The sequence below is a fragment of the Saccostrea echinata genome, unplaced genomic scaffold, assembly GCF_033153115.1.
Source record: "Saccostrea echinata isolate AGI-Se365-2 ecotype Australia unplaced genomic scaffold, CSIRO_AGI_Sech_v1 ptg000062l, whole genome shotgun sequence".
NCBI classification, from domain to species: domain Eukaryota; kingdom Metazoa; phylum Mollusca; class Bivalvia; order Ostreida; family Ostreidae; genus Saccostrea; species Saccostrea echinata.
This window is the reverse complement of record NW_026889811.1, coordinates 7,300,592-7,365,150: the sequence shown is the minus strand read 5'-3', so window position 1 is coordinate 7,365,150 and position 64,559 is coordinate 7,300,592. Positions and strand designations below refer to the sequence as shown.

At 32.1% G+C, this 64,559-nt stretch overlaps 2 protein-coding genes across 9 annotated transcripts; one reads left to right on the top strand and one right to left on the bottom strand.

Moving 5' to 3' along the window:
• Positions 1-10,042: 10,042 nt before the first annotated feature.
• Positions 10,043-41,876, bottom strand: LOC133175387 (kinesin-like protein KIF28). Of its 8 annotated transcripts, XM_061310485.1 has the most exons (27): positions 41,734-41,876; positions 41,094-41,132; positions 40,649-40,725; positions 36,296-36,335; positions 35,250-35,374; positions 28,008-28,086; positions 27,469-27,535; positions 26,840-27,026; positions 26,380-26,532; positions 24,736-24,833; positions 24,336-24,436; positions 24,075-24,225; positions 23,873-23,951; positions 23,596-23,696; positions 23,072-23,277; positions 22,519-22,664; positions 22,158-22,304; positions 21,594-21,753; positions 19,356-19,443; positions 18,910-19,203; positions 18,315-18,590; positions 15,920-16,087; positions 15,539-15,667; positions 14,710-14,766; positions 13,062-13,109; positions 11,595-11,804; positions 10,043-10,603 (listed from the first exon to the last, which is right to left on the bottom strand). In XM_061310485.1, the coding sequence occupies exons 1-27, from the start codon at positions 41,745-41,747 to the stop codon at positions 10,514-10,516; spliced, it is 3,330 nt and encodes a 1,109-aa protein (XP_061166469.1). In that variant the 5' UTR covers positions 41,748-41,876; the 3' UTR covers positions 10,043-10,513. The 8 variants fall into 8 exon arrangements, with proteins under 8 accessions (XP_061166469.1, XP_061166470.1, XP_061166468.1 ...); XM_061310486.1 differs by lacking the exon at positions 14,710-14,766; XM_061310484.1 differs by lacking the exons at positions 13,062-13,109; positions 14,710-14,766 and adding an exon at positions 12,258-12,422.
• Positions 41,877-45,403: 3,527 nt separating this feature from the next.
• On the top strand, positions 45,404-61,269 carry LOC133175383 (probable leucine--tRNA ligase, mitochondrial). Its single transcript, XM_061310480.1, has 23 exons — positions 45,404-45,615; positions 46,113-46,214; positions 46,825-46,953; positions 47,472-47,563; positions 47,931-47,991; positions 48,090-48,179; positions 48,457-48,600; positions 50,335-50,448; positions 51,028-51,150; positions 51,269-51,293; positions 51,429-51,539; positions 52,645-52,745; positions 52,950-53,003; positions 53,137-53,247; positions 55,847-55,962; positions 57,686-57,852; positions 58,043-58,216; positions 58,592-58,683; positions 58,984-59,074; positions 59,359-59,516; positions 59,654-59,731; positions 60,490-60,639; positions 60,915-61,269. Exons 1-23 carry the CDS (start codon positions 45,505-45,507, stop codon positions 61,230-61,232), a joined length of 2,712 nt encoding a protein of 903 aa, XP_061166464.1. The 5' UTR covers positions 45,404-45,504; the 3' UTR covers positions 61,233-61,269.
• The last annotated feature ends 3,290 nt before the right edge of the window (positions 61,270-64,559 follow it).

Below are 64,559 nucleotides of genomic sequence, written 5' to 3'. Positions count from 1 at the left end.
ATGTGGCACATAATAATGTGCAATGCTTAAACTACCTTGGCTGTGGATAACATGCAGTTTGTATTTGATACTTCTGTATTATATTCTTTTTATGCTGATACATCTCCACTGTACATCTAAGTGTAAATCTACAATTTACAATCTCCAACATTGACATAATAATCTAAATACTTTGACATTAAATTTCATGCTTCTTCATTTTCTACGATGATACCCTATGTGATAATTATTATTTTGTCATTTTCTGGAGAAATTTTCGAGATTTGGTAAAATGTGTGAAAACAAAAAAAGAACTCAAACTTAATCAGAGTCTTTCTAGGATGAATATTTTACTCCAAAACCTAGCTGCAGAACGGTAGCTCTCTGCTTGAGAAAATTTGGACAGATAAAGCAGAGAGCTACAGATCCAAACGTTGCAAAAACTTTCAATTTCTTCTCTGCTTTATCTGTCCGAATTTTCTCATAATGAGAGCTACAGTTCTGCAGCTAGGTTTTAGAGTAAAATATTCATCCTAGAATGTTCTGCAGCTATCTAAAACCTATCAGAGTTTAGCAAGGAACATGTAAGCAATCTGAAAACCTAATTCTTTATGTCGATTTTTGAATTTAACCATAGGTGGCCTAACATTACCATAAATTCAGCTTTAATGAGACTCATCATACTCAACTAACTTGATTCTGTGTTGATTGGAATACCAACAACTTCAAATTTTTGGATAAAATAACTGGCTTTTCCCCCTTTCAAGTGTTTATTTAAACATGTCGCAGCCCCATTTTCTCCAATACATGCAACAATGTTTACCACTCATGTTGAAATTAGCCCATATGCTGTTTTCCCAGGAGTTGGCGTAAACTTTTCATCAAAATATTACAGATTTTAATAGCAAATGAATAGCAAGAATCATCTGAATTTAGATCAATGATTAATGAAGAAGTAATAACATATAATGTCAAAGTACCATCATACAGACGAATAAGCATCAGCATTTGAACAAAGTAAGACCATTCCAAGTTTTTCTTTTGTTTAGCGTCCACCCTAAATTCGAAAACCTGTCTTTCTATCCGGAAAAAAAAACACGCACACAAACAAAAGGGAAAAAAAACTCCACAATTTAGGCACAATTCTAGAAGTTCTTATCGTCATTTGAGAATTCTCCCCCTATGGTAACTAAGTTAACTGCTAGTTAATTGAAACAAAGCATTTTTTGGTACACATTTTAATAAAAAAGAGAGTTGCTGATTCCAAAAGAGTAAATTGAGTTTCAAAGATTTGTATTTGTCGATTTTAATTTGTTAGTTTTTAACTTCATAACCTCAAAACCAATCCGTCCGCGGACGCTAAACAAAGAAAAAACTTGGAATGGCCCAATCGCCTAAATTGAAGAACTCGGAAGCACTTAATGATATAGAAGCAATATATAATGAAGTATTCAGCTTTAAAATCTTTATTTCTTTTATCAGATGTTCACTGTCCCCAACTTAAGAATCCAGCAGATGGCACAGTCGTGTTAACTTCCGGTAGACACGTCAGTGATGTTGCCGTTTACAACTGTAATCCGGACTTTGTATCTGAGGGTAATCTTACTCGAATCTGTTTGAAAAACGGAACCTGGAGTGGGAAACCCGCAGTATGCTTAGGTAATGAATTCTCCATATAGAAATTAAGAAACTTTATAGCAGAGACAGAAATAACTAAAATTCGAGTGAGTATAAATTTATTTAAAATGGGTGTATTATTTTTAAGTTTTAATTATACATAACTTATTTAAAGCAAACTAGTCAAATTATAGCTGTCAGTGATTGGAAGTTGGAAAAAAACCTTTGAGTAACGTGTTGGTATTTTTTATTTCTCTTCTGTAATTATATTAAATTAAGAAACTAGCAAAAATATGAGTTCTGCATAGTTTGTTGATATGAATAAAAACATCCATGTTCGTTATCCTTGATAATTTTATAGGATTTGTGTTATATCTAAACGGTGCAAGATTTGAAAAAGTAAAATTTGAAATTGCGAGATTTCGAACAGTTGTGAATCTTGCTTTTTAAGTCTCTGCTTTACATGTAATTTTTTTATTTTTATTTTTTTTTATTTATTTTTTATTTTTATTTTTTTTATTTATTTATTTATTTATTTATTTTTTTTTTTTTTTTTTTTTTTTGCATTTTTTATATTCCTTGCATTTATAGATGTTAATGGTCTTCTATATTTCTTATTGATGTTTTAAACCCCTAAATGCGCCAATTCAGGATTTCTTGATTAATTATACTTTTTTAATTCAGTCACTGACACATTGATCAATACACTAACTCTTTAAGTGGCTATTATTCCTTTAAGAGAAATGTTTATTTTAAAAGATCTTAATTTTAATCAAATTACACTTGGTGAAATTAAAACAATGAAGCAATTAGAAATTGACGGACGAAGTCATAATATTCTCTAGTTTGTTGTGTGAAATGGTATAACCAGAAGTCTCTGACGAGACTGTAGCTCTACTTGTTTGTACTTAGAACAGGAGAAGAGAAAAGAAACACTTGGACATGAAACTATGACATCAACAATAAATAAGATAATGATCCTTTGGTTTAGTATCTTTGTGTGGCAAGTTTTATTGCAATCTGACTAAAACTGACTTTTAAAAGAATTTTGCAGAAATTTTTAGTAGCCATGGCAACACCATTCATTAAAATCAGCAAAATTATGTATCTCATGGTTATCTAATTGTGTGAAAACTTTCTTTTTAATTGAAACCTGTAAGAAGAGTTAAGTGTTTAGAAAGATTTTCACAAAAATTGTATTTTAGTGACCATGGCAACACAATGATATACTTGAATTTAAAAAAAAAACAATAAACGGGATATGGTAATATATCTGAGCGCGGTCTACTTGTTGCCAAGTTATATTAATATTGAACCAAATTAAACTGTAGGAAGTGTAGCATTTTGAAAAATTGTTTACAGACAAACAGACGGACGGACAAACAGAAAGTGAGACGTACACCATACTTTCGCATAATCTCTTCTGGTCTCTGACCAGTTTCAAATTTGTCAAAGTTGGAAAAGATTTTGATGTGATGGAATCCTGGGATTATGAATGTCATGCTAATATTTTTTTTTCCAGTAAATATAATAATGTACTTGTTTTTATATACGAAATATTTCCAACATTATTGTCCTAGTGAAAGGTTTACTTAAAAATTCTTTATGATAGTTATTGTTGAAAATATGACATTTGCATAAAAATGGAAAAAAAGAAATGTATAATTATGTAATTACACTATATAGTCTTTTTAGAGAGCTTGTAAAAACTTTCAGTGGACCATAATTCCGTATCAACCTTGAAAAATTCTGAAAGCAGTAAATTCACATTTTTTGTTCTTGATTAAAACAAAATCAATAAAGAACATTATCAAAAAATATTTCATTAACTTGTATTTTGCAACTGATTTTGTTTTCATATGATTTTTTCCATTTTTTTAAAGGATTCAATCTGTTATCAGAATTTTTAAATTAGGTTTCTGAAACAAATAGATTTAATTTGTCTTCTGTTAGCACAAAGACTTTAAAAAATACTTATGATATCAAACAGAAAGAGTTATAGCTTTTCTTATAGAAAGAAAACCTAGAAATAGAAAGGGTATTTTGTAAAGCAACTTTAATTCGCGTGCGAGAAATATTCGCGAGTTTCGCGACCCACTTTTACTCGCGTATTAATTGCCGCGAGCCATTTATTTTGCTTTGAATTTGTAAAGAATGTTTCCTCAGTCGCGAAAATTAATGGTTGTGGATAGATTTTAAACCGACGAATCGCGAATGAAAGATGACGCGAATATTAGTTGGTTTACAATATCTGCTGTTACCTGAGAAGATCTATATGTAAACTGTTAGAAATGAAATACAATTTAAAATATACTAGAATAAATGAAAATAAGGTGGCTGTCAAGGTAACATTCCAGTAATCTTACTGAGAATTTAGAAATATTTTTCATTGCTCTTGGAAGATGACTCATTGAAATTCTCTGTCTCGGTGAACATGAATCGGCCTTTCCGTGGAATTATTCGATATGTCTGTTACGAAGACTATTTCTTACGAGGGGAAATCTTCAGCGGAAGTGTTCACTCCTGGGTACCTCACTAACTGTACAGATACATGTAGAAGTAAACACTGTTTTTGTTGTTAGAGCCATTTACATAAAATCTTTATTTTAATTACAGCTAAAAGGAGATGCACGTGTCCTTGTGATAAGGTCCATGTAGCAAAGTACACAACCACCCAAGAAGAGGCATTAATCAAAGACATCGAGAAGATGAAAAAAGAACTTATGGTTTTAAAGAATGAAACATCTGTTGCCATGAAAAAGAAAATTAGTGTAAAGGATTTACGACCATCTGCCACAGCTTCCGGTGCTGTCTGGGTGATATTTCTGTTAGTTGTGGTTAGTGTAATAGTGGTTCCGGATGTGATATCAGCTGTCAGATATATACTTCATGTTTATGAAAGGCATTTTAAAAAATCATGAATATACGTATACAACAGCAGCAAAATACATTGAAAAAAAACACAATTAGCATTGACAATTTATTATCATAATATGATAACATTTCTGATTAACGAAACACGATTTAGTTTGTCATATGTGAACCTATGCCTTTTTATCCTGTGTCAGATGACCTTAGCATCAAATCACATGTTTTGTTTTATATTGTTTCACCTGATAAACAAGGTCAACATCTCATTCCTGCAACCAGACATTTTTTTCTGTAATGTTGTAATCTCTTCGTTTTTGTTGCTACAATCAACATTGTACAATAAATGGAAAAAAGGTGAAGATATCAAAGTGTGATCAGTCTCGTAAATCATATAAACAACAGAAGAGGACAAAAAGACGAACCTCTGAAAACACCATGGGTGAAATCAGGTGCCAAGAAGGATTCCCTGTCGACCATCATGAACTCTCTTTATTGAAAAGGTAAACGGTATAACCCATAGATAAAATTAGTCTGAATATTATGACCTAACAATTAGAATGAAACATGTCAGGCAGAATACCGGTATGACCCAAGGATTATTTATACAGGTATTTGCAGAAAAGCTCATTATAACGAACATAAAATTTACCATATGCTGACTATAAACTAGGTCGTTGTTCAGCTCTGTAACGTCAACCTATTTATCAACAGCCTGCCTATGGTAAAAAATTGATCGTACTCCGATCATTCTCTTTCATACCGAATCGGTTGGGAGACCTGAACACCATATGCAGATGACAGTGGAATGTAACTACATAGACAGGGTTAGTTGGCGATGTAAAAGCTGAGCTCTTTCCGTTTGACATAGTTTACATGATAGTTTGCCATTCACGTTTTAGTCTATAAAACTTCAAATTACGAAAGTTCACCGAGATACATCGAGTCGATATATATATATATATATATATATATATATATATATATATATATATATATATATATATATATATATATATATATATATATATATATATTAGGGATGTCAAATCGGTCAATATTTGATAATCGGTTACTCGGACGATTTTCCGATCGAGTACCCGGGTACTCGAAAAAATTGTAAAATACAAATGTGTTAATTTTGATTTTAATTGATTTTTTGTACTAAATTGATTTATCAAATAAACACAAAAGACAACAATTAATACATCAATAATTAGAAATGGTATATACTTCTTGTTGAGGAAAACGATTTGATCAACGCAAGAGGAAGACAATTTGTAACGCAGCTTTGCAATGATTAGATAAGCGCAAGAAATTGTTTTTAAAGAAAGAGACGGTGTCGAGATCGCTAGACGTATATTATTTAATTAATACATGTATGTTGAATGTTTCCCAATATACGCTATGTTTACTTTGAGTTACTAATTTTAAACATTTTTAAAACCTTTAGTTCTTTCCTAATGTTTTTTTTTTCACTTTTTAAAGTGGTAGCGGCATTTCTTTTCAAGTCCGAATTCGCTACTGTATGCGAACTAAATTATTTTAGGATAATAAACCCTAATTAAACGATGTTCATTAAATACTAATCATTAAAGCCATCCAAAAAATAATGGGCCACAAGAGGTGTGCATCAGGAGATTGGTCGCGGTAATTACTGTATAAACAAGTACACAGAAGCCACAGACAATAATGGGTTATTAACAGGTGTGGGTGACACTAATTACAAGGTAAACATGAACAATTCATTTTGAAGTTGCATTTTTTGATAAGTTTTTGATAAAAAAAAAAAAACAAAAACAAAAAACTTTGTTCTTTAAAATAATAAAAAAAAATACATCCGAGTAACCGATTAGCGATTTTAGTATTCGATACTCGGACGTACCATCGAGTACCCGGTCAACCGGGTACTCGTTGACATCCCTAATATATATATATATATATATATATATATATATATATATATATATATATATATATATATATATATATATATATATATATATATATATATATCTGTTATTTTCCCTAAAGTTGTAGCAATTAAAAAGAAAAAAAATTAAGTAACAGAAAACGATCTTAAATTTTTCCAGATACAACGGTATATACAGCACAATGTAGAACAATATTTAGAAACTGCATATCGACTTCCAATTTGCCATTAAATGAAGTGCAAATAAGTCACATATCAAGTCAAGTTTTCTGTTTTTCAAATAGGGAATCCCAATTGTTCTGAAAAAATGCCTCCTTGAAACAGAATGAATTTGATATACGCATAAAGAGACAGGATTCTTCTTCAAAACTGCCATTTCCGATTTTTGTTTCAAAGAGGCATATTTTGAAAATCACAAAAATCGAATAAAAATTATTATCCATCCGAAATGCAAAATGTGCACCTAAAATACCACTTGGTACTTCACTGTCGCAGTGTAGTGGTAAAGCGTGTAAACTCTATGCAAAGATTCTTTTACCTGAGAATGGGTTCGATTCCTGGAATGGCTGATATATATATATATATATATATATATATATATATATATATATATATATATATATATATATATATATATATATATATATATATATATTCTTATAAAATGGAAATACAATGTAACATCTCTCTTGAGAAAGATTTAATTTTGTTAAAATTATGGTCCACCGTGGTAAGGGTGGGGCCATAATAGGGATAGGGGGTCAAAAAATTACAAAAGAGTATTATAGGAAAAAATCATGTAATGAACAACAGGGCCATGGTTAATCAAATTATTATGTAAGCATCCTCAGGTTCTGTAGATCAATTTTGTTCACATTATGGTCTCCCATATCAGGGGATCAAAGTTTAACAGGAATACTAATGAATGTTTAGGAAAAAAAAAATTCTCATTAAGTTCGGAAGGACCATACATGTAATTAGTCATATTACATGTACTATGCAAGCATCTTCAGGTAGTGTAGATAGAAGTTTGTACAAATCTTGAGCGCTGAGAATAGGGCGTGGCCAAAAGAGTGCCTAAGTTTTACATAGGAATACCGGTATATAAATCGATAAAAAAAACTTTTCTAATGTAGCAGGAACTCAATAAATCATATTAATATGATACATTCTAAAATTGTGTGGATTCATTTTTTTTTTAACCCTAAGGCCAAATTTGAGCTAAAATCAAATTAAATTTTCATTACCTATATGCAGTAAAGGTTTTTCATTTGAATGAAGAAAAAATTATCAACAACTGGGTCACCTTTAATAAGGTGAGCGTCGTGGCCCATGCGCTCTTGTTTATTTTCCTATCTTCAAAAAAGCCAGATTGTATCAAGAGGAGAGAAAATACATATTCCGGACAAATGATATCAGACAAACGGATTGATAGAGTGATCACATCTGGGCACATTCAGAGTGGGGCCCTCATTAACAAATCATACCACAGACATATTACAAATATGCAATGATACTTTATGAAAACATACGTGAACAAAATTTACACACGTCACATACAAATCTATACAGAATCGGTTAATTACGATTCCGTTCCCCGTAAAAAGACACAGGAAACTTTGTCTTCAAAACACTCGTTCTGAAAAATTTGTTTTATCTGTGGTAATTCCAAGTGAACCCACATCCAAAATTGGATTAGGGATTTTAAGAATAAACATTTAGTTTCAAATAAACGTAAAATTAAACAGTAAGTGGGGTATATATATAAAGATTCCAGATACAGTTTCTATTTAATGAAGCTATGCATTACCTAATTTCGATCAAATTGTTTTGGTGCTTTATGCATTATGTAAAATTGGTACTGTAAATGTTCAAAATGATTTTTTGCAATTAATGTTCATCAATGTTATTTTTGACAAAGAAATAATTGTCATGATAATAATACTTATCAATAATATCAAAGTACATGAATATCTAAACGCATCAAAGTTATAAACTTTGAAAATAAAACTGAAAAAATAAGCAAACTAATTAACAATCCCTCCAAAACAAGTTCTAACAATGATTTTCATATCTGAAGAAAATAAAAATAATGACAGTAACTAAGTATATCATGCAATGATTTCCTTATCACGCAATTTATTTAGGAGTTGCAAAAAAAGATTTCAACAATGTTAACATACGTCGACTTTATTATTTTGTTTTCATTGTTAAAATTTGATTTCTGCACTTTTGTAAAGAAAATTTGACCTTGGTTGTATGTTTTGCAGAATAAGCGCATTGAAATTGTGCATTGCAGTGTCATCAGCAATTCTGGTTTGCAGAATAAGCGCAGTCAAATTGTTCATCAGATTACCATCGGCAATTTAGCTCTGCGAAATAAGGGCAATCAAATTAATCATTGTGATGCCATCGACAATTTCATTTTGCCAAATACTAGGAAGTGCAGTAAAATTATTCATTGCAATGTATCAGCAATTTTGCTTTGCAGAATAATCATAAATTTTTCATTGCAATTTCATCTTGCAGAATTAGTGCAGTCAGACTGTACTTTACTATGCCATTGCCAATTTAACTTTTTTAGAATTCTGTTTTTATCAGTGCAGTAAAACTGTTCATTGCAATGACATTGGCAATTTGGCTTCGCAGAATAAGTGCAGTCAAATTGTTCATTGCAATGTCATAAACTATTTCAAGATGCAGAATGAGTGGTCAAATGGATCATTTCAATGTCATTGCCAATTTCACTTTGAAAAATTGTATTTTAGACAAACAATTAGTGTAAGTTAACCTTAACGCACCAAAATTATTAACTTTGAAAATAAAATAAGAAAAACATCCCTCAAAAAATGTTCTTTCATTGATTTTCGTATCTTAAGAATATAATGGCATTTACTTTGTTAATTATGCAATGATATCCTCATCATGCAAATGGGAGTTGCAATAAAAGATTTCTAACTCACGTTGTCTTTGATACTTTGCTTTAATTGTTGGATCTTGAGCTCTGTACTTTCTTAAAGAAAGGTTGACCTAGTATGTCTGTTTTGCAGAATAAGCGCAGTCAAATTAATCATTGCAGTACAAACAGCTATTTCACTATGCAGAATAAGTACAGTCAAAAGGTTCATTGAAACGCCATTACCAAATTAACTTTGCAGAATAAACGCTGTCTAACTGTTCGTTGCAGTGCCATCGGCAATTTGGCTTTGCAGCATAAGTGCAGTTAAATTGTCCACTGCAACATCATCGGTAATTTGACTTTGCAGAATAAGTTCAATCAATTTTTTCATTGCAATGTCATTGGCTCATTTCACTTTGCAGAATATTAGTAAGTGCAGTCAAATTGTCCATTGCAATGTCATTGGTCATTTCACTTTGCAGAATAAGCGCAGTTAAATTGTTCATATTGCAATGCCATTGCCAATTTTACTTTAAGAATCAGCACAGTCAAGCTGCACATTGCAATGCCATCGGCCATTTCACTTGACGTCATCTGCAATTCAGCAAATTGAATTTTCCTTCTTTCAAACTTTTGAGTCTCTTGATATTCTTAATCTTTTCATACTATGTCTGATCCTACTAAAACATTCGGAAAACTATTTATTCATTAATAAATTGATTTATTTATATTTCAGTATATAGTTACAAAAGAGTTTCGTAAAGAGATGAAAATTATATATCAAATATGTATAAAAAAAAAAAAATCCAACATAAACAAAATGGACGGAAACCATCATAAATCACATCAATTTATGACCATGATAACTAGTTGTGTGTAAAAGAGTAACCGAATTTACATAAGCTCATCTGAAAGAGTATTGCATGTCATCACATTACTAATGAAATACCTGAAGTTCTTCATTTTTATACGAAAAAAAAAAGATCACATATTGATTTGACAACGAAAACAGTAAGACGTATTGCAAAAAGATAACATTGCACGGGGTCTTTTCTTAAGGAAAAATAGTGGCATTCCCCTTTTATCACAGATATTCTTAATACAATAACTCTAGGCAAACAATACCTTATTAATATAACAGAATATGATTATATAAAGTCATTACTGAAACAGATCGATAGAGATGTTTGAATTTCACTCTAGAAACTTGGATGATATCACTGTAGGACACAAGCAGAACTTTCTGTTTTGTTGTTTTCAGCAGAACTTGGGCGCTTTCCATTCGACGTTGGTGCTTTTTTGTTTGCCTGATTAAACAAAACACAAAATCAAATTAAAATTCAACAATTCATTTGGACTAACTGAAAATCACACGAAATAGTTATTTGTCTACATTTGTACGTGTGCACACTATTTAAAATGAATTCAAATATAGATGCAAAAACGTATTGCAATATATCTACTAAAAGAAAAACAAAACAAAAGGAAATTAAAAAAAAAAAAGAAAGAGTCTATTTCATATAATTTTTACCTAGAATCTATAAAATTATAAAATACATGTTCATAAAATAAAATTATTGAACTGAATTATTGTGACTATATTCGAATTAACGTCATTGTTATGTGCTGATAATACGTTGTAACCAAAATTGCATGCATGCATTTCCGAGTTATATAATTGGTTACATTTGATTACATCTATTATCATGCTATAGAGAAGTTGCCATGCCAACAGTAGATGCCAAATTGACAAGCAAGATGTCCGCGCATCGGTTACAACGACACAAAGAATATACGTTTTTTTTCAACGAAGCCTTTCTGGCTCTTCTCACTTCAAGAAGTTCGGGTAATTTCTTATCTTTTCTCCTGTTTTGTTGTTGTGTGGATCACTATTTAGGATTCGTCGTAAGAATACGAATTTTGTTAATCCCACGCCTGAGAAACCAGAGGAATGGAATTTTGAAATGTTTTAATTTTCAGAAAACTGAACAACATATGAAGTTACCTTTGACGGATTTCGATATTGAACTTCTTCAAATCAAACTAAGAATTAAACAATTATAAGTGAACACAAAAATAAAAGAAAATCAAAACTAAAACGTTTACTAACCAATGGCTACCACAAACAAAAATTAGGAAAAAGTGCTTTAAATTTTAATATTTTCAACGTAACTGGAGTATTTATCTCAATGGAAAGCATTTACCCCTTTGATGTCTAGATTTATTTTGTTGTAAAATAAAAACAAAATAAGCTAGGGAAACAAGCAAAACTCTGAGGGGGCAGGAATATCGACTCACTGAATACTCGCTTATTGCATTTCGCGCCGGTTTAATAACCTCTCTCTTGGAGTTTATATCAGAGAGAAGAGTTGTCCTTTTGCCGTTTTGTGTAAACCCTTTACTGCGGTTGAGAGAGTCCTCAGTGCCTGGGTTCATATAGGGTGCCAAGTCTACAGAGCCAAATGAATCTTGGTCTCCCTGACTTTCCTCTTTTTCTTCTATCACAGACTGTAGAAAAAGTACAAACATAGCAGCCTCGATTTGGTTTGAAAAAAAGAGCCATCGTTAATTATTTTTAAAATATCAATTGAATCAGCTTTATTATTATGAATCATTTTCTCTTGGGGAAAAGGAATTCAGGGATGTATTGCCGACATTACTTCCACGTTCCCAAACAACATTTTGGTGAATCTACAGTGTCAGTTTATCATTAAAATCTAAAGAAGACTTAATTACACTCAAAAGCGACATGAAAAGGGAGTAAGAAAATGACTGAAAAAAGGAAATACAACATTTGCGGACAACGAAAATCTAGAAACTCATGCAAATAATCTTGTAACATTTTTAACCTAACATTTTAACTTAAGGATTACGAGTACAACGAAAAGAGGGTTGTGAACCATACAAGCTTTAAAACGCATTCTCTGTGTGCGTCATTCCGGAAGTGACGCCGAATCTTACATCAGTTTTGGTTTTGGTTAGTTGTAGATCCGGGTAATGGTGCTTGGATACTTTATGGTAGTCAACAACGCCGTTATTTAAGCTGGCCTCCTGTGCCAATTCGTGTTCATTTTCATCAAAGACAAATAAACTTATCGTATCCCCGTCCCCGACATGTTTACCATCCTGGAAAAAGCAGACGACACAATCAGAGAGACCCAAAGTTTCCTCATCCATCTAGTACTATAATGGCCAGGACTAATAACGTGAATCTTTCTAAATATACCGTTAATCCACGTTTCCATGGCCCTGTTCCCAGTCCAGGTATGCTAAAAACAGTTACAGAAATAGGAAAAAGATTGGGTGACAGTTTCTGGGACTTAGAGGATAAAGAATTAAAACTACTTATTGACTGGGAAGCCCAACTACACTTTACATAACCCACTTACCTGGAAATGCATGCATTATAGTTATAAACTAGAATAATGTTACTGAACATGCTAGTAAATAGTCAGGTGAAAACAATAGAAAGCTGAAACCCAACACAGAAATACTCTAAGCTTAAACTTGCATATATTTTTCTAAACCGTTAAATTTCCAATTAAACTCATCATTTAGATTATATATATATATATATATATATATATATATATATATATATATATATTTTTTTTTTTTTTTTTTTTTTTTTTTTTTTTTTTTTGACAAGTTATGCTAAGAGTGTCCTTTTTCAACAGCAATTCCAGGGTCTGTGTTGAATTTTAGCTTAGAAAATAGTTAAGATATTTGAAATATAGGAATTGGTAACGTCATTGGTGAGCTTACGCTTTTCTCCATGGCCATTTGCCTCACGTACTTTTGCCCTTGCAAAACCTGTTTGAATATTTACATTTGATAAAAATTAACAAATTCTAATGAAAAGCTCCCAAAAGCTAAGGCCCCAAGACGTATTGCACTGCTGTTGATGAAGTTGTGAATGATTCTGTCATATGGATCTGAATGAAGTGCAAATTTGTTATCTTTTTTTAAAATTTCTAATCATGATCTGATATAAGAAAAGAGTCTCCTCTAATGCAAACAGCCTGAAAGCACTGTCTGTTCAAGCATTAGTCAAGCATCAAAAAATGCATTTATTTTATTTTTTTTTTTTAACTAGAAAGATTATGATCAAGAAAAAGCATGTGTATGATATTTTTAGATTATGAAAAATCATGTGATGAATATTACTTAAATTCAAGAAGAATCAATATTGGATGGTTTGTGAAATGCTACGACTTTCTTATACATGTGTATGTTAGTTTAAAGCAAAATCCAGCACCATACACATCTATTCAGGCAGATTGTCAAAGACAATGCTTTATAAAAACTCTAAACCTTTGACAGCATGCTAGGGTCCATTGTTTTTTGTCTTTGCAACTCAGGTGCCTCTTTTTGTAAATGTAACATCTGTATCAAAACATTAATTAATGGTTCATTACAAAAAATTACACGATGTTACAAGCTTTCGAAACAGCATTACAAATTTTCCCCCTTAAAATTCTATTTTGTAAAGAGAAAGATATCCATGTTCAGATTAATACATGTGTAATACAAAAACAGTGTTCTTTTAAGAAATAAAGTATTTGAGTAAATAAGTGATTTTAGTTGTTATTTTTCTTGTACTTTCAGTCTCAATCTCCTCAACATTCTTACATATATATTGCCATAGCTTGAAATTACAGTAGAAGCAGTTCTTGTGCAAGAAATGTAAGCAGAAGTAATGAAAGATATTTTAATTTCATCATATGGACCTTAAATTATATATGCCTCTTCAGGAATAGTCCTGACCAATTCAAGAGGGGGATTTTAAGTTTCAACATGGGCAAAATCCCATAAAATAATGTAGGATTTAAATGGTTAACACAAAGAAAATCTAACAGTGAAATCTCAACTCTCAAAATATAGATTAACTTGACAGAACTCTGTTCCAATTACCATACAACAAAGGCAACTGGTGCAATTCTGGTTGGATATAGTTGTTGTTGTTGTTAAAGCTTATGGTGACAGTGAACTCTCTTTTTTTTTCAAATGAAATTTTGAAAAATTTTCATTATTTTCTTTAAATTATTTAGCAATTTAAATTTGATACAGAAGTACATGATAACTTTTTAGACTATACATAAACTTTCACATAATAATCTTTAAGCAAAAGAAAGCCACATCTTACATGTCACTTATTATTCAATTCCATTCAATGCTACATATTTTTATGAGTACCATGCAATGAAAGCATCAGTTATTTCAAAAAATAATAAGCACTTTCTCATTAATCCTTAATAATCTCTTTCTCTCCTGATTAATTATCATTGTTAATTATGCAAAGAAGTCAACTAGACAGAAACTTCAGCTCAAGTTAGATTTAGATACAAGTTGTTTTTTTTAAAGAAATACACTGTAAGCTATTTGTTATGAGGCAGTGCTCAAATAGTCTTACTGGGGAAGATTTATCTTTGTAACTTGGCAGTGCAACAGTTTTTTGCAACTTTAGCATCTGGAAGGAAATTCAAGATTTGTTAATGAAAGAGATTTTCATAACAAAAGGTAAATTCACAGCAGTTCAGTATTAAAGCTTGTACATTTCAGCAGGGTTCTTGGACATTTTTTTTTGTTAGATCAAAACCCAAAGCCACTGCCAATAGACTCAGGTTTGAGTGTCTGACAAATTTGAGATGCCTGAGAACCCTGTCTACAAATGTTTGTCATACCTTTTAATTACTATACAAGTATACACTGTATATGCAGTTCTTACTTCACATATAACCATTTTTCACAATGTGGAATATTTACTTGTCAAACAATCTTTATAAAATTTGCCAATGAAGAGCTATATGAATAGCAGATATTGCCTAAAGTATGAGTCATTGAGGGTTGGAGCTATGAAATAAGTTGTCTGTCTGTGTTCTTGATGTAAAGTCTCCAACATTTAATTAAATCAAATTAGATTACTTGTGTGTTAAAATTTAAAGTTATGTTTTTACTGTTTAATTAGAATTATATTGTATGTAATGGACAAAGGTATAACAAATTCTCTTTGGTGAACTGGAAAAGACTGATTAATAGAAACTCAAAGCATACAAAACTTCATCCTTCATTTTATAAGAGAAAAAATACAATTCATTTGATGAATAGTTTCATAAATGATTGCCAAAAGTGGCTTAAGTAGGATAAATACTTTTCAATTTTCATTGCTACTGATAGTTTATTTAAACATTACTTTTTAAAGATATCTTCATAAATATTTAATTAACCTCTTAATTACCAACCTGATTAAGCATCTGAACTCTTGTCTTGAGTCTGGTTCCCGTGCTATTGGCAGCTGCTGAAACCGCTCGGTAGAATGGCTCAAACTGCTTCTCTTCAGCAGGTTTCTTAGACCATTCTTCACATATTTGCTTTAAGAAAAAAGTGTATGGGAGTAGAAGAGATGCATTGTCCAGATTTGTACATTTTGGGGTCAAAAATAATATCTAGACACAGTATTGAAGATTCCGTGGTCACCTTAGTAATGAATTCTTTAGATACAAACCATGAACGCTAAAATTATTGCCAGTAGATATTACAACACCTACAATGCAACCACTAACCCTAAAAAAATCATTACAAGTACCACTGTGCAACAGCAACACTGGATGAATATAACCTACCTGCATTCGGCGTTCTTTCTGCTGCAGTCTTTCGTACTTTCTTTGTAACAGTACCACCTCTGTCTTGAGATGAGAGGTGTCAGAAGCTATCTCGTTACCAAACATTGTACCTCGTCTACCGCTGGCGTGAGCCTGGGAATTTTCCATGTTCTCCATCTGTCTCAACTCCTACATCATAGAAAGATATTACGCATTACTTTTGAGATGATAAATAACAAACTTTAAGGATTATTTTCTAATTTTGTTTTTCTTTCAGAAATATTTTTTTAAGTACAATATCTACCGAAAAAAGTGAGATTCGGCCCTGAAATAAAGGTTGTGAAGAACAGCATGATGTGACAGTAAAGTAAATAATATTTCAAGCTTCTGAAAAACATATTACTCTTCTAACCTGGTTTAATAGAGCTAAAAACTACAAATGTATCATGCTACACGTACAATTGTGTCATTCACAACAAATAATATTCAAGACATGCAAACCAAAAATAAAATGAATCTTCATGTACATGCATTTGTCTGCTAATTGGAGTACACAAATTTCTAAATTATCATGGCATTAATTTTCGAGTCCTTACAAGAATAACAAAGCAGTCTCAATAGCATGCATGGTACATTTATCTGCAATCAACTTAAAAAAGTAACAAATTAAACATGGTCTAACAGCAACATAAAAAGTGAAGAAAGCATCAAATTTCTCCTATTTGTCTCTGTGTTTTAATGTCATATACTGGTGACTGGCCTACATACATGCCTGTATCTATAATGATCTGATACCTGATTTATGGTAACATCTCTTAACTCCTGTCATATATCAAAAATTTCATATTCAAAATTTTTTCATCTATAACCAACTTTGCACATTCAAATAAAAAAACTCTGGTAATGTAATATATGATTTCCGTTAATAATCAAATATTGGAAAATGCATTATTTATCATATATTTTATCATTGATATATTTTTTTTTTCAAGTTGTCTTGCTTGACTTCTAAAATTTTTAATTTTCTCAATACGCCAACTTTTAAAAATTTCATTTAAGATCAAATAACAATGAACTTTGATGTAATTTTGTGAATGAGCTATTGATAAACTGTGCTGTGTGTATACCTGATACAACGAGGCTTCTCTTAATTCCTGGTTTTCAAGCAAAGAAATACAAGAAAATTTTAAACATCTAACAAATTAAGTACATCAATTTTCAATACATGTACACTGCTAGATACCAAACTAACAAATATGACTGGATATTAAAATCAAAAATTAAGGGATGGTAAATAATAAATACATATAACACTATTTTAAGCATTAATCATGTCTACTTGTTAAAAAATGAACTGGGAGTACAATGCACTGCATTATGATCATGCTTGCTGAATATCCAACATCGATTTTGAAGAGGGATACTTTGGAATACTGTGAAATCACTAATTTTTGTGGGGTTTTAATTATCAGCATTTTCGTGGTAACGAAGAGATCCACAAATTCATATCCTCCCCAAAACGTTAAAACGTTGTACAAAAGAACAGTGGTTCTCCTTTAACCACGAATTCAAATCCCCTCGAACCAGTAATTTTTCCTTAAACCACAAAAATTTGACCCCTCGAAAATAAGTGATTTTACAGTACAGCTTGAAAACAGTATACCCAGTAATTTCTCTTTGTACAGATTACACCTAGTAATTGCAAAAGCCCTAAACATCTTCTCCACCTATTACAGGAATCATATGCTGTTGCTACTTATATGCTACTTTCAATTAATTCTTTGCATTCTAATATCAATATTTCAAAAACAAAAGATCAACTTCCTTGATAATTTACTACATAGTCCAGTGATATTGACATCACAGTTTTGGCTCCTATTAAATAGCTTTTTCCTTTAAATACCCATTGGATATGCAGTCTAATGGAACAGTCACATTTACAATATTTGGATTTCATTTCTCATGAAATATTCCTGGATTGTTAGTAATACAAATATTAGGTTCAGGAAAAACATTTAGAGAGAAAAAAAATCTATTTACATCACTACATATGACATACAAACTTTTATGAACCTGTTCTATGATTAAACTGTTATATTTACTAACAAACAGAATCCCCTAATTTTATGAAAATAATAAAAGTCTATATCCATATTCATAACATGTCTATTATACAATCAGATAAAGTTGTTAATGTATAGTAACCATTTCAAAAAGCTATCCATACTAGTGAATACTTTCAACATCCATAAAATCATTCATTAGCTTTATTTTGCAATAACCCCCCCCCCCTTTCCCAAAAAAATATACCTCTATTTTTAAAATAATGATCTTATCTAAACACCCCCACCCCCAATCTTTGGGGAAAAAAGCATCAATATACTCTTGTCCCCTAGTAATTAAATGATAGGCTTACCCTAGTATTAAGTTTCAGAAGTTTGGGATCTGGCAATGTGTCTTCCTGTATCCCATACATAGACAGTGTTATACAACCCGACTCAAAGAAATCCAGGTTTTCCTGCTTCAGTTTAGGAATGGAGATGACCTTGGAGTGGTTGAAGGTTGGGGTCAAGGTATTCTTCACAGTTGGAGTTTTGACCTCTTCCACTTTTCCGTTGTTCTTTACAGAATATTTAACCAGGATTCCTTTGGAGAATCTGGATTTGTGTATGTTTGCATTCTCAATGGTAAGCTGTGAAACAAAAATAGAATCTAAACATTTGCCATTTCATTTTTCTTGTGTATTTACATCTGAAGTCATTTCTTTTCATTTCTGTGCTTCAACCAAGAAATAATTACAATTAGACAACAATTTCAAATAAATACTGCCCATTATTAAATATTGCCCATTAAAAAAAAATAATAAAAAAAAACAGTTACAGCATTTGTCATCTAATTCAAGAACAACCTTTTTTCAGGGATGTTTCAATCACACACCTGGCAGAGGAAAAAGTCACAAGATGCTTACAAACATAATTATATGAAAAGAACTTGCTGCTCAAATACCATACCTTGAAATTGTAAGGTTTGTTAAGTAGCTCACGAGGATCATCCACAAATGCCTCCTCATCAATAGGTTTCCCCTTGGGGTCACAGGGCTCCAGTTTGACCTTGACATGCCCTTCCTCCTGACCTTTGTAATCTGAGATGTTGAGAGTATCCTCAAAGTCCAGACAATAGGACAGAGACTGAAGGAAGAGATTGGAGGTCCCTATCAGAACATCTTCTGTGGGCTCCCAGAAAGGGTCTTGTTCTTTAGGAATGTGTGACACATCTTCTCCATCTAGAAACTTCTGGTACAATTCCTATAGGTTTGGGGAAAATAAAGTTAATTCAATGGTTCTATTAAATTGAACAACATTCTAACATTCCAAAATTTTCCCCTTCTTTTTGAAAGTTTGATCATTTATTATCACTGGATATTGATTGCCCTATTTTACAGGTGAGGAAACCTTACCTGTATAAGGTATCTTCTTGTGATGAATTTTCCCCTCTCCCACAGCCATGTATTCCCATTTAGGAGATTTTTCATTTTCACTGTTACTCTGTGGACAAAAAAAACAAAGTTAGTTCATTCTTAATAGTTTTTATTACCTAACAATTATGTGAAAATTGAAACCAATTAGAAATACAAATTGTTATAAATAAAGTTTGTGAAGAAGTTGATTTTTCTGTCCAGTCAGAAAACAGGATTTTCACACACTGCTGAAGAAAGGTTATAGAAACAATAAGAGAGTATATGGATTGCATTTTCCTTGAAAAGATTTTTTGACCCAAATTTTTCAAATGATTCAAAAAATGGGGGAATCAATTATTCCCCTATCATTACATTAATACCATTTCAGCACATCAAGAATTGTAAACTGTACTTCTTCATTGAATGCATGCTATCATGCAAGTTAATCACTGCACATCCTATGGCAAGCATTTTTAGGGCAAAAATTATAGGGCAGTATTTTTTGATTTGTAAAATGTGAAGTGTGACAAGACATATTGTATATATTACTGGTCTACAAAAGAAGTTTATACATACATAGAATTACACCTTGGAAAATTGTGAAGAATTGTGAATACATAAATACAATGGTGTGCAATAGTCTCAAAAAATGCATGTACAATAAGGTGTTAATAATCTTAATAAAGACTTTACTTTTTCTGAAGAGTATCTTATAAAACAGAAATAATAATAAACCAAGAAAAGTAAATGAAAACTGCTAATAAGATGAAAAAAAAAACAAAAGCTGCCAAATGAAAGGACATGCACAATCAATCTGAAATTTCATTTAAATGAAATGTGCAACATAAAACCAAAATGTTGGCAAAATTTGGGGTTTGAAGGGAAAATTACAGCAATTAATATATCACTGGCAAAATGCTACAAGCAGATAAGGATTTACAACTTGATGCCATCCAAAAAATCTTATTCTGAAAAGCTGATTGGTTTAATAAATCCACATGTAATGTAGGGGTCACATTTTGAGAAGCTGATTGGTCAAATAAACCATAGGCATTACTAAGGGGTCACATTCTGAGAAGCTGATTTGCTAAGTCACAGCAGTTCATTACACACCTTTTTCCTCCTTCTTGACTGTTTACCAGAGAAGCATGCAGCATAAAACATCACTGTTCTATCAGAAGCCAGCATTAAATTTGTAGATCATACTTACAATGCATGCTCACTTCACAACATACAATATATATTAGTGTCAGTGTTTATACATGCAATAGTAGATATTCACTGGGTAATTGCACATGATGCCTCATGATATCATTTTAGAGTCTGACAGAAAATTAAGTTTAACATGCTTCCTTAGAATACGTGACAACATTTGATTTTACCTATTTCTCCATTTATCTCTTCAATTCAGTATAGGTACATTAACTATAAACAGCTATAAAATCTTAATTTGCACATGGATTTTTAACTGCTTACCTTGACTGTTTAAGATATGTTGCATTTAAAATTTTCAGGCTCTTTATTTATAATAAATGTAACTTACTGCATTTACAGTTTTGAAGAAAGGGGTTTTTTAACAATTATTTTCCATCACCCTTCCTTTTATTGTGTACATCCACACATGTAACATATAAAGTGATTTATCACATTTCAGTGCACCACATTATTAGAAATTCATGAAATACATGTATCTTTTAAAAAGTGTGATTAGAAAGTTTCAAACACATGAAAAAAAAGGCACAGCTTGCATGTGCAGGTGGTTTACTGCAAGACAAGATTATTATGATTAAAACACATCTAAGCTTTCATACTTCGATGTCCAACTGAAACAAAATGCAATTTATAATCAATTAGCAATTACTTATCTTTGAATTACAAAAAATGTAACATTAATGGCAAAAAAAACTTCGAACTGGCTATAAAGCTAGATGAATTTAATGAAACAATCTTGGAAATCAAAAAATTTAGCTGATAAGTTGATTGAAGCTATTATAAAACATCCACAACAACAAATGGATCATGAAATAAAAGCAATCACCAAGGATCTATATACGAAAAAAAAAAACCTATCAAATATTCAAAGTAACTCAGCAAAATTTAAAAACTTGCTTTTATTTGTCTCTATAAAATCATTTTCAATACTGAAAGCAACCTTTTTTATAGATAAAAACCAAACCACCTCTAAAAATTAATGCAGGGGAAAAAAACAGAATTCTTTGTGTCACCCATTCTACTTACTTTGAGGCATTTGACTGAGTTATGTCCCCTCCCTCTTGGGCAGCAGCTGAGATTAACACGACTTCAAATGACTTCTGTTTGTTCAGTTCCTCAGACACAGCATTCACTTCAGAAACCATAGGAAGGATTTCCAGAACCTGCTCTTGTACTATCTGTTGTTCTGTTTAAAGTAAGAGATTAAATCATCACAGCTTGATTTTTGACTTCTACCATACAGTAATGAAAATTACAGTTGAACTTCGGTATCTCTAACATCGATATCTTGAATACTATATTACTATGGATATGTCAAAGTGATTTGGAAGTCCCAACTACATCCTCTTTAAGTATTTTACCCTCGGATATCTATCTCGAAGTTTTTCTCAGTCCCATCGAGTTTGAAATAAGGAGGTTCAATTGTTATTTCGTTGTCGGACACATTTTTTTTTACATTTGAGAGAAAGGATTAATTAATAAGAAAATTTGTGATTCATATTTATCATAATCTACAATTTCTCTTTGTTCATTTATTTTCAATTTCTAATTAAACATCTCAACATTGTTCATCATTCAAGACACCATTACCTTTACTTAGTCCTGCTGAACCAGTGGCAAATCCCTTCACCTGAGCAATTTCCTTCTGAGCAAACTCCCAAGTTATTTCTTTTGGAAGACTTGAATCTGCAGTTTCAGGTTTCAGGGGATTCATCAGAACATACATATGGTTGGATCCTGGGAAGAGGCACCAAATATCATTTAGCTACATTTCAAAATATTCCACCTCAAATAATATCAACTCACTATTACATAATAGATATTTAAGAAAATTGAACTGTTTAGTCCATTTGTAATACATATAAATATTTAGAATTCAAAATACTAAAATCTTCTTTTTGTGTCAAAAGCAAAATTATTTGTGGATAAGAGATGAAGAAAATAAAAATACCAAAGAGAATTCTGTCCTTATGACAAAGAGCCTTCCTTCCTGTGAGAGGTAAGCCATTAATTTTTGTCTTTGAGCCACTTCCTGACACTGATTCTATTTCTATCACACCTTTATTGTTAAATATCACTGCATGCTGTTTCTGTATACTGTTGAAGAAAATTTAAAAAACAATAATAATTTTGAGTAGTTTTAAGATAAACAGAAATTAAAAGAGATCTTACATTTTCTCATTACTGTAAAACCAAAGTTCAAAACAAAAGGCTTTTGTGCCATGATGCTGAATTGAGTCACCTGCAACTAAAATCCATGACTTCAATGATTTCAATTCACAGTATTGAGGCTTGATGTCAAGTTTACAAATTGTAGATATGTTGCTCTTGCATACTTTATATTTCTATGTAAACATTTGAACCCCTCTTGTGCCCCAGCCACCCTAGCCATGAGGGACTTGATTTGAACAATTATCTGAATCTACTCTAAATGGTACTACTTGTATATATTTTAAAAATCTTAATCTTGAGAATCTCTGAAATGGTAAAACAATTGTACCTACCTGAGACCACTGAGACAAATATCTGGTACAGGACTGGCATCCTTCCTTCCTACAGTTGTTTCACCGCTGTTCTTCAGGAAGTGACATATGACCCCAGACAACATGGGATCCTCATTTAAATTGATCAAATATGGCTCTTTGCTTTTCCTCTTGCTGTCTGCACCTCCTGTTTCAATTTTCTCGGTTTCTGTCCTGGCCTCGGCAAGCTGAATAACAAATTAAACTATGAGTTCAATACAGCTCAATTTTATAAATTAATCTAAAAAAAAAACCCAACAAAATAGACTTCTAGCCTAAGCAAATCATATCTAAGCCCCCGTGTTTGAACAGTTTACATACATTAAAGTATCAATGGAGATTGTCAGTTATCCTAACAATTAATACATGTATAGGAGTATCTAATTTCTCAATTGCATCACAACTGCATATTAATACAGAGCTGTTTTAACACTTCACCTCAGATAAATTTTGGTTATTTTTTTTTTATCAATGTTGACTTGACTATCATTATTTGGTTGTCAGACCTTATCATCCCAGCTCTGGTCATTCTCTGCCAGCATTGCCTGATTGGCCATCAATTGAGCTCTAATATCCTCTTCCATCTGTTTACGCATCTTTTCAAGCTCTGCAAAATTACACCAAGTTTGGTAAATTCTTTAAATATTGATCCATTAAATTACCCATAAAATTATTCTTGGAATGCAAATCTGTGAAAAAACACTGACAGAGTCCTAACAAGAAGGCTCCTTGGTTTAAATGACTAAATGAAAATTTAGGCCTGTAAATGAAGTGAGGACTCACCCTCAGGAGAGAGACCCGCCCCCTCCTGCATCACCATTCCCCCACTTTCCATGGCTCTCTTTAACTTCTCATTTTCTTCCTACACACAGTTCAAAAAAGCATTCAACATTAAAACCAGATAAATAATCTTTAATGGCAAATCTTTACCATATATATGATAGAAAAAAAACATATGAATTTATTCATCCTATTTTCAGCATACCTTGAGTTCCCTTATAAGTTTATCTAATGGATTCTCATTGACTACTGCTTTGTTTTTGATTTTCTTTGCTCTGTCTGCATATCTCAGGGTGGACAAAGTCTCGTCATAGTTAATATCAGCCGGGGACAGGGCAGCAATCATTATTGTTTTACTGTAATGGAAGTAAATTTTAAACATATAAATTTTTCTCATACAAAAATGCAATATGTGGTCATATTTTACAGATCCATTACCAAAGTAAAGAAGGGGCCTTGATTTTACCTGTTGCCTCCCAATGCATTCTGTAAGAGTTTGGTCAGAACTGAGTCTCTGTATGGAACCATGATTTTCTTTTTTGTTCCCATTGACAAATCAGCAAGAGCCTACATAACAAGAAAATATTAAGTAACTATTATTTTTCTCAAATTTCCACACAAATAATCATGAACAAGACATAGACAATTAAAAACTTGATAAACCCTCCAATCATAACCATACTTGCTTGAATCAACTGTGTCCATAAAGAAAGCTCAGTTATTTTGTTTGTATTTTACAAATTTTCTACAATCTCGAGTATTTTTAAAATGAATATCTCAAAAATATATTCTTAAGAGTTAACTTTTAATTCTTTTGTAAGATTAGGATTGACATTGTGTAATTGACTTCAATGGTGACTTCTTACCGAGATGACATTCCCCAGAGCAGACAAGGATTTGTTGATGTTGGCTCCCTCCTTCAGACGGTCACCAGTGGCCCCCGTACTGTCCGCTCTTTCGGAGCCTGTGATACACAAACCCATCATTTCACAAAAGCATAAGCATGTGAAAAATCTTTGAAACAAACCCAATGTCAAATTACCATTCATATTCTCTCTCCATTTCAGTGTTTTCTAATAATGTCACCAAGTGTCATTAAACTAAGGTTATTTTATATGAGGGGCGTTCAAAAAATACGAGGACTTGTTGCAGAGTAAATATATTTGACGACAAAAACACACAAAAAGTCACACGTATTATAACAGAATCTTTACTTTAGTGGTCAACAAAATTTCATGTCAATATATTGAAAATAAATATCAATTTTAAGTGATTACTTCAGACCTATCAAGAAATCACGGCGCAGTTAAAGTGAAATCTGCGACGTCATGACATCATATAAAATATGCAATCTCGTTTTCTCAAATAGTATTCTCTTTTTTGTTTGATACACAATTTGTGTCACTCTATCTACTCATAATAGACATCAATATATCATTCCTAAACCAGGTTGGGAACTATAAAACTAGAGAATTATTTGAAATCTTGTTTGTTCTTAAAACCCCAAACTGCATCTACTTCTGAAATGTTCTGTGACGTTGGTCGCCATTAAAAACGGTAACAGTCCAGATCACGATTTTGTCGATGATCTTCTTCCGAACCCCCCCCCCCCCACCCACCCCGAACGTTTTTCATAAGGTCCTACCGTCTGAAATTTCCTTTTGCTGTTTGTAGACAGATGTCTGGCTTATCGCTGATTTATTACATGTTTTATTAAGTATATTTTGGGTCTCTGTTTGCATTTTCCATATTCTACTCATGATTTGACAAACATGCACTGCTCCGTCGAATCACTCAACGTCATTTTTGCAGTTGTTTTTATAGGGAACACATCGGAGAAAATAACAATATTTCTGTTAATACTTGAAATATTACATCAATAATTTTAATTCATAATTATGTAACAATATAAAGAATCTTTACAGAAAATTGTCGAATAATCTCGCGAATTTTGGAAAATCAATGAGAAAAAGTATAGGTTCTAAGAGTTCATTTTTCAGATATTTTGCCGTGCTCCGTACATCACTATCGGCAATATGAAAACAGCAATAATTTTAAGAGAAATTAATTATTATCAAAAAATTGTTCCAAAATTTTACTAAAATCATTAAGAAATATTTTTCTGTAAAATTTCATTGCAATTTGACATCAGTAAAAGTAAATAATACCAGAGTCCGTGTAATTTTTGAACAGCCCTCAACGTACTGGTAACAGGCTACTTCAAACTTTGAATTAATTGTTAATAAAAAAAAATAATTATTATAATTTTCTCTCTAAATGCAGAACAAGTCCATATCCACTACAGTTGAACTTTGATATCTTGAACACTGATGTTCCAAATACCATAGGTATGTTAAACTGAATTGGAAGTCCCAATGACTTTTTCTTTAAGAATTTTACCCTCAGTATCTCCAATCCTCGGAGATCTCATAGCTTTTTCTAGGTCCCATTGAGATCGAGATAATGATAACAAGGTTTGAATGAATTGGTAGCATTTAAGTCTCCCTTACCTGCTAAATCTACCAGATTCATGACACTACTCTTCTTGGTTTCTGACCCACTCTCATTCTTGATGATTTGGTCAAACGTAATGGTGACTACAGTGTGGGCCCTACTGCTGGTGGCATTCATGTTAGTGGACGCCACTGTTCTACTGGCCGTTCCTGAAATTTATGCAAATATGCCATATTAAAACTCATCAAATATTGTAGTTTGCAGTTCTTAAACTCTTAACTCAGAGTAATTTAATTCTGTCAAATGGTTCTCTTAATTAGTTTATTGGGAAACTGTGAAGTAATCATTACTTTATATTTTTTTCCCTAGTAAAATAATGCCCAAGATTAATTCTGCCAATAATCATAGGATATTTGAAGCTCATGGACAACACTGTTATGAATCAAAAATTTACCCTGTACTAAAATTAAAATTTTATAATTAGATGAAATTCTGTCTACTTGTGCTTATTCTTACCCTGGTCCGTTCTCTTCTCAATTTCAGCGTAACTACCCACAGGGACTCGTTTGAGATTTTCCACATAAAAGTAGCCCAGTTTGGGGTTCTGTCTCACATTAAGTCCACCTTTAGGATTGTCTTTAGATAATAAATCTCTCACTTGTTCATTGTAAATTTCTAACATAGAAAATGTCACTTCAAATCTCTGAAAAAAATACATATTAATCATATAAATAAAAGTATGAAATATTTTTAGGAAATTTTACATTGAATGAACTTTGAAAAGTTGTTCAAATTGACAAGATCAAATGACAAGAAAACTTGTTACATAGTTCATTAAAGCATTTTTAATATGGAAAATAATTGTCATACATTCTGTATATAGTCAGTGCAATATACAAATGCTGTAGTACTTTTTTCTGCATGGTAATTACGGTATGTACTCTGCAGTGACAAATTTTCTGCAGAAATGTCCCAAAGCAAATAAAGTATGTTTAACGCTTGTAGTGGCAATCTAAGAAATTTGCATCATATTTTCTATCCACAGATTTAACAGAAATTGTAAATTCGCAGAATTATGACCCCGTGGAAAAAAGTATGTATACAGTTTGTAATTGGAAGCCACTATGTGGCAGTATTGTACACACCTTATTTGGGTCTGTATTTTTGTCCATGGTTTTAAACATTTCATCACAGGTAATTGGTACGATTCCCCTATTGAAAAATTCAACAAACATCAGATTAACCATTTTCATAGAATAGCGGTGATAACACAATTATAACATACAGTTTTCACACCTTTATCTTAAAAATCAAGCAATGCTCTTCAACATCATTTATGAATACTTATGCATACATGGATATATATCAAACTTGTCTATATATTAAATTCTGCACTAGAACCTATAGTATCAAATATCTTAGATAAGGTTGTTGGGTGCTTGTTACACGTAAAAGAGTTGCAATTTTTTTTGCAGATTTCAACAAAGCCAATGACGCCTTTCATGGAAAGTTTAATTCAATGTACAAAAAAGTTTCTTCAGAAAAAAACAATAATCATAATCTATACTTGTAATCTGGATTATTAAAACCTAACTTTAATTGGTAAAAAGCACATAAATAAATTTGTGTAAATGTACTTTTTGATTTCAATTCCCCTTTTAAAGTTGTCTATAAATGTACTGACTTGTTATTTCCATATCCCACCATGGAGTAGGATTTTCCAGATCCTGTCTGGCCATAGGCAAACAGGGAACAGTTATAGCCTGTAAAGAAGAAATAATATATGTGAGTGTTTCAGTTAAAATAAAAAAAAGAAACTCCACTAGTTGATTTAAAGCAATTTTCAATAGATGTAAGAAAACTTATATGCACTGCATGTAAGGCGGTCCTGGGTATGACTTTTTTTTTGGGGGGGGGGGGATGTTGAACACTTCAAGGCTTTTTTTTTTTACTGTGAAAACATTTATGCCAAAATTTAAAAAAAACATTATACATGTACATGAAACTATAAAACACAAATATGTTTACACAAATGGAATATGTAACTAACAAATGCTTTTCCATATACAAACATTAAAATTCCAACTTCAAAAATTGATTTTATTTTTAACTTTATTTAAATTAGATATTGATTTCACTGTACTGGTAGTTTCATTCTAATACTTCACAAGACCATCTTGTAAGCTGTGTAGAAGAAGTTACTGCAGTTTTGAAATCACCTCGACATAAATACCTCATGAAATATTGATCTGCACAGAAGTGGATTCTATTCTAATGCTAGGCAGAATATTTGAAAAGGGCTAAATCAATCAATAGTGCTCAACAGAGTACCTGGTGGTAAGAGTTCCAACTTCTCCCATCTTAAAGTAGCTGCAATGCCCACATGGCTTGTTAAATACATGCTCTAGCTCTGATATTATTATTCTATTTTCAGTTGTTTAATGTGAAATATATAAGGCTTATGTAAAAATGTGTTTTTTGTCTTAACTGTACTACATATAACTTTAAGATGCAAATAATGATGTTTTTTTTTCATAAATATAGCCCCCCCTTTCTCCACCCCCATGAAAAAAATTATCCCCGTATATTAAAGTGTGTGATATTTAAGTATTTGACTATAAATGTACTGTTGAACCTCTATGTCTTGAACACTGAAGTCTTCAATACCATGGATATGTTGAAGTGAGTTGCTGTCCTAACTCCTTGCTCTTTATGTATTTTAATCTCAATTTCTGGCAATCGTCAGATATACTGAAGTTTTCCTGGGCCCAATCAACTTCCAAATAACAAAATTTTAGTGTATATTGTTGAATTGAAAAACATCACTATATTATGTCTTTATTAAATGTGTAATGAACTTTAATTTGCTTCAAGTTTTGAATGACCTTAAAATACCATAACCTGCAACATGGAGTTGACTTACAAAATTGAAATTTGAGAGACCTTAGACTAAACGAGGTTGTATGTCACTGTGTTTACCTTTGTTGACACCAAGTCAAAAGTACACAAAATATCTCAACCAAATTCAATCTGTTTACATTTACTTCAGATTACGTTTAAGAATGAATACATTAAACTTAAAAGGTTATTGGTTAGTGAACATCTTTCTCATTCTGCTCAAACAAATTGTCTATAATCTTTATTCCACATGCACTTGTCTGAACTGATTCTGCACAAACTAATCAATGTGAGTTATAAGGTCCTTCGGCAATGGAAAACAATAGACTATGCATTTTAAATCCTGATTGCATACAGATTACATAAAAGTCTTTAAAATGTTTAATGGCCCTTACATAATGTTTGCCAATAGTGCAAGCTAGATAACCACCCGTACGAAACAGTCCGGGCGGCTTAGACACGGCTCAGGCACGGATTCCGTTTCCAGAAACCCGTGCTTTTAGCATTCCTGCTCCTATGTAAAATATGTATGGAAAGCCGTGCCTAAAAGTGGTCGAGGCACGGACACGGCACGGGATATTGGCCGAATTATTTAAATTAGATCACACGGTTTTACAAAACCCGTGTCAGAAAGCCGTGCTTGTTTCCATATATGGACTCACGGATTCTGTAAACCCGTGTCTGAAACCCGTGTCCTTTTCCATATATGGAGACACGGATTTTTGGAAACCCGTGTCAAAAAAGCCGTGTGACATACCATATATGGAGTCACGGGATCTGTGCATTTGTTTAGATCTAGGTCAGGGCCTTTAGAGAATCTCCTGATGCAATGTAGATGCCAAAATGGTGACTGAAACCAAACTTCACAATGCTTTACATTATTTTTATGCTTAGTTTTAGAATTTTAAAAGTTAAAAATCTTATATGAATGTGTCCATTTACTTTCTGTTAAGTGTTAAAAATTTACTTTATCAGTGACAATCCATGCTAGCTTTTAATTAAGAATTTAATGATAGTGTACAATTCAATTGTAATTTTATCTAATCTAAGTTTGCACAATCTGAGAAAGAATTTACCGGTAATTTGAATAAAACTTTCTGTAACATAGTAATCATAAATGACACATAAAATGTCTAGGGATTAATTAGTGAAAGTCCAACTAAAGTCATTCAAATAAACAAAGACTCATCAGGTTCATTGTCAACATTGCAATACAGAAATTTCATGAAAATTGAAAATGACTTATTTATTCTATATTACACTTACTGCATTTAGTTCAAAAGTGATGAAATCATTCCAGACTGACATAAATACAATTCCAACTAACATCTATTAGTTAAATATCCTTTAACTAGAGTAAAAAAGACACATTCTTAGCTCATGACCATGAATCCCTCCAATTTAATATTCAAATAAAGGAAGTTATGATTGAGCATGCTCAGTAAAAAGCCGTGAGATATAAATAAATAGTTTGAAGCAAAACCCGCTTGAGTTAAAAACCGTCTCTCTGGGACACGGATTCCGTGCCTCCACACGGGTTTCTGTGAGCGAGGATTCCTCACTTTCAGACTCAGAATCCGTGTCCGTGTCTTGGACATGCAGAACCCGTACGGCTTTTTAAAAACCCATGCGGGTTCCGTGCCTTAGCCGTGCCCAAGCCGTGCCTATTCCGCCTCGAACTTTCGTACGGGCAAGTAAAAAGCCACAAATACAATGGTAGAATTCATAAAATATTTAGGTGTACTTGAACATACCCCATCCTGCTTCCTGGAATTTTATTGGATAAGGTATTTAGATAGATACATGGACATGCCAAATGCTCCATCAATTCAAATTCTTCATTAACAGAGTTTACAATATCTCTCAGACTCCATACTTCAGGAAGTTGTTAAATATTTATGTTTAATGCAATGCAATGTTACAAAAGCCTGATTAATATGTCCAGACAGTCCCTGGTGGCATAGCAATCTGCTTTGAAATTAACATGTACACTAGTTAGGACAAAATTATTGAATTATATAGGTCTGGACCATAAACTTGCATAAGGGCAACACATTACACTGTTGGAGGAGGGAGGACCGACACATCCTTTTTGTGACAAAAATACATGCAAGATTTATTTCATAAATCAATTTTTTGTTGTTGGATATTGCATTTATTTACATTAAGTATAGCCAAGTCATAAAACTGTTCTGCAAAACTCCAAAAACCTGTGTCCCTGCCTCAGACCCCCAAGCATTTGCCCCCCCCCCCCCTTTTTCAGTAATCCTGGATCTGCCACTGCATCATTTATCATGGTCTCTTGATGCCGGCCTGTACATTTACAGTAAATCAAATCAATTTTTTTTCATGTGTGGCTAGAATCATGTGAAATAACTTATAAGTTTGCTTTCTACAACAAATACACAATTTCTATATTTTCAAAGAAAGACAAAATGGGAAAGAAAATTAATGTCAACCTGTACAGTATATATTAGACTGAAAGTTATAGTTGCATTAAGGAAACTCCTAAAAATGTTTACAGCATTGGCATCAAAAATGTACAATCTTTATAACTTTTATGGTATCTCAGATCTATTCTATAGCATTTAATTTTTATGATGAAATGTGTAAACAGGACACGGTGTCAGGTTACAAGAAAATATATGGACACAAATTTCATTATATATTTTTTTAATTTTCTGCCAGGGAACATTCACTAATATCTAACACTGAAAAACTTAAATCAAAAAAATAATTTTCCCACTAATTTTATACTTGATCTCTACATTATTTATATTTAATTTTCCTTTGTTTATTGCCCCCATAAATAAGATAGAGATACATACTGGAGGGACTTTATAAAGCCATTTCCTATATGTTTAAGTTTAAAGTTCAGTAAACTTATCAATGGTAAAGTATTGTATATATGTATTAATTCTAGCTGGTGTCACCTTCATAAGAATCACAAAGCCCATTCAAACACTGAAATACTCAAGGTATAGTTACCTGTTAAATAAAATATTTAATCTATAAAGGGTGACAGAAAGAACAAAGAACTAACAGTACAAAACTTGTCAGCTGTTTTATATATGTATAAATGTGTTGTGCCTTATCAGTAATACCAGCTCTAGGTCTGAGTTTGGTAGTATTTTCTGCTTGGTGAATAATACATTTTTTTCCCCTGATCTGATTTCCTCTTCTGACTTGACCAGCTGTATACACTCAAATCCTCCCCCCACCCCAACCCACCCACCCCCTTTCCCCATTTACAAATAATCTCTGGCAAGATTATTTATTTCTTTAGCATCTAAATGCTAGTGTCAATTTTTTTTCTCTAAAAGTCAATATAAATTTCAAAAAACTTGAAATCAATGGTAATGATGATCAATTTACTCTGTTCACTGAATGGCTAGCAAGCTAATCCAAAATATTCATATATTTTCCACAGTTTTCTATTGATTGTAATCTTACACATAAACATAAGCTAAGCATGGCTAGTGAATATTCAAAACCTGCTGGATTTTTAAAAAACTGTACTGTCATATACCCTAGAGCATATTTCTTTTTTAATATCTAACAAAAAAAAGGTAATATAAGATAAACATTACAGAACAGGTTTTGTTTCAGACTTCCATATTGATTTTCATTCAACAATAAAAGATGAATTTTGAAACTTTGATGATGAGGAGTTCATTGTCTCTAAATAAATGGAATAAAATTGATTTCTCTTGAAACCCGAAAGTGAATGTTTCACTTGAATGGCTCAATAAGACTGTCATTGATTTCACAAAAACAAAAACAATGTTTAATATAGGCCGTGCTTTGGTCTGAATAAAAAATAGAAATGATAATTGTCTCGTTTTTTTATTTTCAGTTAGAGAAGTCATGATCCTTGTAAGTTTGAATTCATTATAAGTACTGTAAACATACTTTATTCTACAGGGTGATAATTCTGCAGAATCACAATTTCTGTTCAATCCGTGGGTAGAAAATTATGCAGATTTCTTAAGATTGCCTGTTGCATGTTTTAAAAGTAACTACTTTAAAGGCAGAGATTTTAAGCACTGCCTTCAAATTAACTGACAGAAATTGTGTTACTGTGTACATATGCATAGTGTAAATTAAGAGGGCTGGGTGGTTGTGGCCATTTTCAGACTATATTGATCTTTAGAAGAAGAGCTCCATATAAAGATATACAAAAATGATCAAATTTTAAAACTAAAATGTATGAATTTTTGTTTGCCAAATTATAGTTGACAGCTTAAGATATCATATCTAAAAAAATAAGTTACATCTGATGGTTTAAATTTGTTGACCCCCCAGCCTCCTTAATCCCACATGGAAAAAAGTATACATCTACAGTATATGAGTGTAATTTGGGGTCTTGTCATATCTGACGCCGACTTCTGACAACATAACTTCCAATACCTAAAATAATACACCCTGATCCAGATTTATCATTTTATGCAACAATATTTTATGCTAAAAGAACTAGAATAAGCCATGCAACTCTTACATATCTGGAAAGTCATGGGAAAAATATCTTAAATGATGACTGGCATAGTTCAATTGAATGTTCTTTGTCTGTGTGCTTGTTTGTGTGTATATCTTAGAAGGGGTGGGGATTCAGCCATTTTCTGAGGTGCAAAAATTTATACATGCTATGCTCTTCATTTTTTATTTCACAACAAACTTATCTATTACCTGAAATTGTTCAGTAAATGGTAATGTCTAAAATTTTGCTCCCTAAAATCTAATGCCTACTTATGAAGGTCCATAAAAGCTTACAATGAACAAACACTGAGTTGACTTTGACAGGTAAAATGGTTTAGGTATTGTGCATGAACCAAGTTAACAGTTTTTTAATGTCAATATCCAATTAATAATTCTATGTATTTGCAAAGTTATTGATTGTAAGACATGATGAAAAGAAGTTCATTAAGTTTAACCGAATAAACAAGAGGCCTATGGGCCACAATGCTCACAGTCACCTTTCTCTTCCTGACACCAATGATACCCTAGCTTTATAGTAGCCATCAATGAAAAGTCCATGATTTCAACAACATCAGAATACAGTACTTATAAAGTCCATGATTTCATCAAATGACAATATCAGTGAATAGTATACTTTTAAAAAGTACATGATTTCAACAACTTCAGTGCACAGTACTTGAAATTCACAATTTCAACAATTTAAGCGTACAGTGCTTAAAGTCCATGACTTCAACAAGTTCAGTGAACAAAACTTAAAGCTAGTCCGTGATTTTAAAAATTTTCTTTATCATCATATGGGGGAAAAGACTATTCAGTTAACTAAATGAAAATCCCCTTCATCTGGAAATGATTTGTGCCAAGTTTGGTTAAAATAAGCCCATTCAGAGGTTCTGAAGAAAAGTCAAATTGTGAAAATTTATCAAGAAATAGACAGACGCTCTTTGATCAGAAAATTTCTTTTGAGTCTTTAGCTCAGCTGAGCTATAAATGGATATAAATGGATAAAAAGCTTTATGGACAACACTGATGCAAAAAAATGTCATCTTAATTGGTGCAAAATGTTATCTCCTGAATGCAGTTTTCTCCATGGAAACTGATGATTTAATTAATTGGTAATCTGCAATAAAGAGCACTTTAATTATTCTAAAATGTCTTAATTTCCTCAGGAATAGTCATAATGTGTGCATTAATGGGGTTATCATTAATGGAATTGCATTTAATAACACCATTTAATTCCGCTTACGAATCTGGATATTGGGATGAAGGGAAATTTCTATACACCTATTTCTTCCTGGCATTTAGAAAATGAACAAATTTAAAGTTGTTCCTTCATCAAACTTCTAGGTATTTTTTTAAATAGTTTTATTAGCTTCATGGGGATTGGTGAATCCTCTTTTGACCAATTTACTTATGGATAATTATAAAGCTAATTTTCCCCAAAAATAGTAATGAGTTACTCATGTTTTCAATGTGTTGTTGATGTAGTTTGAAACCCAGTGCACACAGGTAACTGTATATGTCTGAAGCAAAAGGAGCCAAATATGTTATTAACCTTCAAAGGCATTGTCCAGAACGCCTTGTCCCAGATTTTCGAACACTCTTCTCTGACTGGCATAATTACTCCCGCCCGCAGGAACTAATACGCCATCGCTCTGCTCTTGGAAGCCATCATGTGACCTACAACAAAGAAACAAGGACATATAGCTACACAGTCTATGGCTGAAAATGCAAAATATTGCAATTTTCTGTTCACAGGAAAATATGATCAATTTAATATTTCAGTTTTACATACATGAATGCAATAACATCTATTCCATATATGTTAAAAAGAACCTTGGAGATATAAATTTTGGAATTTTATACATGAATGTTTCATATGTATATTTGTAGAAGAAAACCCCTTCTAAATTTTCAGTTGTATTACTAAATCTTGAGCTTTAGTTTTTTTCATTATACAGGAAAATGTGGGGTTTTTTTTTCCAGAATTCAATTTGAATGAAACTGACAAGTATTCAAACCACACTTGATCATTTTTTCAATAGCTTATGGCCTAAATTTTTGTTGTGGTCGAGCAAAACTATGGGATTTAATCTTTTTTTCCATTAACATAATCAGTGAACTGTTCAATTGTATTTTTCATTATTGTGCTACCTATAAAATTTAAATGGAACAATGTCACCATAATTTCTTTCAAAAATATTGGTGTACTTGAACCTAAACCAGTCTTTGCAATTAACTCCCCATTCAAATGTACTGATGTAGATCTGTCTGTGTACTTATACTTATAAATCTCCAGATTAAAATTGTGCAGTATTGAATTGTAAATACCTAATTTACTGTTCGTTAGCTTTTGGCATGCATTGTATATGGCCGATGAACAGAGTGGTTGTAATATTGAATACATTTATAAAACCCCATGTGTGGAGAATTGTTCAGCTATGTTAATTATGAACAATTAAATTTTAAGATACAGATGCATACAAATATTTTGTATATAGTACTAGCTAATGACACTTATAAAATCCAGTACATGTGTAATAAATTAACCTATGACTAAAAGTGTAAAAAGATTATACGAATACAGAATCAATATCTTACCAATATGAGTAATCGAAGGAAAAGCTTTTAGGTTCTTCATCTGTAAAATTAAAAAATTAAAATCATCTGTAAATTAAAAAATTAGAATCAAACAAATTCCAATAATTGTCAAGTATTTGTTATGAGGTATTTAAACTATTCATATGAATAAAAAAAAAAAAGATTCACAATTTATACCCGGTATTTTCAAAGCATATTATTCTTTCACAGATAGAGATGAAAAATCTTTTAAATTTATTAACAATTTAAATGGGTTAGAAAATCACTTGATGACCTTGCCAATTTTGCGATTCACTCAGAACTCTTTATACTCCATAATCCTCAACTTAACGTTAAACCATATCAGTGATATGTGAAGTTTTATGACATTGCGTTATCAGAACACCCACACTCAGGTCAGGTGAAAGTGTCTCCAATATGTGTTGAAATGTTTACTGTTATCTGTATGCAATGTCTATAAAGTCATATTAATTTTTTTTTAAAGACATATTAAAATTTTTGCTTTAATTATATGCCTGCATTTAAAAATTGATTAATTCATGTTTGAACTAAGTTTGTATTTCCATATTAAACACTCATAATTAAAAAGTCAAGAAAAATATGAATGGAGATAAATTCATACCCCAGTATACATTTAAAACCTGGTTATCTCAAATTCCATAGGACCAGTAAAAAACTTTGAGATATCAGATGATTCAAGAGTACATAAAGACTATTGGACTTCCAACTCACTTTGACAGATTCCATGATATTCAAGATATCAGTGACTGAGATAATGAAGTTTAACTGTATATGCATGGGATCTAGAAAATTATTCTCTATACTAGCATCAGCATTTGCAATTTTTCAATTGATTTTCATAATTCAAAATTCAAATAAAAATCTAAAATTCTTTGAAAAAAAAAATTATTTAGATATTTATAATGAAATATCTATCAAAATTTCCTTATGTAAATTGCAAAAAGTTTAATCAAAATTTAAGAATGTTTGGTTCTTGACCACAAAATATTGATTTATCTGGATAATAGGGAAAATACCAGAAATCCATGATGCCATGCAATACACTGAATATAATTCTATTGATATCCTTTTTCAACTTCTACATTGAATAAATTATAAAACCTATGCTAATTGATAAAAGATTTAAATGTGAAAATATTCATTTAACCCCCCCCCTCTTTTTCCAAATATCTCCATCCATAATCCATGATATATGTTTATTTTATAGCAGACATTTCGTGTACAATTCAATCAATGTACAATTCAATCAATTAAGATGTGGGCATTTTCATTATATAATCAGTCAGACCATAAAATACCCATTCAGTCAAGAACACGCAAAACTTTAAAAAATCGAACCATTGATTAAGTAAGACTATAAGGGCTGATCTTTGTACATAGAATGTGCATTATGAAATTATTATGTTGAGTGTACTGATCAATATTGAAGTCTGAGCTGTTCAATACGGTATCTATGAAAAACAAATACTTCCTAGACAATGTTAATGTATTTTTAATTCAATTCTTGAGTTTTATGGCTGCTATGTATCATGTTGATACAACAGTTACAAATCAGTATGGACCCTGATATTGAGTGTACATATATTTATCTATAACCATTAAAAACATGTTCGAACATTATTAAAATCGATTTCATATCTGCCCCAAAATTGAGATAATAAAGCTTACTTAGGGTTGGAGTGGTTTAAAAATTTCTTCTTGACTTTCAAATTACATATTTATGCAAACATATGACCATAAAGTTTACGCCAAGGATCTGAGTAGGAGAAAGTTAACTTAGCACACTTCTAAAGCCGCACAAGCTTTGTTTATCTAAAATATTGGTTTTCCTCTTTAGGATCTTTTGTAAATGATCAGCCTATAATTCATCAATGGCTAGATTATCCGATACCCTGTGTTTATAGGGATGCTTTGAGGCATTAAGATGTTGAAATCCCTTGACTTTCTCACCCTTAAACCATTTTACAATGTGTCAGAAAATCAATCATAAATTAATCTAGAACAGGCTATTTTCATGCCCCCCCCTTTAAATGGACACAATTTCCATGATCAAAGACATAACTTGCCAAAACAAGTCGCTGGAAAATAATACCACCCTTGCAGCAAGATGATGTAATTAGTGAACACAGGATAATGAATCAAGCTAACGAATTTTGAAAATACATGCTGGAGGCAGAACACAATCCATTGCTAATCATGGAAAAGACGATATTCATTATTGAGCCATAGAGGTTGTCCACCCCCTTTTGATATTTTCATCTATAATAAGACACATGATAAAGACTTTAATTTAAAAAAAAATCATGTAGGGATGACGGGGATTTCTAATCATGTCTGTATATGAAAGTCAAATCTGTATACCTTAGATACACTGATAAATTATATCCCCATGGGATTTCTTTCTACGTACCTTCATATATTATTAAAAATGTATCCAGCCTTGAAATATGTTCTAGATATTTCTTACAATTATAAGGAGAGGTGTGCTTAATTTTAAAAAAAAAATTGTTTGTTCCAAGTTAATAAAATCATGAAGCTGAAATTTGTGTCTCCACGAAAGTTCTTCAATTCTCATAAGAAAATTCAGAGGAAAGTTACACATGAAAATTAACACCTATATATTATAGGGCTACAGTAATTTGAAGATCAATGATTCTTAACAGTTCAATATTACCAGACTAGTGTATAATCTTAAGTTTTAATCTAAAATGAAGAATCTATGATGGTGATCTGTTTACATTATAAGTGCATCTGTTTTTGTTTTTTTGTTTTATTCTTATGCAGGGTTATTTTTGCCCCCCCCCCCCCCCCATTAATTTAATTCACCTTTATATCACTTGCAAATGATTCCCTCCCATTTTATTTTTTAATTTAGTAATGCCCATACAATTTGTTTGTTTTAAGAAGGAAATTACTGTTTCTGGGAATTTGCCCTGTTAATGAATTTGCCCAAGAATGAGGGCAAAAGGGGTATAAGTAAAACAGGGCAAAAATTTCCCTAAATGTATATAGTACTGATTAATAAGCAGGTCTAAAAATGTTTAAATGAGCTTCATTTGTAACTCTAAATAGAATCACACATTGTTAACTGCAAAATGATGTGGTCAGAAAATTAATGTAAAATGTTTCATTTTTTGCATCGACCCTGCATTTTAAGCAGCATATAAAATAAGCTTATATTCTATGCTTGAGCTCAGAATGTTTTAATGTCATAGCATAAGATTTAATGTGAATGCTCCCAAAAGAACTGAAGATTTGTTAGAGTATATATTCAAATTATAATTTTAAATATAAAATCAGGTGCAGATCCAGGAATTTTTGTCAGGGGGGGTCCACCCCAGTCAAAAAATAATTCCCCCCCCCCCATAAAAATCCTTTCCCAAACGTATTAAACCCAGAAGATTTCTTGACGCACATGAAAATAATATTCCTTCAGATATGATGTAGAATACAAACATTTGCTATAAAGTACCTGGTACTGATCAATGGCAACTTTTGCAAGTTCTAGTCTCAGGAATTGTTGCTAATGATTTGTAATGTAGCTCATATATAAACAAATTTAAATAAAATATATTTTAATTGTATTTCTCCTAACCTCAAAAAAGTTATTGATTATAGATCTGCACGTACTAAGGCATCATTTTAATTAGTCCCAAGACACTTTGGGTATAATGCATCTATTTCATTTCTTCATGCAGTATACAAAATAACTATATGACATAATTATACTGCATAAAATATGAAACTTTAAGTATGGTATACTTTTCTGATATCTGTAATTTTTTACAATTTGTAACCTGAGAGAAAGCTAGCATTTATATTCCTCAGTTTTCCTCATCTGCAATTTCTATTAATCATCTATATATATACCTATCCCAAAGCCTGCAGGAACTATAAAATATTTTAAATTGTTAATTTTGAAGAAACTACAAAAATAGGATGAACCACAAAAATAGGACGAACATGGAAAGTCCTTAATTAACATGTAGTGACAGTAATTATAATTGGTTCATACAAACTGGATTTAAATTGAATTAAGACAGAATATAACCCAAGGTCATCAAAGGGAAAGGTTCATTGGATACAATCACAACACCGCCCTCCCCCACCCCTTTCAAAAAACTTCACAAAAATAATGTTTTTGAAACGAAGTAAATTCATTATTTGTTTAATATTGTTTACTAAGACTTCCAGAATATACTAAAAAATGTTTTGGCTTCGCTTAAGGGAAAGAGAGAGAGAGAGAGAGTGAGTACCCCTCCCTGAGATTGTTTCCCATATACCCTCCTTTCGATGTCCCTATAAAACACGAAGACACCTCGTCAAACTTACTTGGTGTTTCCGGATTTGTAATAGTAGTCATCTGACCCTGCATCTTAATAATGAGTTTTGCCTGTCTGTCCTTTTCCCTATAAAAAGAATGTTAAATATTTCACCTATAAAGGGGAGATTACTTCTTCTAAATTTAGCAATAAACTAAAGAAATTTAAAAAAATATATATGTTTGAAGTAGAATACTACATTTCTTGAATTAAGTGTTACATGTAATTTAAAAAATGATATAATTCCACAATATATCATTACATTGTACTGAAAAATGAATGTCATATAAATCATATAATTTCCTTTTAATTTGCTCCTAATTTATTATTTTCTCCATATATCAATCAATATACATACTTCAACTCCATAAATTTGTCCTTTTCCAAAGTTATAAAAATATTATAAACTAATCAATGATTTTCTGTGCATAATTTTCAAAAACACATTTTATTACCTTTGATTAAAGGGACGGACCCTGACAGCTACTTTTACCCTGTAAAAAAAGAACGATTTGACTTTATTTCTTTTTGTTTCATCATTTCAATTGTTTCTGACATGTTTATATATGTATTCATGTAGATGAGATACACAATGCTTATTTGATATTTCTATGTTTTCTTTTAATTACTAAATTAAACAAGGAAGAATATATAAACATTTCTGCTATTTTTTTTTTAATTCTTGTAAATTGCTGTTAATTAAATCCTTTAAACTCAAAAAAATTCAAAGAGAGAAAAAATTAACAATAAAATTGAAATGTCTGACCACAGTTAATTGTCTATAATTGCATAGTAAGTTGAATTGTCCCATTTCTATTTTTTTTTTTTTTTTTTGACTGCTCTGAAAGAATTTTTTAAGAAATTGTACATTATAGCCCGTTAGGTACATAATAAGTTCTAATAAATTATCTGCAGTCTTAAAGGTATTTCTCACAAACATCCCCCCTCCCCCTTTTCATAGAAAAGGTTCACTTTGATCTGCTAATTATACACCGGTGTGTTGAACATCTGCAACCAGAAAGAGAATGGTGTATATCTATCAAATACAATGTATTTGTTATTGATTAAATAATTAAATTGTCGTCTGATACATACGATTCGTCCGGCATGATGTCTGCTGATCCACAGAATAACTTTCAATTAATTAATCCATCGGAATCCTTTACAGAAAACATCCAACTAAACACGAAAACATTGCAATCGCTCCACTTCGCTCGGACACTTGTCTTGAACTGTCAGAATGCACCCTGCGATTCATCCAGGTATAACGTGACGTCACACAGGTAAACACAGATATAGTTCGTTTCAGAAAACATCCAACAGTAAACGGGTATAAAGACCTATATAAATTCGTAACATCAACTCGTGTAAATTAAAATAATTGATGGAGAAATATATAAATATGGTCTAAATTCTACGTGCATAAGTTTATAAATTGAATAGAACAATATTTCCAAATATTTAAAACTTTGTAAATGAAATTCAAAAGTCTCTGCCTCTCTATATATTTTTAAAAATATGTGGAAAAAATTTTGAATACAAAATAATTCATATGATTGCAAAATTGAAAAAGTCTACATCAAAGGGCTTGCTCACTATGATTATACTCAAAAACAGTTTTATTTTTTAAAATCCATACCACCAAAAAGGAACATCTCATCCTTAAGTATGTACATGTATTTGCTGGGATACTGGTATTTTCAGTTTCGGCTATTTAATTCTATGCATTCATAATTTGAAACAAATTACAAAAAAGAAAATTAAATGAGTTAGACAATGATCATATTTTTGAGATATAAGGCGTCGTAATTATGCCGGTAAACCAGACTTCATAGACTTGAATGAAATATTTAAGTCACTGAAACTTTTCTTCATTTAAGATGTCTATCAAAACTAAGAAAATCAAAATGTGAAAAGAAAATAGGAAGTTAGTGGGACAAAAATTATGCTTAAATTGATGAATAAACAATTTGAGAGTAGTTCGGTAAAAATGGCCCAGCAGAATACAACATCTTTATGTGGTCATTTGGTTTACATGTAGAAAAGATTTCTATATAGACTGGGAAAAAAGTCTTAATTGTCATATATTGCAATGTATGGGAATTGTTATTTTCTATTTCTTTATAGCTCAAAATATCATAACATTAAGCTTAATTTTCCATCAATATTTCAAAATGAAAAGGTACATAAGACTTTTTAAATATACCTGCAATTTACAACATATGGAAACTGATTATAGTCGTTGCTCAGAATTAAGAGATGTAAACAAAAACAAACAATGGATAATATGTCGGATAAGTGATTTAAACAATTCATGCAATATTGTATTTCAAAATATTTTCCCCTAAGTATGAAAAAAAAAACAATCAGTCCATCATCTAAATGAGGATAAAAAAGGAAATATCGGTGCATCGGAAAATATTCGAGGGAGGGGTGGGGGGGGTGGGGGTGGGGGTTGATCTAAAAGAATAAGAAGTACAACACGTTCAAGTTGTGAGAGTTATACAAAAAGACGAAATTAAGGAACAGATTCTCTTACATTACGGGCCTATTGCTCTGACACCTGCCAAAAGAAGAACGAAAAAAAAAATCAAAAGCCACACTAGACGCGCTAAAAGTACAACCCCGGAAATGCCCGATATGGTTAATTGGTTAAATTATTCAACACATGGGAAATGTATATATGTTTTTATAATTTAAAAAAAAAACTGTGTTTATGTTCTATCAAATTGTCCGTGGATTGCTTTTACATATTACAATAACATTGAAACAAAAGAGTACACATTTGAAATATTAATCTTTAATTTATTTACACAGAATTGTGATCAATTTGTACTTATCCAATTAAATTTTAACAGACACTGAATATTTTGCATGAAAGTTAACAACAAGCATGCATGATCGTTGTGCTTGCGTTGTTCCTTTGAATACAACTGAATTACAGATTTTCAAGTTGAAATTGTTAGACAGAAAGGTAATCAAAATTGCAAAAAAACATACTCTATGAATTAAAAGTTGCATTTTCTTGGATGTGATGAGAGGCTATTTTCTAAACCAAACAAAAACTTCATGTTTCTTTGGTAACGGTACCTTCAGCAATGGACTGTGCTATTGAACTGCTAGCCGCCCTTTGTCTATCATATGTACATGTATAAAAGACAAACTTAATTACTTGCTTGTGAAATCTAGTGAAATACAGAAAACTGTATATTTATTAGAAATATCATAAAACTGCCCCCCGATGTAGTGAAAAACATACATCTTTGATATTGTACTATTTCTCTATATCCATACTCACGCATGCTATAAAAACTGTTTTGATTTGTCACCATTGTTTATGTTTATCTCTGTATACAATTATAAAATTGTGATGAGATTAATAAATTCAGTTCACTAAGTACCAACCGTTTCTAATTGACTTCTATATAATGTTGTCGAACAAGACTAGGAAATGTACTTACCTTTGAAAAGCTCACTGTCCTAAAAGCACTTACGAATCTGGTCTTCGTACTTCCGCATTTTTAAAAAAAGCTTCTTAATCCTACCAATATTAAGACTATAATTAAAATGTTTAAAGAATTGACACAGAATTTGACAGAAATTACCATTTTTCTTAAAAATTATAAAGGAATGATAGACTTTTTATCCATGTGAATTATTCCTCTTATCAGAGAGTCAATGAACCTTAAAGACCCGACGATATGACAGAAAACTCTGAAGTTTCAAGTATGAATGAGTGACACTATAATGTTAATTACTTTTTTATTATTTATACATAATTTTATTCACATAAAGTGAATGGGATTAGGCAGCAGGCATAGCCTATTTTAGCCCTCTCCCTACTATATTTTTATTACTATATACATGTACATGTATAGTTCAAAACATCAAAGTATAGAAGGTCTCTAGCTGCTAGTATTAAATAAATCTAAATATATTCTCGTAAGAGACGAATTTCACATTCTTAAGGGTTATCTCCCTTTGTCGGCGTAACCCTCATTTTTCTCACTAGGCCCTATATCCCTTGTAACTTACCAGAAAATATTTTCAACCTTCAAACGCCATCGGACAATTTCGATCCTTTCCTGTATATGTTCCCATACTGTGGGACCCATAGTATGGGGCAACATAAAAAACATAATGAGCATATTCATGCGGATTAAAAATTGTAAGACATAGTCCCATAAAGTTGGTAATGAACAGTGCCTTACGCCGGTTGACCTCAGATGGACCCCGCAAAGGGAAATAATTTTTGTAAATGTGAAAGTCATGCTTTCAAAGAAAAAACCAAAACAAACAAAAAACATCCAATACATGTTAAGTAGCAATTTGTGTCAAATATTCATTAAAGCAACATTTTAATGAGTGAACTAGAGTAAGGCAAATTGAAGAACACCTATTTCTTTCAAAAGATAAGTTTTTAGTGGAAATACATCAGGCAAGGTCTTTTTTCTGGAGTTAAAAGGGGAATAAAGTTCTCAATTTTCTTTTTCAACTTTTTAAAAAGATAGAAAATGAGTCACATCCCACCATATTTCCCTTCTTCTTGGATGACCTTAGACCCCGTTGAAAATTAAATAAAGCTACATCCCAGTCTAAGTGCAAAACAATAGTCACAAGCCATTCCGGATAATATTTGTTTATCCGATGAAGTTCTAGATTTAGCGTGCGTCGCACCATTCCGACTTTCGGCACCGTGGTGAATTTCAACCAAGTTGGGAAAAAATGTTAATTTTTATAAGCATATGTCTTTTAGCAATGCATTTATAAAAGTGTTGATATTTGCAGTTTCAACAAAGGAAGATTTTTTTATGTTTGTTATGTAACCGCATGTAAACAGAGAGAGAGAAAGAGAGAGAAAAAAAAATGTCTCGTGTCCACATCAACAAGCGCTTCAGTTGGTCCATTCTTCGAAAACTGAAGTGTAACAGTGGTTTGAAAAAGTGCAGATTTATCTACAGCAAAACTGGAAAATGGGTAATGGGTTTGTTAGATTAGCTGATGTAATATATATGACCTTGAATTCTTCCTCCGACTATTATCCCCCTCCTGCATTTATAATCTGACCGTGCAGGGGAGAATCAGAATGTATGCCTTACTGTAAGACTTACTGTATTACCCAGGATTCCCCACAACCAGATAATGTTACAACTGTTCTTATTCAAGAAACCGACTTTTGATGCTTGATAGATTTATTGCAGGAAGATTAAATGTAATCACATTTTTATGTTTGCATGAGAGACCATAGATCTTATTTTAGTTAAACTGCATGTAGATTGTCCAAATTTGCACTATGAATAAAAAAAAAAGAAAACTCTGAAAACTAAGTCTCACTGAAATTTTATTGCTTTGTATTTCAGTATAAAGAAGATATAAGTGAAAATATATTTGTATCCTATAGTTAAAATAGTTTTTAGTGTGGCAAAGTTTTAGCACCATTCATGTCATAAAATAATTGTTGTTGTGTTTGATAGGATGCATCTGAATTTACACCTGAAGTCAGAGCTGAGGTGGAAAAACACTGGATACCACTTCTGCAGAAAAACAACAATGAAAGATGCTTAAACAAACCTCAGGTAAAAGAGGCAAATAGAAACACAAACAGTTGAACTTCGGTATCTCAAACACTGATATCTCAAATACCATGGATATGTCAATGTGATTTGGAAGTCCCAACCACTTATTCTTTTAGTTTTTTTAAAAAAAAAACATTGGTATCTCAAATATCTCAAAGGTTTTCATCAGTTCAATTGAGTTCCGTATAACGAGGTTTGACTGTATTTTATCTATTGACAAAAATCTGCTGAATATGAAAAAAGTTTAGAAAGTAATTGAGACAAAGAATAGATATTGAAATAATTTCATTCACAGAGTTGTATTGCAATGATGTCAGGAATATAAAAATTCATGTACTGCCATAATTTTAAAATTGCACAAAGTGGAATAGATAGTTGTATGACAAGCATGCAAGTAAATCATTTTTTTTACACAAATCTGCTGGTACATAAATTCTAGATAGACTTCTAAGGATGAAAAAGATATGTAATCTTGACCTTTATGAAGGTCACACTATTAACATCTTTCTTCAATTCATTTTACAAAGATAAACATACATGTATAATCTGATGGCTCTAACATATGTCTGTCTAAGCTGAATGTCTTTGATATGATATTCCTTATTGCCAGGACTCCAAGGAGAAGTTCTATGTGTTGTCCATGTTTCCTTATCCCAGTGGTAAACTCCACATGGGACACGTCAGAGTATACAGTATCAGTGACGTCATCGCTCGCTTTCATCGCTTAACTGGCAAAGATGTAAGTCATCAAAAAGATCATTGCTCTCTATCATCACTTCTTGCAAAGATGAAAGTCATCAAAAATATCATCACTCTCTGTCATTGCTTAACTGGCAAATGTTATGTCTTCAAAAAGATCATTTCTCTCTCTCATCACTTCTTGCAAAGATGAAACTCATCAAAAGGATCATTGTTCTTTTTCATTGCTTAACTGGCAAAGATGTAAGTCATCTAAAAGAGTAATGCTCACTTTCATTGTGTGACTGACAAATATGAAAGTACATGTCCTAAAAATGATGTAGTATCTTTGGTTTGTGATAAATAATTATTCAGTACTTGTTTCACATCAAAACACCTTGTATTCTTTGGCAACAAAAAAATTTGTAAATTGAGACAAATTTTTAACGAAACCTGAACTTTTCTTGTCTATTGCTGTTAATTGTTGTTGCATAACAAGTAGTGGAAACAAAAGCTTGTGCATTTGATATTTTATTTGGAGATTCATTATATTTTTTAACAAAAAGTTTTCCTGTAAAGGTTGTTCATCCTATGGGCTGGGATGCTTTTGGTCTGCCCGCTGAAAATGCAGCTATTGATCATGGGGAACTTCCAGATGTGTGGACTAGAAGGTATCAAATTGCATTGTTCACAAAACACCTTTTACATGTACATGTATTTACATGTAAAATTTGGGAGTGGGGAGGGAGAAGGTGTTCAATTATTTTGGACCCAGGTTAACTAAATGTCTGATAAAAAAGATGCACTTCTTCTCATTAGTCAGCATATTATATTATAATGTCAAACATTGCATCAATGTTTCATTTTATTCCAAAATTCTACAAAAATGACCATTATTTTTAGCTGAATGTCAGTTTAAAATCTTGACTAGAGTACAACCTCAGATCCTAAATTTATAGTGTATTTTTGTTGGAATTATTACAGGTGTAATCAATGTTTAGATTTAATCTGCTGATTTTAACTCTTTTTTTTCTGCAGGAACATTATTGCCATGAGAAAACAGTTGAATGACATGTGCTTCAGCTTTGATTGGAATACAGTGAGTTTCTTCCCTTTATGCATTTTTAGATTTTAGATCTATAACAATTAATGTAATTAGGCATTTAGTTTTATTTTGTTTGTGTCCCTTTCTTATAGGAATACGCCACTTGTGATCCTGAATACTACAGGTGGACACAGTTCATATTCCTGAAAATGTTTGAAGCTGGGCTGGTAGAACAAAGAAAAGTAAGAGTTCAACTTACCATAGGTCACCAAATTTTTGTAAAACATTATTTTTGTGAAAAAGTTGTTTTTTATTTATATGTGAAACAAAATTTGCTTATTTCTGTATTTAGTGATTTAGAATACAAATATACATGTAAAATTTTTGCAAGGAGACAGTCTCATGTAATTAGGAGAAAATATAGTTCTGGTGAATAAAAGTGATTAATAGTGAATATCTCTATGCACAGTTCTATTTTAGACTAAACTAAACTGAACTGGTACATTTTAAATTTTTCAGGAAATTGTGAATTGGGATCCAGTAGATGAAACTGTTTTAGCCAATGAGCAGATTGATGAAAAAGGTTGTTCTTGGAGGTCAGGGGCCAAAGTTCAAAAGATTTACCTTAAACAGTGGTTCATTAAAACCAAAGTATATGCAAAGGTACTGAAATCAAATAAAATCTTTAAATGTATATTCAAAGTATTTGGAATGGAAGAACACTAAGTAAGAGAGAGGAATTCCCTAAGCATTCTAATCCTTATTCTATTGGAAATAAAAATTGTTTAAATCAAATTACAGAATAAAACTTTTCTGGAAAATTTTTTCAGTTTGATGTAAATGTTGCATATGTATTTGTCTATATGTCATTGCTCCTGACAAAAATAATGAGATAAAGATCAACAAAACTAAATGACATTTTGTTAGAACTGCGAACGATAGCATTAATTGTTCTCCCGCCTACCTCCAAGTCAATTTTCAAAAGTTAACACATATGAATGATTTTTCATATTTATATAGATATTTATATGAATTTTCATAAAACATTACTTCTTTTGGAAAATATAGAGAGGTAACTCTATAATATGGATAAAACTTGTGTTTTTCACTATAGAAAGCAACGGAAAATATTTTTAAAACATCTCTTCCCCTCCCCCCCCCCCCCCCCCCCCCCCCCCCCCGGGAAACAAAAATTTTTTTTTACAGGTAATATGGACTGTCATTTCACAAATTCATACCAAAGCTTTTTGTGTTTCACGGAGGGGGGGGGGACATATATTTACAGACAAAAAACTACAAAAATGCTTATTTTTTTCACCAATTTCAAAGGGTTTTACAACTAAAACATTGTATTTAATTAATAAAATATGTTTAATTTTATATGCATAAAACATAAGAAAATATTTAAGGAACCTTTTTTCATATCCAAAAATATTTCAAAATGTGCTGATGCTTTAAAGCCCGATTTCAATGGAAAATATCGTCTACCCCCCTTATTTAAAGAGCTGCAATTAGGGGTAATTAACTATTTAACACTGGCATTAAAATTATCAGTTAATTACCATTGAACTGTTCTTTGCATTCAACAAAGATTGTACGGCCAAATTGCCATTAGTATTGAATTAAATGGGTGTAAAATGTAGGCTGGAATCGAGAATTAGCGTGTGTAGTTCTTCTCTTTGGCAGCTGTATGGCAGCCAGTTGAATGAAGTTAAATTGAAGTAGATCTACATTTGTACTTGTAATTTCTCAGTGATCCTTAAAAGGCAGAGCCATATTGTGAAGGGGATTAATTGTACAGTTGTAATTGTTATGTTTTTCTCTCCTCTGACACAATCATGGTTTGATGAATTTAAAACAGGAGTTTCCTCCCTCTCTCTATATCAATTACATAGTATAGCCAGAATAAAATATGATAATGTTAGTTAGTGCTCAACATTACCGGTAACTAAAACATCCACGTGTCCATCATACAAGTTGCCTTCAAATGTTATTTGTCCAAATACATATTGTACATGTTCAACTCTGAACAGATATAAAAAAAAATGTAGAAGTTAAGTATTATCAAGACTGAAGTACCTATACATGTATTAGTATGACTTACAAAGAGGAAAGTAAAAATATTACAGATATTGCACTCATCTGCAGATTAGTGATATTTGATGAGGTATAACTGAGCCCTTTAGATTGTAAACCATAGGGGAAAATTTTTTTTTTGTAGAAACTTACTCTCTGTTTCTTGAATTCATGGATTTATTAACACCCTGAATATAGCGAATGTTTATACCACAAGTTATTTTTCCCCTTTACAGCATTGCTCAGTAAGCATTTCAGTCAAGAGCATGGTTCCTTCATCATTATCTGTGTAGTAACTTATTTTATTTTCTTACATCACAGTCGCTGTTAGATGGCTTGTCTGAGGTGGATGATAATTTATGGAAGGATGTTAAAAAGTTACAGAAGCGTTGGATTGGGGACTGCAATGGAACCAGGATTGACTTCAGATTAAGGGTAAAAAAATTCTTACCTATTTGAATAACTGAATACAAGAAGTCTAATTATAGCAGATATTATTTAACAGTTTTGATTCATTGTATTATCAGGTAACATTAAGGTACCTCTGCTATTTCCAGGGGTCTGTGTTTTGCTCTATTCACAATTAATAATGTTTACAGAATTTATGAGATTGATCACTATACGCTATCTTCAACATTTTCATTTAAAATAAGCTAGTTACAGAGTATATACTTAATGGAACATTTGTGATCCTAATTATTGAACAAAGGTTCCATGCTGCACTTGTTGCATATTTCATGAATTGGACAGCATGTTTCACCTGTTATGTCATATACAGTTGAACCGTGGTATCTCGAACACAGATATCTCAAATACTTTGGATATGTTGAAGTCATTTTGAAGCGCCATCTGCTTATTCCCTAAGTATTTTACCCTGGATATCTCGAATCCTCAGTTATCTCGATGTATTTTCTCGGTATCTTCAAGTTTGAGATAACAAGGTTTGACTGTATGTTATAGCTGATCTCTGTTCCCTTACATATAGCAGTTCAACCTTTACTTCTTATTTTCCAGCTTGATGGTGTAGAGTGGGAGGAGCCTCTAGCAGTGTTCACATCCACTCCCGAGTGTCTGTATGGAGTGTCTCATATTGCATTACCGACCAATCACAGACTGAATGATCAGAAATACTACAAGGTAAAGGGATGTAACTCTGTAAAAATAATAAGATCATATTTTATGAATGCTATTGTTGGCATTTTTTAAGTCTAACTATTCTCTGAATTCAGATTTTTCAAAAAAACTTTATTTTCAGTTTCCAGACAAGAATGGTTCAAAAGGTATCTTTTGTATGTCTTAAACAAAAATTGATAAATACAGTGTACTTCTTGTATCAGTAAGTTGAAAATTTTTTTTTATAGACATAGCTGCACATAATTATATAATCATGATAATATATTTAAACTATTTTTTAGCGATTTTATTAACTATGGAGGCTATTCATCCTCTGACTGGAAATTCTGTCCCAATCATTGTGTCTCCAGATGTTCCAAATATTCCTTATACTCCAGACAATGAACATTTAGGTATGGAGAGAGAGAGAGAGAGACAGGGATAGACATTAACTTTCAGATTCACTTGACCTTCGGGCAAGTGATCTCAGACTTTGACTTGTCCGAATGCAAAACTTTGTTGCCCAAAATTATGAAAGAACTAAAGAAGAAAATTATTAAAATGTAAACGTTATGATAAGAAAAAATGTGACCAAATACACTACTGTCAATTTGGCAAGTTGAGCTGAAAAAATGTCGATGCATGGTGCATTTGTACGTAATGTATACTGCTGTACTTGTAAATTTAACCTGTTTACTCGCACTGGCATGCACCAATAACCCTCCGTTTCCTTTTAATAAAATTCATTTTTTTTTAAAATTATTTTCGGTAGGATCGTTTTGTGATTTGTGATTTTCAGAGATAACTGTGAAGCAATGGTTAAAGAAGATAGTAGCTATGAAACATGCATCTTATCTTGATCAGGATACTTTGTGTTACACTGTAGTTATATTCTGTGCTTGAATAAATAATCTAATTTCCTAATAAGAAGTTCACAAAATTTTGTCAGACGAAGAGCGTATTTACTATGAAAGAAAATAACAAACCCGATTTTTAAATGAGCGGTATAATCCAGAAACGCTACCAAGGAATTCCAAATGCAAAAACATTGTCAGTCAGGTGCATGGCGGAAATCAAGTGTTCAATTTATTGTTTTATTTATAAATTAATGTAAACTAAATAAATATGTACATTTGTATGAGAAAAATTCACTTGCCTGATCGGACAAGTACGTGGACAATTTCACTTGCCCGAACTGAGAATTTACTTGTCCCGGGCAATCGGGCAACCCTGAGAGAGAGAGCAACCTTATTCAGTTACAAAAAAGAGTCAATTGACCTATTCATGATATTAACCATGGCACTGCCCTTTCTAAGGGTAAATTAATATAGTTTTTGGAAAGTTTTTGTTAGCAGATAATTAAATGACATAATACAAACTGTAATATATGTGCAATTGCTGTTAAGTCATTTTTCACCAACTAGATCAATTTAAGTGCAGTTCCACAGTTATTGTGAAACAGTCTATTCAGAATGCATCTCAGCTGTTTATTCAAAGTTGTCAATTTCTTAATTGTAGCTATTCCCTGTATTAATGAAGAAGACAAATCAACAGCTGATAAAATGGGCTTCACCTATGCTGAGGTCATAAAAGATAATGTCATAGTGAAGTCTGGACAGGTAATTACATGTAGTTGAAATACTACTCTGTTGTCAGTGTCTATCTGTTTAGAACTTTAATTAAAATTGACACCCTCCAAAATGAAACATAATGAGGGCAAAATTTCAACTTTTTCGTTACTGTGTGTGCATGCCATGTTATAGACATACATACAGTGTATATGACTGTGATTGAGTGCAGTGTATTCTAATTTTTTTAATTAGTTTTCTGGACTCAGTAGGGAAGAGGCACATGAAAAAGTGTTGCATTATGCAAAAGTGAGTAAAAATAACTTTTTAAATTGACATGAGCCTTCAAATCTTGATTTGACATGTGGAGTATATCAACATGCAATAAAATGGCTTACTAAAATAGACATTTTCTCAGTAGTATTTGTTATCTTATCAACAGGAGAAGAAGATTGGAGGATTTCTGATGAGTTTGGACTCTAAAGACTGGTTGATTTCCAGACAGCGCTACTGGGGTACACCTATTCCCATTATCCACTGCCCCAAATGTAAGGTCAGTCTGCCATCTTTTTTTTTTAAAGATGTTAATGTTGCAAAAGACAGTTTACTCTTGCCACTGCAAAAGTAAAAAAAAAATTAAATTTTTTGTTAAATTTTATTTTCGAACCCAAAGTGTAATGTTTTCATATACAGGTGACTCTCGATGGCTCGAACACCAATCTCTCGAAGTTCTCCATCTCTCAAAGTGAACCTCCGGTCCCGATTTTTTCTTCTATATAACTAAGCAAATTTACTCCTGATCTCTCGAACTCCCGATCTCTCGAAGTTCTCTATCACTCAAACCAAGGCCTGGGTCCCGTTACACATATTTCATTGTTTTTTACTCTATCTCTCGAAGTTTTGATTGCGCATGTATACACGTCAATCAAGTGTAAAATTAATTCAGCTTGGACTCTGGATAACAGTGAACGCCTGGGGCTGGGATGGACGTGTTAATTGGGTGTTTACATAGATGATACTACACCTGTGAGTCATCCGAATGTTGATATAATTAATTGGTTAATTGGTAAATTATAAACAAATCGCTTCACAACTTATTTTGACTGGACGAGACGCTTTTTGAGAAAATAATTTAGGGACGTGTCAGTAATTTTCCATAGATTATGAACTTTAATATTATTAGAGTCTACACAATCCCACTTTGGCAAACATTGCACAAGAAATCCTATCTCAAGAATTGTATACCGATTACGAGCAATCTTGTGAAGGACCGATCAAGCCCTCGTCCGTGGGTTAGCAAAATCAACAATTGCTATTCAGGTTTAATGTAATTATGAAATGAGAACAAATAAATATTGACATTTAAATTAATCATTTTATTTATTCAAAACACGATCATTGAATCAAGTGAATTACCTGTAACGTGTAATGACATTATCAACATATACTTCCAGTATGTATAATAGTAGACCAATGATGATCGGAACTGAAAATTCCTGATTATATTCACTTTCTATCTCTCGAACCCCCCGATCTCTCGAACTTTTCTTACGGTCCCTTGAACTTCGAGAGATGGAGAGTCACCTGTATAAGTAGTTTTTAATTTTTTTTTAGCTCACCTTAACGAAGTTGGGCGAGCTTATGTAATATCATCGGTGTCGGCGTCCCAGGTTAAGGTTTTTGGAGCAGCTTTCTTTTCAAGTACTTCTATGGCCTATATTAGTCAGAGATGCATGGAGGATGCTTCTAGTGTGTTTCATTGTACCAGTCAAGGTTTCAGATGCTGCAATTTCAGCTAAAGAATGACCAGGTTAATGTTTTTGTAGCAGGTTAAAGTTTTTGGAGCAGGTTAAAGTTTTTGGAGCAGGTCTCATTTCCAAGTAACTATAAGCCCTATATTGACCAAACTTGCATGGATGATACATCTAAGGATGCACACTACTGAACTTGCTTCGGATGCTGGATCTGACCTACATTTTCCGGATGAGTGACTAGGTTAAAGTTTTTGGAGTAGATCTCATTTCAAAGTAACTATAAGCCCTATATTGACCAAACTTGCATGGCTGATACATCTAAGGATGCACACTACTGGACTTGCTTCGGATGCTGAATCTGACCTATATTTTCTGGATGAGTGACCAGGCTAAAGTTTTTGGAGCAGATGTCATTTCCAAGTATCTATAAACCCTATATTGACCAAATTTGCATGGATGATACATCTAAGGATGCACACTACTGGACTTGCTTCAGATGCTGGATCTGACCTATATTTTCCGGATGAGTAACCAGGTTAAAGTTTTTGGAGCAGATCTCATTTCCAGTTTACTTTAAGCCCTATATTGACTAAACTTGCATGGATGATACATCTAAGGATGCACACTAGTGGACTTGCTTCAGATGCTGGATCTGACCTAAATTTTCCAGATGAGTGACCAGGTTAAAGTTTTTGGAGCAGATGTCATTTCCAAGTAACTATAAACCCTATATTGACCAAACTTGCATGGATGATACATCTAAGGATTCACATTACTGGACTTGCTTGGATGCTAGATCTTACCTACATTTTCCGGATGAGTAACCAGGTTAAAGTTTTTGGAGCAGATCTCATTTCCAAGTAACTATAAGGCCTATTTGAACCAAACTTGCATGGATGATGCATCAGGGGACAAACAATCTCAAAACTCGCTTCGGATGCTGGATTTGACTTACATTTTCTGGATGAGTGACTAGTTTTAAGTTTTCAGATAAGGCTATTCCCAAATAACTGCAAGCCCTATCAGACTAAAATTGCATAAATGTTGCATCTAGGGATGCACACTCCTAGATTATTAGTTTAGTGTGGGACTTTGCCTTACTTAAAGACAACATTCGTTGAGGTGAGCTCTGTAATCTCTGATTACCTATGCTAAAATTCTACAATGTTTTTCTTTTGTTTATTTACAATATCTTTTCACTTACTTTTGTTATTGATGATGGATTCTATGGTTTAATCGGATGAAACGTAAGAGTAAACTTCCATCTGGGATTAAAAGTTTCACAAAATTAGATGCAGCTCAATATGTTTTCAATGAACTAGTGCACACAAAACAGTCTCCCCCCCCCCCCCTTTCTCTTTTATAAATAGCTAACCACTAACTTTACTTTCTTCATAGGCAGTACCTGTTCCACTGGAAGATCTACCAGTGAAACTCCCTTCCATTGCCAAATTCACAGGGAAATCTTCACCATTAAAGCAAAGCACTGATTGGCTGAATGTACCTTGTCCAAAGTAAGTATAACTTTATGAAGAAGATCCATGCCTATTTGTTGTTGGCAAATTTGAAAATCACATGCAGTAATACATACTCTTTATAATTTATGTAAAACAAATACACTGCACAGTGCCATACAAGTGATATCAAAATATCCCATATCCCAATGGTTGGTCCAAAAACCCATGTCAAATATCAGACTAGTGGATAAAAATGCATATCAAAATCAGAAATAAGGGGGAGTTAATATATTGATTTAATTGAAATATACATGCAATACAATTTGTGCTAAAATTTGTTGATTTGATAAGTTTAAACTGACCTAAAACTTGCTGTATTTACTTTAGATACATAAGCCAGAAGCACTAAACTTCTTAATTGACTTTAAAATGCAGAAATATATGTGAACTTTCATATTAGATAGTTTAGATATACTAAATATCAACCCCATGTCCCATATCATCCTGGTCCACTGTGGATGATATGACATATGATATGGATGTTTTAAAATTTGTAATATTATATACGCATGTGAATTAAGGCTAGGTATAGGTGTTTCTATGCAAATGAGCTAATAAAAACACAAAGAGGTATATTTATTATTCAGAGAAAGTTTTGTTTTATTTTCTTATGCATACTTAGTGCCCACAATATGTTATAGCCAGTACACATTATGACGTCAAATTATGACGTCACTGATCTTACCTACAGAAGAAATAAACCACAGCAACAAAACAGCTTTGGCGCAAGGGATTACCCTATTTATTTTTATATAAAAATTGTGTTATACTAAGTAGAATATTCTATAGATTAATGAAACTGCTGCACAAATCCTTGGCATTTTCTCATTTGATCGGAATTTGAAGAAACTTATACCGGACGGTACATTTTTACCCTAATTATTCAACTAAAAACTTTACAAATAGAAATTATACAACTGAGCTGTTGATATTTGTGCAGCAATACCAGCAAACTTTGGAATATATTGCTTCTTAATACACCTTGATTCAGTTAAATAAAATAGAGCATGCCCTTGCTCCGAAGCATTTTTGATGATGTCCATTATAATCTTGTGTAGTTAAGAACAATGACATCATAATATGACGTCATAATGTGTACTGGCTATCTCATGTCGTGGGTACCAAGTATGTATTAGACAATAAGTTTTAACTTTCTCTGTATAATAGATATAGTCCTTATGCATTTTAGTTAGTTTATTTGCAGAGAAATGCCTAAACTTAGCCTTAACTCACCTGAGTAAGAAGATTATTTTCTTAATTTTCATTGGCTGAAAGGACATCACGTGATATTCCTCCTTTTGTGATATCGATGCGAAAGCGCATCCGCGGAAAATGATATCGCACAACACACCGTTCAGTTGCACTAAAGTTACGTAGAACGTGATGTCATAATATAAGAAGCGTGTTTTTAACCATGTAACGTAATGACAGCCAAGTCTGTTCAGTTAGGACTGTGTCAGTGCATTCACTTTGAGTGATTATATAATATAACTATTATGGACTTCAGTGAATGGTCAATATGTGGTTATTGGACTCGTGACAATTGATATAGACCTCAGACACAGAAAATGATAGCGACCTCGCAGGCTCGGTCGCTATCACTTTCTGTGTCTTCGGTCAATATCAATTGCCATAAGTCCTTATAACCACATATCGACCTACACTGAAGTCCATAATTGTATAACATTACATGCACTCCCTATTTTCTACATTTTGACAGATGTGGTTCACCCTCTGAGAGGGAGACTGATACTATGGATACATTTGTGGATTCCTCCTGGTATTTCCTACGTTATCTGGACGCACACAACACAGAGGCACCCTATTCACCAGATAAGGTCAACAAGTACATGCCTGTAGACCTGTATATTGGGGGGAAAGAACATGGTAAGGGGAATAGAATTTGAATGTGATAACCTATGAGATCATACAATTGATAGTTAACCCTCATCGGGAATTAAGTGTAAATGCTCCTCCATATCATCTCTCTATCTCTTATTTGAATATAAAGCACTACATTTATATTGTATGTTTTATCTTGTGAATTATAATTGCCTGACATATTTGTATTTTACAGCGATCCTTCACCTATATTTTGCCAGATTCTTCAATTATTTCTTATGTGACCATGGAGGACTGAAGCACAGAGAACCTTTTGTCAATCTCCTAACACAGGGCATGGTCATGGGTCAATCGTTCAGTGTCAAATCAAGTGGAAAATATCTTAGGAAAGAACAGGTGGACTTCTCAGGTAAAGATATGACTTTATACTAGGATATGGAACTAAGTATGTGAATGTGTTAGGAAGTGTTTTTATTGCCAGTGGAACAACATACAGTGGATTCTTTACTTAGATAAAATCCCAGGAAGCACATGGTTACATGAAATGCACTTGTAGAAAACTTGGACAAAGAAATGATTGTATCTTTATGCTTTCTTCTTGCATTCAAATTTTATTGACATAAAAAATCTTATAAACATCTTAGAAAAATAGATTTCTGTTAATTGAGTATCTCGGGGAAAAAAAAAAGTTATAAATGTTCTGTATTTCCCACAAAGATCTTAATGCCCATAAAAAAAAATTAAAGTGAAAGATAACAAAGGAATAATTTTTTTTTTTGAACAGGTGAGAGACCTGCAGAGAAAGGTACAGGAGAGGAAGTTGTTGTACAGTGGGAGAAGATGAGCAAATCCAAATACAACGGGGTGGATCCACAGGCATGTCACTCCAAAATTACAATATGTGTTTTGTGATTTTATTTTGAATATTTTGCCATCCTCATTTACTTTTTTTTCCCTTTGTCTTGTAAATAAGCAGTGATATTGATTTAAAGCATGTTTAAATATTAACTTCTAACATGATGGATGCTAAATTCTTAAATTGAAGTGGTTTTCTGTCATTGAGATTAATTAAAATTTTGAGTTGCGGTGATAAGCTTTAGTCTTCATTTATACAGAGTTCAACTAGGGAGATTTGAAGTAGAATTAGATGAATTAGTAGAATATTTTTGCTTACAGGATGTTATTGATCAGTTTGGTGTGGATGCAACCAGATTAGCTATTTTAGGCACTGTCTCCCCCAGGTCAGACAGGGAATGGTCAAATCAAGGTATCACTATTTAATATATCATGCATATACGTGAATTTTAAACTGATGCTTAAAAAATTGGAAGGGGGGGTGGAGAGAGAGAAAATTTGCATATCAATGTATAAAGGAATATTGTTTTATGAAATTTGGATTACCACTTCCAGAATAATAGCTCTTGTATTGATCACGAAATACTTCCGCTTTTTTAAAGAATTTATTAAATTTTTTCTCTGAATAAGGCATTCGATAAGGGAAGATAACTCTTATAATACTTGCATGAAATTCTATTTTGCTATTGATTGTAGCTTTTGTCAACATAACTCGCTGGCAGAATCGAGTTTGGAACACCATTACAAAGTACATACAGCTCTCTACTGATCCACTTTCCTCAGAGGTGGATCCAAGTAAATTGACTGAGATTGACAATAAACTTTTCCAAAACAGAAATCACTTGATACATGAGGTGAAGCGTCTTTTTTTTAATTAAGCACTATACATGTATTAAAGGAATATGTAAAAAAAAAATAGATTTTTAAGTTGTTTTATTTTTGAAACATTTTTTAATCTCAATATTAGAGACAAATCGTTATATTTTGACAGGTGACGATTTCACTGGAGACACTCTTTAACACTAGCATAGTAATGACTCTTCTGTTTGACTTCATGAAGAAAATCAAGGTAAGAAAAACCTGTGTGTATATGTGCATTCGAGACATTTTGTACTTTTGATGGCATTATCAGAAATACTACTCAGACTGGTTGATTTACATTAGAGTTGTGAACTTATCTAATCCTATAATCTTCTGTTCACAATTTTATCCCAGATCTTGAATTGTTAAAAAAAATTGCAACTGAAATAAAAGCTTTTATTATTTTTTTTAATATAAACTTTAAGGTAACAGATCAGATCAATGACATAGATAGAAATCAAAGATCAAATAGAAAGTACCCTTCCTATCCTCATAGACTTTAGAAATGGCACGAGCATTGTGTTTCACAAACATTTTGCTGATTCGGTTGTACTTGCTTTACATATATGAAATTGATCTCATTTGATGCATTAATTAACTCTATAATTTCAATTCATACATATAATATATTATGTAGACAAAGAGATTTGATCATCTTACGTGAACCTCTCTATGCTTTCTTATATATAGAAATGAGAACAAATTTTAACTTTATTAAGAAAATACAGTTGAACTTTGGTATCTCAAACACTGATATCTCGAATATCATGGATATATGGAAATGAGTTGGAAGTTCCAACCACTTATCCTTTAAGTATTTTACCCTTGATATCTCGAATCCTTGTATATCTTGAAGTTTTTTCACGGTCCCATCGAGTTCGAGATAACGAGGTTTGACTGTATATAGAAATGAGAACAAATTTTAACTTTATTAAGAAAATAGTTCAGATCAGTTCTATTCTTCAGGTTGTGCCAGATGAAGTTAAACTTGTAAGCAGGGAGTATGAGAAATGTTTGGCTGACATGATCATTATTATTGCCCCGTTTGCCCCTAGTTATGCTGAGGAGCTGTGGGTGGGGCTTAGCAGTGTGGCCAGGGGCACAGGGTATTTATGGGTAGGTTTCCAGTTCTGTTTTCTATCCTCAAAATACAGGAATCTGATGTATTTATATAAGATGTCAAAGTCACTCCATGGTTAAGCATAAATTCTGATTAATTTTTTTTTTGACATTGAAATGAAATTGTTAAAAAATATTTTGAAAAGCATCCAATAGTCTAAAGATGTTTTATTTTATTTTGTTGTGCAGTATCAGAATGCCACTAAATTATAAGGAAATTTTCAGTAAGATTGGAACATTTCTGTCTTAGTGCATGTATTTCTGTTTTACAGCATGAAAGCGTATTTAACCAGAAGTGGCCATCGGTTGACCCCAACATGGTGATAAAAGTAAAACTGACACAGAATAAAGGAAGACCTGTAGGAGAAATTACAATGAAACTGAAGGAGTATGGGTGCCTGGATGAGAAGGAACTCTTAGAATTATGTTCAAAGGACAAGAAATTTCAAAATTCTATTGGGAATTCGTATACAAAATTTCACTGGTCTAGGAACGAGTTCCTGCAACCAGTGATAAATTTTACTGTACCAAGGAAAAAGGACTCAGGGAAAGAAGAAAAGAGAGAGAAAAGTGAGAAAAAGACTAGCTAATATAATGTTGGAAATAGGACTTGACTTCATTTGTGTGTGTGGCCACGTGGTGGTGGTGGTGGGGGGGGGGGGGGGGGGGGGGATTGGGTCACCTGAGTAAATTAAGGTGACCTATTTATATTTTCATATGTACATTTCTTTAAGAATGATTAAAGATAAAAAAAAAATGTTCCTTAGACTATGTTTATTGTCCTGCATACCTAAAGCTAAGCCATATTGAACTGATGATCATGTTTTGATGTTCAATGAACAATGCTGTGATATGACACATGATGAATACATATAAAATACATGAAAACTATTATTTGGCCAAGGCTAAGATAACTTGATAGAAGGTAAGGCCTGCCAAGCTCTCTGTGCATTTTCAACCTGAGCCCAAATATCGCTTATATTTCAAGACAGTTAACATGTTTTTTGTTTATCATGCAACATAATTTCAATTCAGCCTTGCTATTTACAGCAAATTTAGGCACATTTCTGCAGCTGAAACTATGTCACAATGGCATGAACAATGCAATGTACATGATGTCACAAGATGAGCAAATAAGAAAAAAAATTCTCACACCAATTAATGATTTATCATCATTAAGATTTATCAAAACAACATAAAACTGAATACACATGGCTTTACTAGGGCATTGACTGATTAAAGCTTTGTTTTATTGGGTTACCTTTTTAATGTCAATGGAGGGTGGTTACAGGATAAATGGCAAATTTGTATAACAGAAATTTATAAGTGCAAATCAATTTTATTTGGTTTGACTGTATTTGTTATTCAGAAAACTATTTTAATTGTTTGATTTTATCTTTTTCAAACGGCAATACAACTGAATTAAGGAAACAAGTACATTGTATTGGGGGGGGGGGGGGGGAAGAGGGGGGTATTTATCAGTGTTCATGGCAATGTTGAATACAGTGAACCCTCCATACCTTGAATTAGGCAGAACTGAATGAAGATTAAACGTCAAGACTTCAAAGGATATAAATTATCAAAGTTGAGATACAAATTCTTAATGGGATATAGACTGACAGCTTATTTAGAAATATCTCTGGTATTTAGGCAATCTAAATCTTAAATGTTAATAATCTTGCATGTTACCCGGTAATATACATTGAAAATGGTCATGTTAGGTAGAAAGACATTTCTGCAGTCTGAAAGCTGAATTAAGTACATGTACTTAATTGTGAACTATCCACTAAAACATCTTCATTCTGTTTGTTCAGTTAGCCTGTAATTCAGGTTTTGACAAAGTGTTTGATTAATGTAGTGTAAATGTTGGCTTTGTACTTTAAATTGATTTTGATCATGAATTTTGTATGGAGACGAACAGACCAGTTCCAAGAATGAAAAGGAGGGGATTTTTGCTGTCTCACCATTGTTAAGCTCTAATTAATTTTTCAAAAAATCTAATTTTCTTTTTACGTATCAAACGAAAACTTTTTTTGTATTAAATGGAGCTAAGCGAAATTTGAAAAATTTATGTTTGAAACAGGAATATTTAGGAAGGGTTTCTGTCTTCTTATCGAGATATGAAATGCATGCACATTCTGATTAAATACTTTTTGGAGAAATGATTAACAATATTTATCAACTAAAAGCAAACAGTTTTAAAATGAACAATGACTTTTCATTGAATTGGAAGTATTTTATTTAAATCATTAAATTAACAATTCATTTACATTGCCCATCCCTATAAGCTAATAAAGACTTTCGTTGTAGCCCTATACATACGAGGATAGACTCATAGACTGTCAAATAAAATTCAATAAATTGAGAAAATAAAATCTTTTGTTTAAAATCAAGGCATACATACTGACTGCATTAACAATGAAACACCAGGGAAGTTATCATTTTAATGTATTTGATATTGCTACCATGAATGCATTTTGTTGGCATCATGGAAGATTGCACAGAGCAAGTTTTTGTTTTTGTTTCTGGTCTTTTAAAAAATAAAAAAAACTATCTAGTACAGTATAATTTCAAGAAGTTGTATAACCCGTTTTAACCAAAATTTGCACGAATTAAATTTTCTTATTACAAGCTAATTAAGATTGGCAGACTAGCGCATTATTTCTTTAAAATACAAGGTTAACCATCATATTTAATTTTTGAATTGAATTATGAGCATACGATTTGGAAAACTCACTTGGGAGAAAATATGATTTTAACACAAACAAACAATGATAAACTGTCAGTTTGGATGATAGTGAGATCTAATAGCAATCTATGATATCTGCACAATTCTAAATTATTGTATTCACTTACATGTATATTCATGTAATGAAAGGGGGAGGGGGTGGTTTAAATCATAGTAAAGAAAGATTATCTGTCCTTATTGCAGTTTCAAATAAAATGACATGAAGGTGCATTGTGTACGGGTATAAGCTGAATTTTGTCCAAAATGTATCTGAGCTAACCTGAAAGAATACTAGTAACAATACATGTTCGTGTTTAATATTATTTTGAAGTAGTGTATTAAATTCGAAGCATAATATTCCAAAGGGGAGTGGGCTCAATAAAAACACACACAAATTCACTAAGAGTAGAAATGAAATATGAAAATAATGAAAGGTAATTATTCTTAAAAGTCCATTTTAAACAGTACAAGTTGTATGAAAAAAGTTGATCAACATTCGACCTAACGACAGATTTTATTTGCAAACAATATCATTGTATCGACCACAGAATTCGCAAAATGTTGACTTTTAAGGAAATTGTTGAAACCCTTATATTATAAACTTATTTGTCTGTAGCATATCTCCTTTAAACAAATTACCATACGCACATGCTCTTGAGCATCAAATGAACTGGGAAATACACACACCATATACAGGTGATAATGATATGTTGCTATATAAGTAATGGGAGGTCTTTTCATTTATAAGTTTTTCAATAAATTAAATATTCTGCTTTATCCAAAAAAAAAAAAGCCTGATGATTAAAGGGCACAATTAAAACCCATTTGAATTCCAACATATTATTGAAAGACCCTTTCATGACTATGTCTATGAAAATAAATAAATAAAACGCAAAAAAAAAAAAAAAAAAAACGGAAAATAAATGAATGAGTTTAACAAAAAATTAAATATCAAATAATGCTTTATTTTTTCTCCATTCTTCCTAAATACATTTTCGCACGATTTTAGAAAATTAAGAAAGTCTGTTGTTATCGGTTTCTTAATTTTTACCTATAGTTAACGAATGATATGAATCTGCAATATCTCAGGATCTTTAGGGCAAGCTTGGAAAACTTTGTTGGGAAAACACGGAAATTCGCAAAAAACCAAGATGATACCGACCGTGGCGATAATACTCAAACATAAATG

Bases quoted from the DNA above. Each gene is read 5' to 3' on its own strand.
- LOC133175387 (XM_061310484.1), bottom strand. The intron at 36,336-40,648 runs GTAAGTTTGACG...TTAATTTTACAG, and splicing joins TACAAATCCGGAAACACCAA to ATGAAGAACCTAAAAGCTTT. The intron at 22,305-22,518 runs GTATTTTTATTT...GCCTCTTCCCAG, and splicing joins TAAGGACAGAATTCTCTTTG to GATCCAACCATATGTATGTT.
- LOC133175383 (XM_061310480.1), top strand. From the start codon at position 45,505: ATGTCTCGTGTCCACATCAACAAGCGCTTCAGTTGGTCCATTCTTCGA. The intron at 46,215-46,824 runs GTAAAAGAGGCA...CCTTATTGCCAG, and splicing joins GATGCTTAAACAAACCTCAG to GACTCCAAGGAGAAGTTCTA. The intron at 57,853-58,042 runs GTAAGGGGAATA...TGTATTTTACAG, and splicing joins TATTGGGGGGAAAGAACATG to CGATCCTTCACCTATATTTT.